General features: G+C 40.3%; 3 protein-coding genes across 4 annotated transcripts in view; 2 read left to right on the forward strand and 1 right to left on the reverse strand.

Annotated features, from left to right (window-relative positions):
* The first annotated feature begins 1,333 nt into the window (after positions 1-1,333).
* LOC135465417 (uncharacterized) lies at positions 1,334-17,090 on the forward strand. The gene is made up of 4 exons (XM_064742660.1): positions 1,334-1,460; positions 1,930-2,136; positions 3,645-3,986; positions 16,849-17,090. The coding sequence occupies exons 1-4, from the start codon at positions 1,334-1,336 to the stop codon at positions 17,088-17,090; spliced, it is 918 nt and encodes a 305-aa protein (XP_064598730.1).
* Positions 17,091-33,016: 15,926 nt separating this feature from the next.
* LOC135465427 (uncharacterized) lies at positions 33,017-34,203 on the forward strand. The gene is made up of 2 exons (XM_064742670.1): positions 33,017-33,092; positions 33,353-34,203. Exons 1-2 carry the CDS (start codon positions 33,017-33,019, stop codon positions 34,201-34,203), a joined length of 927 nt encoding a protein of 308 aa, XP_064598740.1.
* Positions 34,204-57,623: 23,420 nt separating this feature from the next.
* The window catches only part of LOC135480656 (glycerol kinase 3-like), an 18,797-nt gene continuing 4,331 nt past the window's right edge, over positions 57,624-72,089 (reverse strand). Inside the window, exons 2-18 of one of the 2 annotated variants that reach the window (XM_064760555.1) lie at positions 72,030-72,089; positions 71,732-71,838; positions 71,030-71,107; positions 70,429-70,508; positions 69,128-69,265; positions 68,855-68,964; positions 67,829-67,931; positions 67,567-67,634; positions 66,283-66,325; positions 65,389-65,469; positions 64,482-64,560; positions 63,587-63,683; positions 61,722-61,806; positions 61,364-61,484; positions 60,094-60,237; positions 59,760-59,843; positions 57,624-59,020 (exon numbers count right to left, since the gene is read on the reverse strand). The exon at positions 72,030-72,089 is cut by the window's right edge and continues 14 nt beyond it. In XM_064760555.1, the coding sequence (XP_064616625.1) occupies positions 58,923-59,020; positions 59,760-59,843; positions 60,094-60,237; positions 61,364-61,484; positions 61,722-61,806; positions 63,587-63,683; positions 64,482-64,560; positions 65,389-65,469; positions 66,283-66,325; positions 67,567-67,634; positions 67,829-67,931; positions 68,855-68,964; positions 69,128-69,265; positions 70,429-70,508; positions 71,030-71,107; positions 71,732-71,838; positions 72,030-72,089 (1,576 nt within the window). In that variant the 3' untranslated portion in view covers positions 57,624-58,922. Of the gene's footprint in view, positions 59,026-59,759; positions 59,844-60,093; positions 60,238-61,363; positions 61,485-61,721; positions 61,807-63,586; positions 63,684-64,481; positions 64,561-65,388; positions 65,470-66,282; positions 66,326-67,566; positions 67,635-67,828; positions 67,932-68,854; positions 68,965-69,127; positions 69,266-70,428; positions 70,509-71,029; positions 71,108-71,731; positions 71,839-72,029 lie in introns of both variants that reach the window. The other variant, XM_064760562.1, reaches the window with a different exon arrangement.

The raw sequence follows: 72,089 nt of genomic DNA on the forward strand, positions 1-72,089 counted from the left end.
TGGTATTGCTATATCCTGTTTACCAAAATACTAACTTGAAGAACATTCAATACGATTTACATCGTTAGTAATTAATAATTAATTGGTTAAGACCATGTAAAGTAGATTGTGTCGCACAAAACAAAAGACCTGGTAGACTAAAGCGGCGAATCGACCCCCATGCACGAAACTGTGCACCTCAAGAGGCGAAACTGACTATAGCTGTAACTGACAGCTGCTGACACAGTCGTGATGCAGCTTCTTTTTTTCATTTCTGTTTTACTCTTTTTTTTCCCTGTTACATGGCAAGCATGCGACTTACAAAGCTCCAAACAGGTATTGAAGCAATGTATAGGTCATAAAATAGAAAATGAGAAATGGTAGCCTGCCACAGTCACACTGAAGTATCTTTTTTCTTGCATTAGACCCTGTAGAGTGTGGAAAATCACGGCACCACATATGTAACTTTCGGAAAAATTCTTCAGCTTGCAGCTATGCACCAATCAGTTAAAAACATAGACAACAAATGTTCAGCCTTATACTTCTGCTACGCATAACATGTTAGTGTTGATGATAGCTAGAAGACTTGCATGTTCACTCAGTCAGGATTCACATATGACTATTTTTACTACACGTTGCGTAATACCACATTTTATCATTTCTAATTTATAAGAAAACGTATATAATTTAAGACAGCCTGTATTTTTACTCACGCAAAAATACACGCACAGATAATCTCAATGTTTTGTATTTTCTCCCTAATAGGTCTTTCACAGGAAATAAGGGCCATCACACACAGATAATCTCAATGTTTTATATTTTCTCCCTGACAGGCCTTTCACAGGAGTACTGAAATAAGGGTCATCACGCACAGATAATCTCAATGTTTTATATTTTCTCCCTAACAGGCCTTTCACAGGAGTACTGAAATAAGGGTCATCACGCACAGATAATCTCAATGTTTTATATTTTCTCCCTAACAGGCCTTTCACAGGAGTACTGAAATAAGGGTCATCACGCACAGACAATCTCAATGTTTTGTATTTTCTTCCTGACAGGTCTTTCACAGGAGTACTGAAATAAGGGCCATCACACAGAGATAATCTCAATGTTTTGTATTTTCTTCCTGACAGGTCTTTCACAGGAGTACTGCAATAAGGGTCATCACGCACAGAAAATCTCAATGTTTTGTATTTTCTTCCTGACAGGTCTTTCACAGGAGTAATGTAGATAGAAGGTCTGTCACATGAGCACTGAGATAAAGATCATCACACGCCGACAATATCAATGTTTTGTATTTTCTCCGAAACACACCTGTGACAGGATACACGGTACACGGCAGGCCATTGACGCGATGAATGTGAGCCGGCTTCTGGTTCTCTCTGTGTGCTGTCTCTGTCACCTCATCTGGGGATCCATCACCACCCCAACCTACTACGTAAATGCCTTCAAAGTTCAGTACAATTACACTCAATCACAAGGTGGGTTTTTCCATATTATCCCAGAAAGTAGTGAAGGTCTCTTATTCACAATAATGTTCCCCGTTCTCACTGCTTGGTAAATCTTGCTAACAATAAGCGATCGACGACGCTCGTGAGGCAGTTAACGCATTCTAACGTTCAATGAGTGAGTGAGTGCTTGGGGTTTAACGTCGTACTCAACAATTTTTCAGTCATATGACGACGATAACGTTCAATGAAGACAACACTGTCTTCCACCAAAATAGTTAACATATTTGTGGAAAAGTTCGACACTAACTTAGCAAAGGTCGGTAGTTTATTGCTTGCGCTCCGGTTCCTACACACATAAAACTCACGGCCATCAAACAGACTCAAAACGTTTTAACGTTGAACGATTATTAAATAAAAAGATAAATAGATAGATAAATAAATAACGTCTTTCTTCGTATCAGTGATATCAATAATCATGTTTACTCTTGTGTCCTTGTAGTCGAGCTAATTCTGCCCATGCTGTCGTTCGGAAAGGTCCTTAGTCCTATTCCTGCTGTCGTCTATCAGACATGGGGGTTCGGGCTCACTCTTCTGTCGGGACTTACCCTAAGCTCTGGGGGATACCTCTGCCTCTGGGGGTCGGGCTTCTTCCTGGAAATCTGCTATACTTACCCGATCCTCGTCTATACATGTTTCCTCTTTTTAGGTAGGTTACACTTGTGGGTTTTATGTTGTGTGTTTGTACCTTGGTGCCTTGGGCGCATGTATACCACACACGGAATGTTCGACGTATAGCAATAAAACCAAAGCAATCCATGGCCTAAGAAGTTATGTTTTATGTGAGATGAAGTCATCGAGGTTCAATCACGTAAACAGCAGACTCTTTTGTGAAGTTTCACAGCAGCCGGTGTAGTCGGAAAGGATTTGTTCACCTGCATAAACCGGGATTCTGCTGGTGCAGGCGCCATGGGGTTTAGCTCGTCATTTTGCATTGTTTTCATGTAAACGTTTATTGAATCTGTTGATAAAACAGCATTATGAGAAATTCTAGAATGGATGTCGTCAAATAAAATGCGATTAATATCACTGCATTTACCTAAGGGCGCTGGCTATTACTTACAGGTAGATCAAAGCATGGTGCAAATTAACTAAAGGCCGGATTTGAGATTTTCCAGCTATTACCAGGTCACCAGTAATCTCGTTTTACTCTTCATGTTGCAGTCAAGATCTGCGGGAATACAAGCATTAGTTGACATCTGTGATCATCACAAGTGTAGAGAAAATTTAAATCTGTGATGATGATAAACACCTGTGGCAGTTCGTATCTGGTAAATAATAACAAACACTTGTGACAGTTCGTATCTGGCATATAAACACCGCTCCACACTGTCCGAGCCAATACATGTAACCCGCCACAATTAGAGTGTCTTCACACACATACAATGTAACTTAGGAACAAAACAAGCAATTATAAGCGAACGTGTAAAATAAATTCTTTAATATGTTTATTTTATGATTAAAGACAAATCAAAATATAAATGCAATATAGTTATAAAAACATATATATACTATCGTTGTATGCCAAAGACATATCTCACATCGGAGATCAATTTCATTGTTGCCAACTTATCTTTCGGCTTTCCACAAAATTTCTTATATCAGCTTTTCGTAACTTTTGTCGCAAACGACGGCGCCTTATGTCACTACAACCTAGTCAACGCTTTAAGAGAATTATGACTTACGAAGTTTTGTGAGCCTCAAAATTAGAAATCTGTACAGTTACATTCACTGGTTTGGGAATCGACCTTGTCGCCTGTGATGTCCTCAATAGTTTTGTGCTAATTGTCACTTTCACGGTGTTTCCGTCTGAGGAGAGCAAACTTACACCCATGTAAGAATAAGGTCACGACAGTTTATGAAAACCTGTGTTGCTCATTTGAAGAAGTTACAAGTTAATAATGAATCAAAGTGATAAATGTAGAAGCGGGCCTGTAAACATCGCCAATCGATCACAGAGCTACAGATCTACAGATCTACAGAGAGCTATTGTGATGAAATGGCACGTAGCAGAATATACGCGAGCTTCTGCAAACTAAAAGGGACTGTATTTATTGGGTAAAACTGTTGGCATGCAGTATGTGTATATTGTCAGTTAAATGGCCAATCAGCTCTCTTACATAAAAAATTCTTGTTTTCTCGGTTTACTCGCCACAGGTCTTGGTAGCGCCTTCCTCAACCTCAGTGTCCTCACGGCCATCACAATTAACTTTCCTGGCAAACACCAGGGAAAGGCCGTTTCCACGGTGATGACGTCATACGCCGTTAGTCCGCTGATGACACTGTTCGTTTATAGGAAGTGGTTTGCGCATGGTGAAATAGAAAATGACGCCGGACAAGATCTTCATGGATTCATGCTCTACTCTGCCGTCTCAGTCGCCATGATGGCTGCATTGTTTCTTGGAGTCTCCAGGCTCATAAATAGGCCGGAACCACCGGAAACTCCTCTGCTCAACGACTGTGACTCTGAGGACACGACGAAGCCTAGGGACAGAAAACGTACGAGTCTTAGGGATAAAGTGGTACAAGAAATACAGACTATATTCCAGTGGCCGCTCCAGATGATAATCTGGTCTTTTGCGCTCACTTATTCTGTGTACTCGGGCATTGACTATAATCTGGCACTTTACGCTAAATCAAGTGGCGTATACTTTATATTTGACAGTGTATTTGTGGTGTTTCACGTGACTTTGTTCCTATCTCGTCTGGCTGTAGGTTTCGTTTCTGACGCCTTGGCAGGGACTATCCCACGCACTTTATACAACGCTTTATCGTCTTTCCTTTTGGCTGTCTGTCTCTGTCTTGCCTCCATTCTACCAACAGCCGAGGTTACAATATATATGCTGTCAATCACAGCTGGATTGGCAGGAGGTGTGGTTCGACCAACCATCGTCACTGTACTGGCCCAAAATATGGGGAAAGAGAACTTCGCCAAATATTGGGGAATAGCTTACAGCGTGACATCTATTACCCTGTCTGTTTGGGCCGTTGTGTTTTCATCCCTCCACTCGGCTAGTGGTCAGACGGAAGGGCAGGACTGTTATGGAAGTCATTGTTTTCAATGGGTCAATTTGATCACATGCACAATGGCGGCGGTCTCCACGTGCTGTAGCCTCGCTTTGGCCCTTATAAAGCGTTACTGAACTTGAGTCGACATCGTCCCTTTATTACAAATCATAACGAAGTCACTTATTAGGAAATGATGCAATTTGATAAATAATTTATTTAGTAATACAGGGTAGTTTTTTCATGTAATCTTGTTTTGATTTAAAGACCTGTCTCTAGGAAATTTTAACTGGTTCTCTGTCATTTTCCAATAAATGATGTACGTGAGTTTTCTTTTAGAAGTGAAGTAATGAACACTAGACCGATAGCATACATACACATGAAGTGTATTTGGATGTAGATGTATAGATGTGTGCAAGTCAGCTATATGATTAGTCCCTGGAAAATAAAAAAAAAATAATTAAAATTGCATGTGCATATCCAAATGAATTTGATTCTCCTAAAAGAAAATGAAATTTGGTCACCAACTTTGGTTTGGGTTTCTCATTGGAGTTAAATGTCGTTAGATTTGGGGAACCTACATGGCCCTTTTACAGATAATGCATCATAGTACAAACCCTTTATATTCGCCCTCCGCCATAGGTGATTTTCTCCGTCTGTCCGTATTTGTATCCAGGCTATATCCACACATGGGTCCCATTTTACCTTAGAATGAATCTGAAATCCGGAAATATTACCTTTGCGGTGGCTCAGTATACCATAAAAGAAGCAATAGTGGCGCTCCAGTTTGTTGACATGGACGGCAGCCATATTAACGTCTCCTTGGATTCGTTGACTGCTGTGCAAACTGCTAACTTGCTAAGCGCTTGCTTGGGCAATTTGCACCTAGTTTACGCTGACGTTCGGTTGTCTAAGTTTTCTTTTGTGACGAGTCCCTGTAATACTGAGTCTGTGGCCGACTGAATCAAGAATAGAGCGTGTTTTTGCATTCTTGGTCTGGTCCCTCTGCATTGTTTAATGTGTTTTTGTATCTTAAATGTGAATAAAACACAGCATTGTGAGTAATTCTGGACCAGTGACGTGTAACTGCCATTAACATCACTCCATTTTCACTTTCCTAACTGTAATTACGCCATGCATGGTATTGGTGGCGTGTAATTGATACTATTTAAGTATTTACATGAACAGTTAGAATAAAACTGTTAATGGGGTGAATAGGTCGTATTTTACCAATTACACGTACGTGTGACCATTTGCCAATTATTACACTGTCGTCGCTACTCTGGTTTTACTCTCAATTATATCTTTTATCATATTTTAACTATTATGGCCCACATCAGCCCTCGGTCCGTCGGTACTCTTGCTGATACGTTTGTCTCGTTCTGATATGGGGCATGATATGAAAGTGTTCATATCATAACCTCTAAATATTTTGGCGTGAATTATGTCTCCAGGTAATATACATGGAGTTCACTGGATTTACACTGTTATACATAGGCTGGGATTTAATATTGTATCCCAGACATAGGCTATAGCACATATATATGATAATTTGTAATATTTACAGTTCGAAGCAATTTACGCTTCACTAAATATTACAATTAACTACGGCAGCCAAAGGGTATTCGAGATACGTTTATATCGGTTTATATCAATCTCATATGTGGAAAAATCCGTGTAAACGATATTACTACCCCTACCTGATCTGCAAACAAAAGGAGAAACGATTGTGAACAAGCTATGACATGGTTGTTCTCGAAATTCAGAAGACCACTTTTATACAAAAACTATCACGACATTAGTTACATGGTTGCTTAGTGATAAGATACGCTAACATATGGTGTCAATAATTATTAACACCATATATTTGCGTATCCTATCACTGAATAACCATGTAACGAATTTATCCTTCAAACATCCTCAGTTCAGTGCAGATGACCGATGTAAACACGAATCGCTTCAGTGATGTGACCATTGTAATCACAATCCAGAAAAGCGAGATAGCCTACTCAGCAGACACATTTGACGTCGTCTGCAGGATTCGGGAACATATCTGTACCCACGTGACCGTTGTACACGGCATGTGCAGACCCTTGTTTGATCTCTAGATGGCTGCAGATAATATATATCCACCTTCGTTTGATCTCTAGATGGCTGCAGATAACATATATCCACCTTCGCTTGATCTCTAGATGGCTGCGGATAATATATATCCACCATCGCTTGATCTCTAGATGGCTGCAGATAATACATTCACCTTCGCTTGATCTCTAGATGGCTGCGGATAATATATATCCACCCTCTCTTGATCTCTAGATGGCTACGGATAACATATATCCACCTTCGCTTGATCTCTAGATGGCTGCAGATAACATATATCCACCTTCGCTTGATCTCTAGATGGCTGTGGATTATATATCCACCTTCGCTTGATCTCTAGATGGCTGTGGATTATATATCCACCTTCGCTTGATCTCTAGATGGCTACGGATAACATATATCCACCTTCGCTTGATCTCTAGATGGCTGCGGATAACATATATCCACCTTCGTTTGATCTCTAGATGGCTGCGGATAACATATATCCACCTTCGCTTGATCTCTAGATGGCTGCGGATAATGTATCCATCTTTCTTTTGATCTCTAGATGGCTGCGGATAACATATCCACCTTCGCTTGATCTCTGGATGGCTGCGGTGCTAATACACTCTCTTATGCACTCGATGAGTGTAGATGTCACGTCTCAGGACGATAGCTTTATTACGTATACTCTTTTATTCGGATTGTGAAGTCACAACATAAGACGTGGTGTGGACATGTTACATTTTCCTCATAGTCAGAGTCATAATCAATGATCTTTCTGTCTAATAATTAATTCTCTAGTCAAACAGTCGTTTTTTTTTACCCTCAGGAACGTGAGTCATCCTTAAAGATTTCTTTTTCTCTTTATTGAACTTTTTTTTCTCATTTTACGGAATCTCGGGCAATGAGGTACAATCCATGCGGTTGAGAGCATCTCCTTGAAAAATAAAAGTTGTTGGTTTACTTCCGCCCCTCGTTTCAGACGAAACTTACCTCAAGTGGTTTGTCAGATACAGGTTAGGCGGATACCTGTGGTTTCCAATGAGACTTTCGGGTTTCGGTGGACAATTTTGCTTGATCGCAGTCTTGATCGGCCACAACTTTGATTCATCACCATGACCATGAAAATCTAAGTATATAAATAATGGATTGGTAACCTAAATCATCATTTTTCCAATTTGCCATCAGTGGAGACAATTCTACATGTGCTGTCGTTTGGGAGTGTTTTTAGTGCAATCCCTGCTGTAGTCTATCAGACGTGGGGCTCGGGCCCACAATCCTCTCGGGACTTACCCTAATCTCTTGGGGGATTCTTCTTTCTCTGGGGGTCGGATTTCTGCCTAGACATCTGTTACATGTACATCATGTCATGAATTTACTCCTGCTTCTTTATAATAGATAAGTGATGTTAGGGATGACTGTAGCTATTATATCTTATAACCATTCCCTCTAAAAAAACAGAAAATAGTTTCCTAGTTTGTGATATGTCAGTACGTGGAGAAAACGATGCCCCTAATTATTTTTTTAATGAACAGCTGGGTAAATAATTATCCTTCTGTGTAATTAATGTACTAAGAACGACATTTTGTAAATTTCAGAAGCAACAATAATGGTAATACTCCTTGTGTATGACATTTATTCTCCTCGGGTTTTGGAAGTGCCTTTCTCAATCTCAGCATCATCGTGACTGCTACCAAGAATGTTACCCGCAAGCATCAAGGCCATTTCTACAGGTTTGACGTGTTATGCCCTTAGCCCGATCATAACGCTGTTTGTTTACCGGAAGTGGTTTGCACACGGCCAGATAGAAAATGACGCCAAACAGGATCTTCACGGATTCATGCTCTATTTCGCCATCACAACCGCTGTCGTAGGCTGTCTTTTTCTAACCGTATCCAGGTTCAACGCCGAGCCCGCATCATCAGAAAATTTTCTGGTCAAAAATAAGGATTCTATGGAAGTGGCCAACTTTGGCGAAGCTTCCGGTTTATGGGCGAAAGTGGTACAGGAAATACGAGCTATATTCCAATGGCCTTTCCAAATGGTGATCGCCATGTTCTCCTCTCTGTACTCGGCTGCTGATGGTCAGAGTGGTGGGGACTGTTATGGAAGTTATTGTCTTCGTAAGATCAACACGGTCACGTGCGCAATGGTCATCTCTACGTGCTGCAGTCTCACTCTGACACTTGTTCAACGGTACTATTATTGTTTAGTTCTCACAACTCCTTCAAATATAACTGCTTTAACCCTATGGAAATCTTGGTACTGTCGAAATTTCTTCATCTCTAATAGCGACTTTTTCTAATCACTCTAATTAGCCTAATTAGCCTTTGTCGTCGACAACTGCTGTCAACGTGAAATATGCGTAAACTGGTCAGTATGAGCTTGTATAGTGCAGTCACAGAAACTATTACAAAGACTTCGCGCTGGACACTACCGTTACCTACGGCCCTGTCGTAGGCCCTGGCATTTAGGGTTACTCACCATTTTGTCTAATTTGAGCTGCCTTTACGATTACGAAAACTAGGTACAAGACTCTGTATCAGTGGTTTGTCAGAAATATCTACAATATAGGCACAATCTATCAAAACGCCAGCAGGTAAATCAGTGAAGTATCTTAATACAGCGGCATTCTGTCCTCTCATCTCCTTTCCTTAATATCTCCTGCGCCATAATACGGGAGAGAATATACAGAACACAATGGGGGCTAGTCTGCGTGCTGAAGATTTGATAAATTCTATCCACATTGTGGGTACTTCTGACAAATAACAGGATATTCACAGGACACCATTATGTACAGATGTATTCATGGCAATGAAAATAACATATGCATATAGATGCTTTACAGTTAAGATCAAAAGTAATAAGTAGTAACAAAAGTCGAAGCGCGAAACAACGAAAGGTGCGAGGGAACAGTACGACAAGACGAAAGAAAAGTACTTTTGCATTTTGTACTTTTGTTTCGCCCTTTTGTTCATTCGACTCTTCATTCATATAAAACATACAAAGAAGCGAAACCACATGAGGCCTGAATCACCTCATTAGTATAAACCTTATGACAATAGCATACCTTAGTTAGCAGCTCTACATATGTAAAGGACAAAAAACAAGCTGGGTTTATCATCACAATGTACATCTTAATACCTACCTAATGATAGTATTTTACAATCGTGCATATGTCAAGAACATTTATACCAACTAATACTACTACCTACATAGTAACATTATTTATGTGGCCTCGATGGCCAACGTCAAACGCAGCACAATGACCTAGGAGCTATGTAGGTTTCCTCTCCCCAGTATTTCGACAAAATTTTATTTGGCTTGAAGATTACAAATAGGTACTGTCCTGAAGATGAGAAATAAAATTTTGTAGAAATATTGAAACGTCAAATGTGCGACTTCTCAGTTTTTTCGGAGTATCTATGCTTTCACTGACATAGGATATAAACACTGACATAATGTATAGTTTGCCTGTCCAAATATATGCAATACCTAACGGAAGGTCTTGCATCAACCTGCGGATGATCCAAGGTTTCTCCGAACTCTGTCGGGTTTCCTTTCACTTCAATGATGGCTACCGTGGTATAAGTGAAATATTATTGATAACGGCGCAAAACTCTAATCAAATAAATCATTCAATGAATCGATAAATCAATAAACATTATTTAATGACAAACAGAATGGCTGACATTAACCATATGCATGTACCAATCCTCAACCGGAGAATGCATTCTACCGAGTAACACATATCTTCCGATGTACACTACATGGAGTTATCACAGTTTGGAGAAAAGTCTAGACTTCGAATTGGTCAGTCCGTCTTGAATAATTTACCACATTCGCTCAACAGGCGATGGATATTCTTCTCATTGTGGGAATCAAGATGTCGGTTTCGACCACACCGCAGCACAGCGCGCGACTTGGCCTTAGAGGATGTATGCATGCGGCCGGAAAGGCTGTGGGTTTTAGAGGATGTATCCATGCGATAAGAAAATAAGAGGATTTAGAGGAGGTATGCATGCGACCAGAAAGGCTGTCGGTTTAGAGGATGTATGCATGCGGCCACAAAGGCTGTGGGTTTTAGAGGATGTATGTATGCAACTAGAAAAGTTGTCGGCCTGAGAGGATGTATGCATGCGACCAGAAAGGCCGTGGTTTTCAGACGATGTATGCATGCGACCAGAAAGGCTGTGGGTTTCAGAGGATGAATGCATGAGATCAGAAAGGCCGTGGTTTTCAGACGATGTATGCATGCGACCAGAAAGGCCGTGGTTTTCAGACGATGTATGCATGCGACTAGAAAGGCTGTGGGTTTCAGAGGATGAATGCATGCGACCAGACAGGCTGTGGGTTTCAGAGGATGAATGCATGAGATCAGAAAGGCCGTGGTTTTCAGACGATGTATGCATGCGATCAGAAAGGCCGTGGTTTTCAGACGATGTATGCATGCGACCAGAAAGGCTGTGGGTTTCAGACGATGTATGCATGCGACCAGAAAGGATGTGGGTTTCAGACGATGTATGCATGCGACCAGAAAGGCTGTGGGTTTCAGAGGATGATCAGGCGCATTACCAGGGTCAGACGGTCATTTTCAATTCTTCACCCAACTGAGCAACTGACTGTAGAACACTGTCCATGATTAAGGCTGCTTTATTTGCACACTCTTGTAACTCTGGTTTACTCTCACCATATTGTTTTCAACTGTCGTGAAAGTGAAATATTACAGAGCATTAAAACAGGCAGGTAAATAAACAAATATAGCGGCTGTGGATATGATCTGTGATATATATAATCCGGGGAATTGGGTATAACTTGAATTCATTGTTTATATCCTCTATCTGCTATGGATAAAACATTAAACTACCGATTATGTCGATAGGTTGTGGCTGTTGAAATAAGATGAGACTTCACTTGTTCATCCACTCCTGGTCGACATTAGTATCCGCAGCATCACCGGTCTCCTTCGCGGTTCTGCATGATGTATACAAATCACGGCAACTTCAGTGCTGTGTATACATAACTGGTTGATTATTATCATCTCCAATCCATGCTTAAACACAGTGTAAACGAGTCAGTGTAAAATTCTGATGTTTCCATGGCTATTGCTTAACTTATCAATGGTTGTTGATTCAAAAAGAAAAAAATTTTTAAAAATTACACTATAGGCTGAAGAGAGCACATTTTTTCTATGTGGTGTTGCCTGCTTCATAATTTTGCGATTTTTCCACGCCATGCACGTAAAGCCTGAAAACGGCAAATCTGGCAAAAATCGCTGAATCCATCACGTTCTCCATATCTTTAACACCATGTAATTTATGTCTGGGGGTGTGTTGCCCTCAGGCAAATGAGAGTCGTTAAAACTGCCGGCATGTTCATGTAAACCCGGAACCTACGTTCCACATTCTGGTTTCCTGATCGTCAAGCGGAAAACGAACTGTTCTGTTCGCTACCTTCTGGGAAGAAGAGTTCTACCGGAAATGTACCAGCTGCACTTCGGCGATTTCCGACGGCAATTCTCCTCCTAACACAGAAGACGTCAGGAAAAGTTCTTTGGCAAAATGGAATCGCCCACAGCGAATTTTGGGGCTGACTTTATTAATACTTTATCAACCTGAGGTACATATTAGAATTTTTTATGACAAGATTTATTTGATTGTTGTTTAACGCCAGATTTGTCACCTATACAATCAAGTTAAGTTTTATGAGTGGATTAAACCGGAGTGAATTTTTAAGATGAACTGGCATTTACGCCCTTTCACTGTTTGTGTATTTAGGATGAATAGGTCTGTTCCATCTCATTTTGTGTACCATCTCACTGTGTATGTGTTTAAGATGAACTGGCCTGTACCGTCTCACTATGACAGTTTGGACTGAATCGGTTTGGACCATCTAACTGTGCGTATTTAAGATAAATCGACCTAACCTGTGTATCTGAGATGAATTTGCCTGCACCGTCTCACTGTGTGCGAATTTAGGGTAAAATGACACAGCAATGCACACAGACGTGGCTATAGTGTGGTCGACAGTTTTAGTTAATTGACGTGTGGAGGCTAAGAAACCTGCCTTTCTTGTTTTATTCTTTATCTCCGCCCTCAGTTCCCTGTATTCATATACAAAACAACATGCACGCAAATAATAAAGCATGTCGCCTTGATCTCTGCAAAACTTCAGTTTCCTGAGGAAAAGTTATAATGGCGTGACGACAAGGTCTGGTTATACTTTAGGATCTACCACACTATACACTTTAGGCCCTATGGAGTTCCTACAGGTTTTAGATATTCAGATCCCATTTTCCTATAAATTTATGCGTGGGCTAACAACGTAGATAAGGCATTAGGTGGTTTAAAACAGTTAATGTTCCTCAATTCGCCAAGGGAGCAGACCCTGCGATGACCTCAATACCTGGTGCTTCTTGGTGTGTACATTTACGTGTAGACACTCTATAATCCCTCAGTATTCTGCTGTATCAAACTGGTAACTGCCCATTCTAAGTCATGTAGAATGTGGCATGTTGAAATTAAATTACCTAATGAATCAAAAGTTCTGCATGAGCATGGAAGTACACTCAATTCCTAACGCCAATTACACAAGATACATGCTGCAATACATTTTTATCCTCCCACAGAAATATATAAACACGGTAAGTTTGTTTGTTTGCTTGTCAGCGTTATGATGCATGTAGATCGAGCAGAACCAGGGGAAGTCCATGTGTCCATTCATATATAAAACGTTATATCTAAAATCTGCAAGCAGTCTGGTGGTGGTGCGCGTACACTGAAACATTGACCTTGACTAGCTGATTTAACATGGTATTTTACAACTGGAGAAAATGAATGAAGCTCACATTTCAAGATGTGTGAACAAACTCATTAGGGCGAGAAAAGAATCTAGTCACGAAATAGCCCCAAAGCAGACAACTGAGATAAGAGATTGTACTCGTTCAAGGTTCAAAGCATACAAGTCATTAGCTATGCCAGTAAAATTTCATTACCCAGTAAAAGCCCCAATGTGTCATGTTTAGAAGTCCCACTAAGCCACCGTGATTATGGTGAATGTGAACCGGCTTCTGGTTCTCTCTGTGTGCTGTCTCTGTCACCTCACCTGGGGATTCATCACCGCCCCCAACCTACTACGTGAATGCCTTCAAAGTTCTGTACAACTACACACAATCGCAAGGTAGGTTTTTGATTTCAAGTGAAAATTTGTTCAGTAATAATTTAAGCCCTCGTCTACATTGTATAGAGACATGTAACATCTTTTATCTCTTGAGGTCATGGTACATTAGGCAATAGTGTCATCTTATACAGTATGTATACGGACAATTCTTAAACTGGTAGAGTACATTCTTATCGCCGGAAAACTCGGACCCAGCTGTAAATTACAGAGATTGTAGAAAACTCACACTCTGTAAACCCCATCTGATTGATAGGCATTCTCGTGCTAACAGCAACTGTCCCACCATGTGAATCATCATCAGCAATAAATAAAGGATCTCTAAAAAGTCATAACTTGTAATATATAAAGAGTAAATTGAGCTGATAACATGTGAGAGAGAAGTAGTCATCAGTTGCGACATCAAATTCAAATTTCTGTTCGTACATTTACAATTTTCCGCTTTGATGAAAATATAGGCATCCCTGTCTCGCTTTATCTGCAACTGTTGACAAAAACATCCAGTTAATGTAATAAACATGAAGAGATAAAATGGGCACAGGAATCTCTAAAACACCTATGTATGCACAGTTTACATATCTTTGGACAACTGCAACAACTGAATCACTCTAAGCGACAAAGCCACGTGCTAAAACAAAGCAGCCTGTGTACAGTTTGATTAATGTTAATGAATGAACCGTCTTGAGTCAGTGTAGGTATTGCTGACAAAAGTGGATATACGATATTATGGCACCCGTTATAGATCACGTTCTGAGTTATGTTTATTGAATAATCAAGAATATTTGTTTATCCAGACAAGAAAACCTTATTAGAGATCCCGGGGCACCCAAAGCGATCCTCAGGAAAATAGTAGGTCGGTCATTTGAACAGTCGGTACTGTTCGGTTTGTCTACCGATGGTCGGATGATCGAATGAAAGGTCGGACGGAGGGACGGGCGGTTGGGGGGGAAGTTTGGTCATCCAAACAGTTGGAATACGGCTCACGCCCAGTGGTTTCATAGGCGTGTATGTTTTGTGACCTTTCTGACCGAAGCTGTCGATAATTCCTTCTTATAATATACGTTGCGACATGTCGGCCAGAATTGACATAGTGTGGCACAACCTTTGCGCTTCTTCAACACTTTATCTCAACCGTTAAGATGGGGGATTATTGTTGAGCACGGTGAAAAACCTTAATGAAATTAAAAAAAAATGTTATTGATAATCGCTTTGTTCCATTTTCCTCTCAGTGGAGACAATTACACCTTTGGTGTCGTTAGGGAGGATCCTTAGATCTGTCCCTGCCGTCGTCTATCAGATGTCGGGGCTCGGGCCTACCCTCCTCTCGTGACTTACCCTAAGCTCTGGGAGGTTCTTTTTCCTCTGGGCGTCGGGGTTCTTCCTGGACATCTGTTACATGTGCCCTGTGACGATCTACATCTGCTTTATTGTCATAGGTAAGTGATGTTAGGGATCACTCCATCTTTTATGTTTAAGGCTTGACACATATGAAGACGTTGAACATGCCCCTATAAGCAAACTTCGTTTAATAATGGCTGTTTATATGGATACCCATATATACCTCCAAGATTTAATCAAACTAGCGATGTGCACATCATCTACCTTGATTTACTGAGCCATATTACCTCTTCAAAGCTTCCTTTCATAAATATGCATAATTCATGGTTCAATCAGATTCCACGAAAGGCGCTAGTTACTGACGCTGATAGGAGTTCTAATCAACATTAGATGTGGGTGTAGGACGTGGTGCACAGAATAAATTTATTTCACAGTAGATGTAGAAGCACCAAAAAAACCTCTTTACAGACCTTTTTTAGGTTTTTAAAAGTTATTGAGAAGGAGGGGAGGGTTCATTTTGAAGCAAAATAGGCATGATAGAAATAAATGACCAAACAACAACAACATAGGCTACGTTGACTGTTCCACCTCTTTCCCTATCACCCTGGTATTGTCTGACGGCACAGTAACTTTCCGCTGCCTGCTTCGGTAAAAGCACACCACCGTTCATAGCAATGCATTTTGCTGGTATACAATGTTGTGTCAAAAAATGAATCGGGTCTGCCCTTGGGTGAATTAGCTTCCAAACAAGGAAATAGGCCGCAATGTCATTTTATTTCTGAATACTTCTGAATATGTACAGTAAAGCAAGAGTGATTATGAAGCCTACAGCGCAGTGTAAACCTTGCTGGCATGACAATGCTATCAGCCAGAACGAGCCATGGTCATTTATGCCAGTGCTATACAGCATTTCAAACTTTCGCGACAGCCCATTCATTGCAGTTTTAGCTTTTGGCTTAAAAGATTCGCATAAAATGCAGGTACCTGACTGAATTGTGTGTGACCGTCAAGGAAGCAATCCCGGTCATGCACACTCCAAACAGCCCTATCTCTATCAATAGGTTAAATGTCATCGTCACGTGCGTATTTCTCTTAAAGAACAATTTCCAACAATATGGTAGATGATCATCTTTTTTGTTAACAATCACCAAAGTTACAGAAAAGCGATAACAGCAGCAGTAATTCTGTTTTCCACATTTACTTGACACAGGTTTAGGGAGCGGCTTTCTCAATCTCAGCGTCATCACGACGGTTACTAAACACTTTAATGGCAAGCATCAGGGCAAGGCTGTTTCCACGGTGATGACGTCTTACGCCGCCAGCCCGGTTATAACACTGTTTGTTTACCGGAAGTTGTTTGCGCACGGTCAGATAGAGGATGATGCCGGACAGGATCTTCATAGATTCATGCTTTTCTTCGCCATCACAATCGCCGTCGTGGGCTGTCTTTTTCCAGGTGTCTCTAGGATCAAAACCGAACCAGAATCATCTGAAACTCCTCTGCTTAAAGATACGGATTCCGAAGATGTGACAAAGTCTACTAACAAAGAACCTAGCCGTCTAAGGGCTAATATAATGTAGGAAATACTGGCTATATTCCAATGGCCGCTCCAAATGATAATTTGGTCTTTCGCGTTAACTTTCTCAGTTGTCACGGGCATTGATTATAACCATGCTAAATCAAGTGGTACATACGCTGTGTTTCACGGTGCATTTGTCATGTTTCACGTAACTCTATTCTTGTCTCGTTTGGCTGTAGGTTTTATTTCGGACGCCTTGGTAGAGACAATACCCTGGACATTCTACATCGTGGTCACGTCCTTCTCCCTGGCTGCTTGTCTATGTGTCATGTCCATTTTACCCACAGCCGAGTTAATCATGTACATGCTGTCAATTACGACTGATTTGGCAGGCGGGGTGGTAAAGCCAGTCTTGGTAACCGTGCTTGCCCAGAACATGGGGAAAGAGAACTTTGCCAAAGCCTGGCATCTTTATCTCTAACGATTTGGACGGCTGTGTTTTCCTCTCTGTACTCGACTGGTGGTCAGAGAGCCGAGGACTGTTACAGAAGTTATTGCCTTCAGTGGAAGAACTTGATCACATGCGCAATGGCGGCCATCTCCACGTGCTGCAGCCTCTCCAGGACGTTTTTTAAGCGACGCTGAACACAGGGACAAAAAACATGGTTTCAGTTAAATGTGCCATATACATAAGTATAGACTACTTCATCAGCATGTGTAAAAATAGAGCATCGACGACCTCCCTGAGAGAGCCATCCTAAAACTAAATCAGTATAACAACATATTTATGTTCCACACTGTCAAATTTGATTCAAATAATGCGGCAACTGATAGAAAACACCGAGGCGTAAAATCAGCTTATCCTAAGATATGGGTATTCCCTATCAATTTCCTACCCCTAATTATTTGTGAAAACAAGTTGGCCACCAAAATAACAGGCACAAACAGTTAGGTGCAGTTGTCACATATGTTGATAAATGTATCAAGTACAGTGAATTTACTGACCTAAAACAGCTAAAAAAATATTGCAAAAAGGGAAAATTTACCCCCCCCCCGCCCCCATGGAGTGGACTTTTCAGGAAATGCGTGTAGGATATCTTGTTTATCTGTTCACATTTCAGAAAACATCTCACACCTAAAACGTGTATATAGCGCGAACTTTGTAGTGCATTCTAGATTAGGCAATATACATTTATTGCGGTGAACAGTCAGACTGATTTTTATAGGCTCATGCATGAATAAATAGACTGGATAAAATATTAACAGACACTGAATGCTTATTAGGAACTACGTCTTACCAGATTCCAAACTATGTGCAGTTTCACACCTTTGGCCTCGTGCGTCAAACAGGCAAAACATTCCCGCGGTTCGTGGGGTTATGGCGACTATCATCGAAGAGCGTGGATAAAAAGACACCGTTGTCTCATTAACTTGAATTTACACATATAAACATTTTTTTAATTATTTCTTAAAAAGCTTTTATGGATACCTATAAACAAAATCTTCTTATCCACTAACAACGTTGTCTCAAAGAAGTTTAATTAATGTTGTACGGTTCATAATTGCTGAGGTAAACTGTTATTGCTAACCATCCGTAATTTTATCTATGGATGCTGATCTTACGCATGATTCGTGCTTTTAGTTGTAGAGTTTAATTATGTAAAAGACTGCAACATAGAGAGTAAAACCAGAGTTCACACCTATACTCGTGTTTTTGGCTCTGTTTGCTAACCTTACAAGTGTCGTCGTGATTTAGCTAACCTTACATTTATTATCCATACATTTGCTATTTTCACAGCTATACATTCGTAAATTTGGCTATAGTTGCCAACCTTACACACATTTACTTACATTCGTGATTTTTGTCGTAGTTGCCGACCTTACACACATTTACTCACATTCGTGATTTTTGTCGTAGTTGCCGACCTTACACACATTTACTTACATTCGTGATTTTTGTCGTAGCTGCCGACCTTACACACATTTACTTACATTCGTGATTTTTGTCGTAGCTGCCGACCTTACACACATTTACTTACATTCGTGATTTTTGTCGTAGTTGCCGACCTTACACACATTTACTTACATTCGTGATTTTTGTCGTAGTTGCCGACCTTACACACATTTACTTACATTCGTGATTTTTGTCGTAGTTGCCGACCTTACACACATTTACTTACATTCGTGATTTTTGTCGTAGTTGCCGACCTTACACACATTTACTTACATTCGTGATTTTTGTCGTAGTTTCCGACCTTACACACGTTTACTTACATTCGTGATTTTTGTCCTCGTTGTTTTTTGTTGTTTTTTTTTGTCAATCGTTATTTTATCGGCATTATATTTTTTGCATACATTCGAGACTAAAAGTGTATATGGTAGCCTTATCTGTACTTTATTTAGGATTGTAAATGTATACGTTAATGTTACTTTGTACATTCGGGATTTTGTTTAAATTTGTCCTAATCTTATGGAGTTGCTAACCGGACATGGACATTCGTGATTTTTGTCATAGTTACTAACCTTACTTGCATCCACTCTGGATGATCGTGGTTTTCCCCGGGTTCTACCCCGTTTCCTCCCACCATAATGCTGAAATCATAATAAGTGAAATATTCCTGAATAGGCCTACGGCGTAAAACATCCATCAAATAAATAAATAAATACTTGCACCCACATTTGTAAATTTAGACACATTCGTTAATCTTACACCTTCATTCGGGATTTTAATCATAAATGCTAACCTTACATTACTCATTTTAGTTCTTTTAGTTCTACAATCGCACATACACGCACGCATGAATCAAACAAATATATGTAAACAACTGTTTGCATGTATATGCATCATTTAGGCGTAAGAATTTCAAATGTTTGGCAAAACTGAGAGTAAATCCAATTAAGAAAGTATACAAATTAATTACATTTTCATAATAAATGGATTGTCACTTGTCAAGTAACACTAATGAATTTTCCCAATTTTGCCCCCCAAAACTTTTATTGATTATTGCTTACTCACAACACATAAAACAGCACCTGAAGCGATGAGATAGGGAAAAGGCTGGTTGATGTGGAGAAGATTAAATTAGTCGTCATTACGTCATTACATCACGTCATCACCTGAGGCGATGCAGCAATGACAACGTTTCAACCTAGGGCTTTATCATTGCCTTTTACATACGTGTAGTGCTAGAATGTAGGCTAACGATACGGTCGCCTGTTAACACCATTTTTAACATTTTCTGCAATTTTTTTTTTTGATTTGTAATGATTCAAAGGTTTTTACAGTGGAAACTAGACATAAGGAATAAAGTGTTTAAAGTATATGCATGAGCCAATTGAAGGAGACACCGAAATCCTTAATTAGCTAAAATTGGTAACTTCGGTTACAAACATAATGAAGAAAGTTTATTACATTGGGAGCTACTAGAGAGCCCTGACACTGATCGCCGCGTCGCCTGCACTGCATTTGCATGCTTACGGGCCACGTAATATATTCCACTGACTTTCACGTTAAAATTCCTTGTTACTGCATAGTTCCTAATGCTGCTCTCCCACAGGCTACAACTCTTTCCCCTACTGTTTTATATCTGAAGTCCGTTTGACTTGAGACTCCTAATGCGGTCGTTTAATTGCCCTGGCTATATCTTAACATGTCGGCGTGTTGAGTCTTACATGGTCGGCACACTTTCACGACAGTCTTGAACATGTCCAAAACTGTCGTGAAACTCTGCCACGACTTCACAGTCGTGATATTGTCTTTGCTAGCGTCGTAATGTCATCGTGCAATTATCTCGATTCGGTCCGAAAGATCGGCATTTGGTTTGAATTTATCGTCATTAAGCCGTGTTGTGCTGTAAGCCTTTTTTGGACAACGGTGACCACGACCTTTCACGACTATTCCCGATCATCCCATGTTGTCCGTGATAGTTATGACGGAAATGGTCAAGGCGCCAAAAACGTCACTTCCAGTTATGTCTTGAATTAGTCTTGAAACACTCGTATTCAATCGTGAAATTTTGTTTGCCGAATGACCGCCGTAGACAACGACAACTGCGTGGCGAGCGCTGGAGATGGTCGTAAACAGTCGGGAATGTAGTCGTGGTCAGTGAGAGAGGGGCTTAAAGCTGCACAATCCAAACTCTTAACCTCTCGTTGGTAAACCAATAGAATTTTTGAGCTCCTGCTTCTTGAGCACAACAGAGATCTGGAAGTGTCAGCTTGACAGCAGTGACGCAGTGTTTATCCGCTCAAACTTTACACCCACCAAAACACTTCAAAAACTGCCGTAAAGGATAATAATCCAAGAACAGAGACAAAATGCACAGAAAGTCAGCAAAAACGTCACAATACTTAGTGTTTAAAGGAGCTGCATTTGCTTTCTTCCCGACCCGAAATCGATCGATATTGTGTATTACTGACATTTTAAAAAATCCACGAATGTGTTAATGAACGCCTTTGATATAATCAGAATCTTGTTTGTGTCATAAAAAATATTGCTATGCATATTGCGTATTCTATCCAGTCTGCATGTCTGCATGTTCGCATGTCGACATAAGTCATCATGTCCATAAGCCCACAAGCCCACGTATCCACACGTCCATAAGTCCTCATGTCCGCACGCCCATAAGTCATCATGTTCACACGCCTATAATTCCTCATATCCACACATCCGTAAGGCATCATGTCGACACGCCCATAAATCCTCATGTCCACACGTCCATAAGGCATAATGTCCACACGCTCATAAGCCCACATGTCGACACGTCCATAAGTCCTCATATCCACACATCCATAAGTCCTCATGTACACACATTCATAAGTCAACATGTCCACATGTATATGTCATAATGTCCACACCTCCATAAGTCATCATGTCCACACATCAACAAGTCATGATGTCCACATGTCCATAAGTCATTATGTTCACACTTACATAAGTCATCATGTCCACAGGGCCATAAGTTCACGTGTCCACACATCGACAGGCCCATACGTCATCATGTCCACACGCCCATGAGCCCACATGTCCACAAGCCCATAAGCCCTCATGTTCACACCTCGACAAGCCCAAAAATCATCATGTCCACACGCTTATAAGCCCACATGTCCACACACACATAAGCCCACATACCCATACATTGACAAGTCCATAAGTCCAAATGCCCATAAGCCCACATGTCCACGAGCCAAGAAGCCCACGTTCACACATCCCAACGCCCATAAGTCATCATGTCCACACGCCCATAAGCGCACATGTCCACACGCCCATAAGCGCAGATGTCCACAAGCCCATCAGCCCTCATGTCCACGCCCATAAGTCCACATGCCCATAATTTCATGTTTTCGATACGGTTATGAAAATATAGAAAATTAAACAAAACAGACGGACATGTTTCAAACCAGGGAAAATAACGCAGAAATCATTTAAAGGGCACTTTTTTATATCTTTAAAACATCTGACATTGCTGTCAGATAGCTAGAACATCAGCAAAGTCGACACAGTCAGTATTTATTTATTTATTTGATTGGTGTTTTACGCCGTACTCAACTATATTTCACTTATACGACTGCGGCCAGCATTATGGTGGGAGGAAACCGGACACAGCCCGGGGAAAAGCCAGGACCATCCGCAGATTGCTGCAAGGCCTTCCCACGTATCGCCAGAGAGGAAGCCAGCATGAGCTGGACTTGACCTCACAGGTACCGCATTGGTGAGAGGCTCCTGAGTCATTACGCTGCTCTAGCGCGCTAACCGACTAGGCCACGGAGGCCCCACAGTCAGTACGATATGTGTTTAATACCACATCGGTACATCGCATGGAACAGACCGGCAGAAATGCCCCCATGGAGGATAACATTGTGTGTTACACAACAACGGCGAATACTGCATTAGAACTACTTGGTTTCTTTGAGATAAATGTGAGAATTGAACTGAACCAAATGACTGGGTGAATAGCATGCTGTTATTATGGTCCCATTCATCATGCCAAAGGTGATGAATATACCTGAGGATTTTTCATTTAGAATAGCATGGCATTTTAATATAAGCGCAAGGGATCCAAGTCTGTTATATCAAACATTCTACATTTACTAGTATTTACATTCCTTTTCATAAACTATGACCCGCGCCCACCTAAATTCGTTTTCATATACTGGTAAGCGAGTATAATTCATTCATTTGAAATTAATTCATTTGAAAGAAGTGACCTATGTTGTGCATAGCTTACGCCTACACACGCTCATGCGACAACAACAATACAGCATATCCCCTCTGGCGATGAGATAATAGTGTGCCCGCGTCAGTACGTACATACATATATTAGTTTACATGGCGACTCCATTCCACGGAATGATTTTCACCAAGGCATTAAGATGTGTTTCAGGGATTTAGGCTGCTCTAATCAACCGCAGTCAATCCATAGAGAACTATTGCCACAATGCTGTGGTCTAAAATCTGTTGATTCTACATAAATAATTCCCCACAACTTTATAAACTAAACTTGCATTTTTCGTTGGACAAAGCACACTCCTCAGGGCTGGCTTAGCAATTCTACAAGGTCAGAAATGAAGATTTGTCTCCGAGCAGTGTAATGCGGACACACGAGTAAAACATGCTGGATGGTCTCCTCAGCCTGACAAACCTTACACAGATCTGAACTTCTTACCTTGAATCATTTTAAATAGCTATTAGCTGGGAGATGTCCTGACCGAAGTCGGAAACAAGATTTCTGCTTTTCTGCTAGAAAAGGGAAAAGGGGGGCTGTTATTAAGTTTGACAACAGGGTTAAATGAGAGATAGAAACGACCTTTCCCTTAAGCATCCCACTCAGTTTGCCATAGTTTAAATGATAATGACTTATTATCCGCGGATATTAGGGCCGCGGATATGGTCAGTTTGAGATTAGAAGTGACATCTCGCAGCCTTAGGGCTCGTTTGGCTAGTCTATCTGCTCGTTCATTACCAGCCACCCCAGAATGCCCAGGAACCCAAGTCAAATGTCAAGACCAGCAAAGAATAGAGAGAACGACAGAAAAACTACTTCGTACAGGACAGGGTAGCATTGTGTCCACTTACATGACGTCGTTGACTCTAAAGCAAGGGGAATCGGTGAGTATAACAGCTCTTAAATCCCAAAGAAACATCAGAACATTCAGAATTGCATAGAGTTCTGCTGAATATACAGACAGGTTATTCCGACAATTCAAGAACTTTTTCATATCGCAATTCTGGAACACAAACCGAAGCCCCAACCTTACCAGTGCCCGTGTCAGTGATATAACAACAGTGATGTAAATTTTCAATATTCCACGCGTTATATAAATAACCTGAACTTTTGATTGGTTAACTGAACTTTCATTGACAAGCGTATCCAATGACAACGCACAACGTACCGGACTACTTCTATTCTTTGTTGCCGTGGGAAAAATAAGCCAGGCTAGAGACGACTTACTGCACCGGGACAGCCGGTACTAAACGGTTATGTTTTTTGGACACTGGATAGGCATAAAATTTATCTTGATATACTGGGTCACTCAGTGCATGTCCTCTATGAATGACTGATGTTTACAAACCTGCACAAGTCATCTTGCTCAAGGCGGCCTCGGTTCTGCTGGGTATTCTTTATTTATTTAGGTCTCATACTGTTATCTTTGACAGTTTTAATAAGCAAGCGTTATTTCAGTGGAATGCACATGGTGAAATCAAGCCCCAGCAAATCCTGTCGGACTACCCAACTGCATGTCTGCCGTATCCAAGCCAAGATAATACCAAGTAACAATTTATGTCGACTACATTCTGTAGGTTATTAGGCATCCAAGCTGAGGCCTATTTTCCTTGCTGACCCTTTTCGGTAAGTGTTTTTTGTCGTTTTTCTAGAAAACTGCAAATCACAGTTGTTTGGATTTGGGTAGCAAATTTATCGCGGTTAGGTTTTGAACTTTGTTCTCCTTATTCACTTACTTTTTCAGCCATATTGGATTTCGAACAAATTCTTTAAACATCATTGCCAGAACTAGTTGACGTGTCCTTCTGAAATTTGACATACATGCAGAGCATTACTAGTAACATAAAGTGTGAAAAAGACATTATAATCCGTTAATAGCTTTAGAAGCCCGTCATTGGTCGAATATATGACGTCGTAAAAGATATAACTTTGATAACTTCTGGTATACTCTAAACCTGTGTTTTTTGTCTGTATTTGGCTTTTTTTTAGATATTGTAAAAACAACTAATTTTAGGGGTTGCATAATTTCAATGGCTGTAAATCCAAAACTATGAGAGATAGGCTTTTGCAATTTACCCAAATTTTATCTCAAGCTATAAACATATTTAAGGTACGATTAATATTTTTTTTTGGTAGAAGTGTTTAAATGACATTCTCGTATTTCAGAAATAGTAATTTAAGAATATTCCATTCGTTCTGCACTTAGATGGTATCTGGATAATTACATGCTCTTGAAATGTCTAGTTAACAATCGATGATTTTTCTTATCCACTAACATCACGGAAACCAAATACCAGTTATGAAGTTTCGCGTTACCATATGTTTACTTAGCGCATACAGATAACACAGAGGAGTTGACTGGCGTAAGATACTGTCATGCCATGTCGTTTGGCACAGATGTCCCATCATACAATGCGTTACACGTCATACGTATGTGCACTAACGTATTACATGTACACATGTACTAAACACTACATCCCTCTTTCTTAAGTTTCAAGGAAGTCTCTACGACTAAAACTTTTGTGAAGATCAATCCGCAGGACAACATCAGACTTTCAAAAAACAATTCTTAACCGCAATGTTAAAAGACCCCTTTCCAAATAACTGTTCAACTTTCCAACTAATGACTTGGCTTCTTCCAATCATTTTCTAGCAAAATTTAGCAGTCTCTCTGTGTGCTCAAAGTAAAGTCTTTTTAATTTTGAAAGCACTGTCTTCGATTTCACAAAACTTGTTATGCATTCACTGTTACAGTTCACAAATCAAGGCCACCTGGCTTTTTCACTCGACGACTGGAACGTGTCGTTATGCAGTCACTTGGTTGGGTTTCTCTTCGATGGTTCACAGATTGTTCTCTATCATTGTCCTGAAATTCCATTGTAGACAGGCGTGAGGAGTTTTCACACGGAAGTAACATACACATTTCCTTAGGGTGACTCGCCTTTACTGTTAAGTTGGCTCTCTAACCACAAGTTATGAATGGTTACTGTTTGCACTGCTCTCTCCACTCCTCCATTGCCTTCAGGGTAGTGCGGACTAATGGTTGTGTGCCGGAATCCCTAAGAGTCGGCAAATTTTCCAAATCATGTGAGATAAACTGGGCGATTATCGGATGTTAGTGTGGAATACCGTGTCTCGAAAAGATGGAGCTTAGCATGCTCTATTACTCTAGCTGAGGTGGTGGCCCTGAGATCAGCATTCTTAATGAATCTCGAATAATAATGTCCAATAACAAGGTCTTCCGTTAGTTTTTCTGCCAAGGATAATCCGGCATCTTTGAAGGAAGTAGTGTCTCCGTTCGCTGTCTTCTTTCTTTTACACAGATAGGACACTTCTCAACTTTACTTTTCAACTCAGACAACAGGCCTGGCCACCATCATACAGAAATCTGGGCCAGAACACGACACTTTACAATGATGAGTGTGTAGACGATTAAGAATGTGCTTTCTCAAAGTTTCTGGAATAACAAGTCTATTTCTGAATAGCAACATTCCTTGCTGCACCGAAAGCTCGTGTCTTACACACTAATAAGGTCAAAGATCTGAGTACAATATTGCATGACTTTTTGTGTTACCTTGTCCTCAGTCCGCTTACTGCGAATTTCGGCCAGTCGTTTCTCTTGGGCTGGCATGTTCCCCAGTACTGTGTTTATTAACACATTTGTCTCGTCCTTGAGAAACATGTTTGCGTTGTCTGGTACTGTAACTGGTGCTCAAGACAATGTGTCTGCAGTAGTGAGGTTCTCACCTGCTGTATCTCCTCAGCCGCATTCTGAAGCGTTGGATTCTCAGCGGCAGAGTATCCAACAGCTTGTTTTTCAACAGGACCAGCAATGGCGTGTGATTAGTTTCTATCACAAAACTTCTTAGTCCAACAAGAAAGTCAATAAATTTTTCATACGCCCACGTCGCTGCTAAAGCTTCTTTTTCCACCTGGGCATATCTTTGCTCAGTGGCCGTCATAGATCTGGATGAGTAGAACACATGTTTGCAGTCACTTCATCCTTCTAAAGAAGTACAGCACCCAATCCGTGCGATGACGCGTCAAAAGACATCTTTGTTACTTTGTCTACACAGCAATGTGCAAGCACTGACATTGAGGTGAGATACCTTTCGATCTGAGAGAAAGTTTTATCCTGTGGTTCACTCCCACCCCACTAGTTCTCTTTCGCTACCTATTGATCTGAGAGAAAGTTTTATCCTGTGGTTCACTCCCACCCCACTAGTTCTCTTTCGGACTTGTTATACTTTTATGTTAACGTCTTTTGACGTAAGAAAGTATAAACAAGTAAAGGACTCGAAACAGCGTCTCCATTCGGACAGTCACGATATTCCACCCACTTCATCACCTTGAACAGTCCCGCACTATGTTGCTTACGTAACATTAGCCAATCGCTATGCTGCAACGTCATGAATAATAATATAGGGGAGCTGATCATGTGATGTATTCATACACATGTGATGAATGATGTAAACAAATGCACGTGGCAAACTATGACAATATCACATCCCCCTTGTTTTGAAGAAAAGCTAGTGGTATTACATTCTTTAACTAATTTTGCTTCTAAAGGACTGCCCAAGTATACATTTCAAATGCAAGAAATTTCAATTTAAAACAAAACAGAATACACTTCAAACTGTAAGTATTTGTAGAGTCAGTTTGATACTTACAACTTGAGTTGGAGTCAACTGTCAAATGATATCCGTGATTCACCAGGTTTTAAAGCTAAATACAAATTTATCTTTCCATTAAACTTTCGTAAGAATGTCAAGATCACACAATTAGGAACAATTTAACATAGCAAATAAAATTAATCATAGCACTTTAAATCATCTAAATCCATGAACCTGAGTGATGGAAAAACTGAACCTATCTGTAAATGCATCACTCATTTCAATGTCGCGGAACGATAGAATCCAATGAACTGAATAGAATGCATACACTAATCACTGATTCACAAATTCACTGTTGGAGCTGGAATTTGCATTCTGACTGAGATCTGCAACTGAGAGCAAAATTAACTGTGCTTACAATAACACACACACACACACTTCCACTTTATCAATTTTTGAAATCAGATAAAATCTTGGGCTTAATACGTCGACCAAAACGTGAGAACTGTGAAGTTGGTGATGTGTCCGGTGGTCTCAGGATGAGTTGGATTTTCCAGCGGTGGAGTGGTCGAGTCTGTTGATTTGTTGTTCGGGCTGCTGGCTAGCGGTGCTAGTTTGGACGGAATGATGTGACGACGGTTCCGTTGATAATTTCCACCGTCAGATGTGTAGACAATATATGATCGTGGTATCTCGGCTACTTTTCTCACTATCTCTGGTTTTCATTTCCCATTGAGTTGTTGCATATACACATTCTCTCCTTCCGTTAACGGTGTTTGAGACTGGGTGTTATGGTTGTAGTATTTCTCACTGTTGTAGTATTTCACAAAGGCGGTTAGCCAGTAATGACACCAGAGGTACAATCTATTCTCTCTTACAGATCCCCTTACAGAGTTAGGACATTCACACAGTGACAATATAACCAATAATGACAACACAGGTACAATTTATCCTCAATTACAGATTCTCCTACAGCGGTAGGACATTTACACAATGACGGTTTAACCAGTAATGACATCAGAGGTATAATCCATTCTCTCATACAGATACCCTCACAGCGGCAGAACATTCACACAGTGACAGATTAACCAATAATAACAACACAGGTACAATCTGTTCTCAATTACAGATCCCCTGACAGCGGTAGGACATTCACACAGTGACAGTTTAACCAGTAATGACATCAGACGCACAATCTATTCTCTCTTACAGATACCCTCACAGCGGCAGGACATTCACACAATGACGGTTTAACCAGTAATGAAATCAGACGGGACAATCTGTTCTCTCTTATAGACCCCCTAACAGCGGTAGAACATTCACACAATGACGGTTTAACCAGTAATGAAATCAGACGGGACAATCTATTCTCTCTTACACATCCCCTCACGGCAGTAGGACATTCACACAGTGACAGTTCAACCAGTAATGACTCCAGAGGTACAGTCTATTCTATCTTAGAAATCCCCTCTCAGCGTTAGGACATTCACACAGTGACTGTTTAACCAGTAACGACACAGGAAGTACAGTCTAGTATCTCTTAGAGATCCCCTTACGGCAGTAGGACATTCACACAATGACAGTGTACCGAATAATGACAACAGAGGTACAATCTATTCTCTCTTACTGTTACGGTACCAGGTAACAGTTTGTTTACGATCGACACCAAATCGAGTCCGCCCTGACGAACTTTATTCAAGTAGGAACTCCAACAACTGAAGGAGAGAGACCAACACTCCAGATACAGTATTCAGAAATTTATAAGACACCAAACAACGAGGTTGGTAATGTTTACGCATGGCTAGCGTGAGCTGCCTGCAGCGTTCGCCCATCCAAAGCGAGATTTCTAGTGTCAGCTCCAGAAGAGCCACAAGCCTGCAGGCTATAAGCTGATGGTACCACGCCTTATCCAGGGCTTTCGCAGTGTGGCCCTATTCAGGACTTTCACTCCGTCTTCCTGTGCCATCTCAATGGTAGGACATTCACAAAGTGACAGTTTAACCAGTAATGACAACTGAGATACAATCTATTTTCTCTTACAGATCTCAGAGGAGGCGTGAACGTGATGAATGTGAGCCGGCTTCTGGTTCTCGCTGTCTGCTGTCTCTGTCACCTCATCTGGGGATCCATCACCACCCCAACCTACTACGTTAATGCCTTCAAAGTTCAGCAGAACTACACACAATCGTAAGGTAGGTGTTTTCCGTGTTGTTAGACGCCGACGATCAGGTTGTGACATGATCTACAGTACAGTACCATACAATGTCTCAACTTAGATGTACTGTTTATCCAATAAATGCTAGGTCTAAAAAAATGCAAAGCAAGATGTCCTGTTCCATGGACGTACACCAGTTACCAAAGTAATTAGTAAGATATAAATAATAGATAAAGCTGTTAATATATAAGCGAACCCATCATAATGCTGGCCGCCGTCGTATAAGTGAAATATTCTTGAGTACGGCGTAAAACATGAATCAAATAAGTAAATGCCTATGCATAGGTTGATTTTAATGAGTGTACTGTCGTGATCCCAATCAACTGCTCTCAGCATTGCTGATGAAAGAGGATATGCGATTTTTTGGTACCCTTTTATCTCACCTTCGGAGTTACATTTGTGGGAAAATCAAGTTTTAATCACAATTCAGAGAAAATGTTAGGTTTCTGATTGGTCATTTCGACTTGGACAAGGTTCAGCTTTCGCAGCATACAGCCTCACGTATTGGATATTTTACTATATACCTGCGAATTCACGGACGCACGTGCTAACCGATAGCAACGCCTGCCGGTAATATACGAGTCAGTAACTTTTCTTACCTCTGGTTTAAAAGAGTTCTAATAATTCAGCAGTTAAGAACAACAACGTGTGGAAAATCTTCCTCTAATATCTTTAGAGACAATTAATAACAATTAGTATGTGAAACAAGCCTACGATTGCTAAAACGCCGAAAATAAATTAAGAAAAGTTGTCTGTAATGTTCTTTATTTTGATAAATTCCTTATACCATCGACCGGCCCCGATAACTCAGGCCGATAGAGTCCGCTTCGGGCCGGTAGATCCGGGATCAGGCGTCAGACCCCCCATAAATTTCCCATAAGCGACAATGGTAACGCTTAGCGCTGTAGTTCAGTCCCAAACATTCCTGGCCAGTAAGCTTTGGCGCATACCTGGTCCAGCCTGTGAAAAAGAAGCCATAAAAATAACTTGACACATGCTGACCGTGAAAGTCTGGAACTTTTTATGCCGACAGCTGGGAGGGGTGCTTAACAACCAACAGGGGAACGATACTCTCAGCCTCATCAGAACCTGTCTTCTTATGTCCCTTCGCCCAGAATTTAAAACGTTCATCATTAAAACTCATTACTGCCCAAAATTTTCCATCATTTTTATACCAAGCATGCCCGTGTACACCAAAAAATGACAGACTGGCAGTGGAAAAAAACTACTCTGAATACACAGAATTACATTCTGAAAAATTCTGTTCCGAGAAACGGAAGTGCTAATTGGGTCACGTTCCTGATTCCACCAATCCTGGGTAGGGTCACACCTAACACCTTAAAAGAAGAAGTTGTAACTTTGTAACTTCCTCTCTTGGCGACTAGCATTAAGGGAATATTTCAACATATATTATACAATATTTCGTATCAGTATAATGGCTCGACGGGCTGCTTACTTGCTTTCGGTATGTTGTCTCAGTGAAGCAGCACTCGATAAAAGAGCGATGGAAATCAGTCCTTCAACAAGGAGGCACATTACATACACTGTAAAAACTCCTTCGTGGTCATATGACTGAAAAACGACGACGTTACGACGTTAAATCCCAAGCATTCACTCACTTATACCAGCGTGTTATTTGGGTATACCGCCTGATGTTTTCTCTACCGATATTCCCGACGAAAAACCGGGATCGAATAACTACACAACCTGCTGGTATAACTTATAATATTTGTTTATTGAGGTAAGAAAGTCTTGTTGGGTTGTCAGCTGGCCTTTTCTCTCTTTGGTGAAGTTCTACAACGCGTTGCATTTTAATTAGATATCCAGGTCATATTTCTCCCCCCTCCGCCTTTCTTCATTACCAATCCCTATAGTGAACTAAGCCCTCACTGTCACAGTCGCTCTATCTGACACATCCTTGACCAATTGAGTGACGTGCTCAAATCAGACTTGCGTTAGTTCTGTTCCGGCTTTGTCCCAAGCAGTGTGACAAGTACCTGGCCAGTATCTCTGGCGTCCAATGACACCTTTTCTATAACCCAGAAATGTCTCAACAGTCAGGAATGCCACAACCCCTTTTATGACATTTTCAGCTGACGATGTCCCTGTTAATCAAAAGTCAAAAATCAAAATTCTTGTGGCACTGCTTGCAGATTGTGTCGATAAAGGCTCGTCCAGACTACCCAACATCACTCTACTTTGTTGACTCCATAAGAGTCAACAGCAAGTTCAATGCCCCGTCCACACTTCAAATCAGATAAGTCAACCTTGTCCAACACTGTTGTCGTGTGTTTAACTGTGTTGAACTGTGTTGAGCTGTGTGTTTATTGTTTGCTTTTTTTTTACCAAACTTTTGATAAATTGGAGGGAAATTTCCATATTTCTCTTCAATGCATGAGACACAATGTTCAGCAGGCGAACAAATCTCGTAGTGTTTTACAAGAGTGTTGTATAGACAAGGGTATTTTTCATACCCCTGTATCAACGAAACTGTCTCATAGTGAGACCAGTTTCTCTCTTTCGCCTTTGGTGCCGCCATTTTGCCAGGTCACGTGCCATGAGAGTATCACGTTATTTCTGAACACTTGCTGATTGGCTACTTTCACTCAAGTTGACTCCACTTGTTGACAAAAAATACACATGCACATTTCCGATTGAACAATGTTGGGTGTTGCTGAGTGTTGTTGAACGAAGTTGAGCAACCCGTCCAGACAGCTCAACACGGCTCAACTTCAAGTTGAATCAACAAAAGTTGAGATGTTGGATAGTCTTGACGGGAATTAAGTCATTCTTAAAACCGTGGCCGATATTTCGGCCGGAATTGACACCTTATAAAATTTCTTGAAACGATCATCATGGTGAAATATTCTTGAAAAAAAACTCGCAACCATAAAAAAAAAATACTAATTTAATGATAATCACTGTTTCATTTTATCATCAGTGGAAGTGTTCCTACCCATGATGTCATTTGGGAAGGTCGTTAGCCCGATCCCTGCCGTCGTTTATCAGACATGGGGGCTTGGGCCAACCCTCCTCTCGAGACTTACCCTAAGCTCTGGGGGATTCTCCTTCCCCTGGCGGTCGGGCTTCTTCCTTGAATGCTGTTACATGTACCCTGTAATGATTTACGCCTGCTTCTTTATAATAGTTTAGTGATGCCAGAGATGACCCTTGCTATTATGTTTCATGCATCAGCACACAGGTGAAGAACGAGTCATAACTGGGGCAATCCAAATCATATTCATGCCAGAGCTACAGTGTTTTATACTTTGGTGAGAGTCCACGATTCAGCACAGTTGTAGTTTTATAGCAAATTTTATGTATGTATGAAAAAGTTATGTATAGTAGACGGATGATGGGGGAAATTGAGGAGTTGGGAAGTTCCCAAAGGAAAAGGACGTCATTTGTTCCTCCGAAACACGGCGAGACAGGTGATCGAAAAATTAATGATAGATACATGATACAGTAAGACATTTTTACCTGTAGGAAATGGAGAGTTCGATCTCAAAACTTCCCTTCTGTGTTGCAGGTTTCTAATATAGCCACACGGTCATGTGCACCCCAAACAGCTTTCTCGCTTATGACAGATAACATGGCAGATAATTATCTTTCGTGCAAATAATCGACAGTAAGTAACGGAAAAGCAATAGCAGCCGCCGTAACCCTTCTTTTCTACGTTTACTGGCCACAGGTTTTGGAAGCGGTTTTCTCAATCTCAGCATCATCGCGACGGTTACCAAGTATTTTACCAGGAAACGTCAAGGCAAGGCCGTATCTACAGTTTTGACGTGTTATGCCGTCAGCCCGCTTATAACGCTGTTCGTCTACCGGAGGTGGTTTGCGCATGGTCAGATAGAGGATGATGCCGGACAGGATTTTCATGGATTCATGCTCTCCTTCGCCATCACAATCGCCGTCGTGGGCTGTCTTTTACTAGGTGTCTCCAGATTTAGCAGAGAGACAGAATCATCAGAACTTTCCTTCCTCAATGATACTGATTCTGAGGATGTGGCAAAATCCACCGGTGAAGGGCCTAGCGGTCTGAGGACTAAAATAGTGCAGGAAACACAGACTATATTCCAGTGGCCGCTCCAAATGTTGATCTGGTCTTTTACCCTCTCTTACCCAGTTGTCACGGGCATTGATTATGACCTGGCTCTGTATGCTAAATCAAGTGGTTTATACACTGTGTTTGACAGCATATTTGTGGTGTTTCAAGTCATTTTATTCTTGTCTCGTTTGGCTGTGGGTTTTATTTCTGACGCCTTGGTAGAGACAATTCCCCGGACTTCATACATCGCAGTCACGTCCTTCTTCCTGGCTGTCTGTCTTTGTGTCATGTCAGTTTTACCCACAGCCGAGTTAACCATGTACATGCTGTCAATTACGACTGATTTGGCAGGCGGGGTGGTAAAGCTCGTCTTGGTAACTGTGCTTGTCCAGAACATCGGGAAAGAGAACTTTGCCAAAAATTGGGGAATCGCTTACAGCTTGACATCTGTTTTTGTGACGATTTGGGCCGCCATGTTCTCCTCTGTGTAGTCGGCTGCTCATAGTCAGGGAGGCGAGGACTGTTATGGAAGTTACTGTCTTCGGAGGATCAACATGGTCACATGCGCAATGGCGACCGTCTCCATGTGCTGTAGCCTCTCTCTGACGTTTGTCAAGCGGTACTGAACCACAACAAACCGCGCTCAGTTACAACAGATCCTTCAGACATACATGTACCGGTACCACCAAAGACTTTAACATTTCGACCAACACATTTACACTTGCCGTCATTTTGAGCTCTGGTTCTGATGAAATATGAGGCTCTGGGTTGTGATTTCGGAACATCTGCTTTCTTCAAAATCTGAAAAGTTTGATATTTAACGGACTGAAAAATATAAAAATCCGGCCTCTGTTTCATGACCAGGTTGGCCAGAGTGAGATTCACTGGCACCAAAGATATCCGGGTAGCACGTGTCTGATGCAGGCAACACAACATTAAATCTCGGCTTTGCCTCGGCGTACTGTTGTGTAGTCCTCCTCAGTCATAGTCTTTGATCTCTACCCCAAAATACTAAAGACAAGATCTTTGTTGCAGTTTCATCCTTTTCCCAGAAATAAATAGGTCTACATGGACAACAGATGATGACCAATCCCACTGGCCAACACAAATGTCTTGTTTCTAAACTGTTTATCCACCAACCTGCAGTCTAACGACTAATATTTCGCACAATTTGTCACGAAATTAAAATATTAAATATCATTCTTTTATTGGTCTTTCTTCTGATATACACTTTGCAATAACAGTTTCTGTGGCCTTAAAAGTATAAGTGTTACCAGTAGCTTACAGCTATAGATGACCACAGATATGGCGCCACAGACCTATACCTGTATTTTATGGCATTCGAAGTCAGGTTCAGTTGTCACAAATGCTGACAGATTAGGCTTCTGGCAAAAGTTATTTGCTAATTATTAAAATTTAACAAAGAAAAAGCACAAGAACGTACTTGTCTTCGCCTTCTTTACAAGAGCTTTCTTTGTGGCTTCAAAACAGACAGGATGTGATCTTTCCAGCATTAAATACCATGGCGCAAAACTTTTGAAGGGATTACTCACACATATGCAAACACAGATATTAAGTCAATTAGACCCGTTCGATGGCCTAACGATGGGGGTCAATGGGAAGAAAAACAGGACTGGTTGGTTAGATTTTCGAATAATGTGAACTAAAATTGCTAAAAATATTACAGAGAGGCGGAAATATAGCCAATGGACTCTTTTCACCTTGGAAAATAGAGTATCTCTTTCAAGTGTTCAACATTAGGGAACACCTTACACCTGAGGCATACAGGTTATGTATATAAGTGCGTTCTTGCAGTGTATCCTTGATTAATCGTTATGCATTAATTTAGGGCTACAGACCGATCTTATGTTAATTACATGAGTAATTAATCTCAATCAAAATAAACGATCGTGTGCGTATTATATATAGGGTTTAAAACCTTACACTTCGGACGCGAAACGGGTAAACAAATTGTTTCAAGCAACAAGCATGTTTCAATCAGAAATAAAAATATGTTCCTAAGACACAAACTGTAACTCAAAGCCTAAAATCTCGTCCAAGATACATTTTTTATCTTTAAAGGTATTAAAATGCACAATTAGAATAGTCTCTATTGGTAATAATCAATAATAATCCAATTATTATTCATTCATTCTTGTCAGTTAATGCTTCTTAAAAAGGTACCGTGTATACCCTATAAGAGAGAAAGCCGAACAATAACCTGTAAACATATGGATGATGTAAATGCATATTTAAGCATATTTAGCCCTGTCGTTTTATTTAACCGACAAAACATATCCGACAGTCTTAAAAAAAACGTGGCTTTAAAATATTTGTTGACGAGAATTCATATAGAGTGATTTCGTTTGCCATGAAAAACCTGTCCTCAAAGCGTATCTCGCAATGATATGGCTGAAATATTGCCGATGTGGCGTTAAGCCATAATCATTCATTCTTTGATTCATTCAAAGCGTATCTCAGTCGGGAGCTCGGGTTCAACAGCTTCCCTCCCATAAACCTCGGGGCCTATGTTCTCGGAGCTTTTGTATGTCCTTGTGGAATGTTTTATACCAGCTTTGAGCTTTATTCGCGTGATACGACACGTATCATTATCAGAAGACACCCTGAATCAGGCGAAAGCATCACACTCCGGAAACCCTTCATACGGTAGCAGTCACTGCTCAAACACACATTTATTCATACGTCAAATGACACACAACTTGAAGGCCCCCACGTCCTGTTCAGCATATTTAAGTAGAACGAATTGGTGTGCTATGAGACGCACAGTACCTCAACGTTTACCTCTGACAATCAAACGAGTTTCCAAGGACAATTACTAATAGCCTTTATCCAGTTTTGGTGATCCCTGTTATGTGTTTGAAGAAACGCGATTCTTCCACATAGATGTGATGACAAATTTCCACGCAATTCCTTGTGCTCTTGATTCGTGTAATGTGGACCTTTGGCTACTTCGACCTTTGTAACACAGCGTCAAGTAAATGTATATAGTAGGACGGCGAAGAGATGAAGCCAGGTTAGTCTCGCTATGTCGTAGGTAATGTGCATTTTATGTAAATTTTGGGGAAATGTATAACTGCCCAGGTTGTACTACTTGATTATTTATTTATTTATTTATTTGACTTGTGTTTTCACGCCGTGCTCAAGAATATTTCACTTATACGACGGCGACCAGCATTACGTTGGGAGGAAACCTTATCCCCCAAAACGCTTATCCTCCCGACCATAGAAATTTCGTATTAGTTGATTATCTCCATAATATAACGGTAGTATTTTGAAAGTGACAGTACAGTGGGTATTTAGGTGATTGTCCTATATACAGTGGGAAATAATGTAACGCAGATCACACCCTCTGGTCTACACGGTAAGCTGGTTGATTACCAAGTAACTTTGACATACACTATACATTGTTCCTTCACTTCACCGTACCCAGGGTGTACAGGCTGTGTTCTTTCGCCCTTTGTTGGTATAGTGAGCCAAGGCCACGGATATTAAATCCAGTGTTCTGTAACACGGTACTATTGCTATAGTGTACAAGAAGCCTGTTCTGAATTATGTCAATAATTAGCGTATTGATACTTATAAAACTAAAACAAATGTGGAACATACATTCGTGGATATGAACCTTCCAAAGATAGCTCTTTGATACCGAACATAATATAATTACACTTAATCGTTTATTTCCGTATTGTCGTGAAACTCCCTTAGAGACGACAATAGGCGGCGTGTACACTTCTGTTACAACCCAAACTGTCTGTATTATAAAGAGATGGCTTGTTCGAAATACACGACAGTTTAGACGCACAAAAAAGTAACCAAAACCAGCAGATTTTATTTTACAATAATTTATTAGCTTAACAAGAACAGATAATAAGACTTATACAAATACTAAAGTACTTTAGTTTAACAAGAAAGGATAGCAGTATCTATACAAATACTAAGGTACTTACGGTGTCAAGTCCAAACGGACGCATATATTCCACAATATATATACCACACAGGCATAAATGCTCAGAGGCAAATTCACAAGAGGGAAAATCCACAGTATAACTGAGTGTATGACGAAATATACACAAAATTCCACAGACAGGGTCCGTGTACTAATAGGCACTGTGAATACAAGAGCACAAATTAAACATACAAGTTCAGACTGAACAAGTGCTCGGTGGAGATAGGATATAGAAAAGCCAGAGGCTATAGAGACACCAAAATTCAGCACAAATGGCCTACTAAAGTAATACACAGCAAAAGCATCCAAGCTCTCAATAATTCCCCTTTCTCCGTTCTCTGTTCTCTCCCTTTGACCTGCTTTCATAGGTCTTATATAGCCTCGTGGAATTGTCTAGAATAAGGAAATTCCTGAACACTTGATGTAAACAAACAGGCACCGAACTGAGCGCATTCTGGAATATTCTAAGGTAGAGGCAGACAGCAGGCGCTGAACTCAGCGTATGTAAACAGTGGCAAGCTAAATTTAGAAACTGACGGCAGTCGTGCACATAACACACCCACCCTTCAAGAAAAAAAAGTTTTCCTAACTTTTTTTTTATTACTTACAATATATGTTAAACAATATATGTTAAACAATAATACATACAACATTGTAAAACCACATGTAATTAAACATTTATACACAACTTATACACGAGACAAGCAATCTGCAATAACATTATCTTTTCCCTTTACATGTTTGATTTCAAGATTACATTCCTGCAACAATAAACTCCACCGTAACAATCTCTGATTCTTTCCCTTAACTTTCTGTAGAAACACAAGTGGATTGTGATCAGTATTTACAATCACAGGTTGTCTCGAAGCTGTTACATAAACTTCAAAATGTTGCAGAGCTAAAATAACAGACAAACATTCTTTTTCAACACTTGAATAATTTCTCTGAAGCTTGTTAAGTTTACGGGAAAAGAAACAAACTGGATGATCAACACCAAGATTGTCCTCCTGAAGCAAAACAGCACCTACAGCAACATCGTGAAAGATGACATCAGTTCTTGATGGTACATCCGGAAACAAATGTGAAAACTCAAAAACAAGTTCAGACAGTTGCTGTTGCTGAATGGGTTCCAGATGTTGCAGTTTAGAATCAAGTTGTTTTAAGACATCTGAACTCTGAAGCTTTGAAGACTTGAGCTCAGAATCAACCAACTGTTCGCCAATATCATCTGTATTACAGCAACTCTGGTCAATGTCAGCAGCAACAACATTAACAGAATGTACAGCAGTGTTGTCAGTGTCACTTCTGTTTACATAGGGTTTCAGCATGTTAATATGACATAACTGACTTGATTTGCGCCGATCAGGTGTTTTAACAACATAGTTAAGCTCACTCAGCTTTTTGTCAACAACATATGGACCAAAATATCTGACATCAAAGCATTTACCAGGTACAGGTAACAATACTAAAACTTTCTGACCAGGTTGAAATGACCGAACAACAGATTTCTCATTATCAATGCAGTCGCCTTGAGTAAACATTTGTGTAAGAAATGTATCTTGTAAGTCCGTTACTGTGTTTTTGCCGTTATCAGAAAGTTTGTTTGACATAGACCTCGTTACAGCACAAGAGGGATACAAATCTGGAATTTCTTTCTCAACAGGATCAACAGTTTGATTTAAACAAGGTTTATCAGTCACAATAGGATTAACCATTACTTTGTCACCAGCAAGATCGTTGCCAAGTAGTAGATGAATTCCTTTAATAGGCAAAGTAGGCCTAATGCCGACAGTAACAGGACCCGAAATAATATCTGATGACAAGTAAGCTTTGTGAAGAGGCACAGATTCAAATTCAGCAGAGCTTACACCTCTAATTAATACATTTGATCCAGAATATGACTCATCAGAAAATGGCAAAACATCTTGTAACAATAAAGAGTGAGAAGCTCCAGTATCTCTTAATATCCTGATCTTTGTATCACAAGACATGTCACTTTTAAGTGAGACTTTACCGTCATAAATAAATGGCTCAAAAACCTTCATAACATTATCCTGTGAATTCTGTGTATAATCTACTGGTGGAGTCTTAACATAATCAAATGCATCAACATTGTTCACTATATCAGACTTTTTAGCAGTAACACACAAACCAGTAGGCTTGGAGCCACCCTCCTGTTCTTGCCTTCTCTTTAAAGCATAACAATTTGATATGACATGGCCTGGCTTCCTACAAAAATTACACGTAACCCTGCTAAACTGTCTACCAGTAAATGTACGGTCAGACCTTCGTTGAGTAGTGTTCGAATTAACAGGTCTTCTTTGATCACCTGATTTGTCAAAATTTTGAGCCTGTTTCGGTGGGCCTGAATTTGAGTCAAATGAACCGCTGGAAAAGGGTTGAGGCTTTCTAAATGTAGACGGCTTTTTCTGAAATGAGACCTTATGTGTAACCGTGTATGTATCGGCCATAGTGGCTGCTGCTTCTAAAGTATCAGCCTCTTTGTCCTCAGTGAAAGTTCTGACATCATCATTAATATACCTTTTAAAGTCTTCAATCAGAATGATCTGTTTCAACTTTTCATAATCATTATCTACGCTTTTAGCATAACACCACCGCTCAAACAATTGTTCCTTTTGCCTAGCAAATTCAATGTAAGTCTGATCTCTTTTCTCAAAATTTCTAAATTTCTGCCGATAGGCCTCTGGCACAAGCTCATAACTTTTTAAGATAACATCTTTCACAAAATCATAATCCGCAACCTGTTCTGTTGATAACTCTGTGTATATATCCATAGCTTTGCCAGTTAACACACTCTGTAAAAGGGTACTCCAAAAATTTTTAGGCCACTCTAAATTCTGAGCAATCTTCTCAAACTGTAGAAAATATTTATCTACATCAGTTTCACGAAACTGTGGCACCAATCTTATGTTTCTAGCGACGTCAAATTTTGGAGGCATATCAGAAAAACTTAAGCCATACCTATCTCCTTCTAGTTTCCTTGCTTCAATTTCGCTCTGAAGTCTCAATTTCTCCAATTCGAACACTCTTTCATTTTCCCTTTCTCTAAACAACCTTTCATCTTCCTTTTCTTTAAACAATCTTTCATTTTCCTTTTCTTTAAACAATCTTTCATTTTCCTTTTCTTTAAACAATCTTTCATCTTCCTTTTCTTTAAACAATCTTTCACTTTCCCTTTCCTTCAGTTCTAACTCCTTCAGTCTTATTACAGTTAAATCATCGCCCTCAGGCCTGTACGCATCTAATGCACTTTCATCAAACTCCTGTAATTCTACCAAACACTTAGCAATACTAAACTACATATCTTTCTTACGTAAGGATCTTTTGATATTAAGATTCAGGTACTTGCTTAAAGCATACAAATCATTCTTATTTAACACATCAGAAATATCCTGATCTGGCGCTTCCATAAACTCGTCGGGCTTAAAATCCGACATGATGAATAAAATCTACTGGCAAAATTTACTACAAAGTCAAAGACTAGAAAAATGACACAACTTACACAAAATCCGTTCAATTCCAATTCAAATTCACTTCCCGGACAAGCCCCCAATTTGTTACGACCCAAACTGTCTGTATTATAAAGAGATGGCTTGTTCGAAATACACGACAGTTTAGACGCACAAAAAAGTAATCAAAACCAGCAACACTTCGTCCTTACCCCCACCACGTTGCCGCACCAACCACTTGCATTATATTCCTTCTCTCCTCCCCCTTTTTCCTGTACATAACTGCCTGTGAAGGTACAATGGTATTAGCCATCGTACAGTAACAACACAGGTTGTCCTGCTTGGCTGACTTTCAATATCCTGAGGAAAAGTGACCAGGTCATTTCGTGGTCAATACTTACAGACTTCCCCAACTGTGTGCAGTGTATATATAGAACCTGGGGCGACTCCACGTGCTTCAGATTTCAAACCATTCACAGTGGCAGCTAACCACCGCCACCGCCACCCCCCCCCCCCCCCACCCCCGCCCCAACATTTGTTGCACATCTCGCATGTCAATAGGACATAAGCCAGTAGTTTCACGTGTGTGTGTGTTGAATACTTGTGCTTTTGTTTTTGCGTTTAACTAATTTCACATAAATTAACCTGAAGTGGCAAATACAATTCACAATGATCGAAATAAAATGCATATGGCATATACCCCACTCCCCATACTGCCTACGTTAATGTGTTTTGCCACTTTCGTCAACTTTCACATCTTAAAATTCCACTTTTGCCAGCTCTGTTATTTCGGTGGCCCTTGGCACACACAGGCGACGAGTCAGTTAATTAACCGTGTAGAGTTAACATGTAGTGAAAGGTTTGTCCACGAATGGTTTAAATCCAGCAACTTAGCATAAGTACAATTTTGTCAACACTAATTTGCTGAGACTACTGAGACTACTGAGAATTATTCATGACTCATCTACAAGACTACGCCTTCAGTCTGAGATCGAGACAGTGTCAGACTTTGAAAAGGCATACCATAATGCGGTGAACTTTGTCTTCCCTAATGCAAAAATGAAAGGTTGTTTCTCTCATTACACCCAGACTCTTTACCAGAACGACCGTGATGTGAAGAAACTTGTAAGGCGAGCTGCTGTCTTACCCCTCGTTCCCAAAGATAAAATTGAAGAATTGTGGATGCGTGCCATATCTAAAGCTCCATTATCAGACAAATGTACTCGATTTATGGACTATATAACCGAATACTGGATTGAAGGGGTATGTGATATAGAAGTCTGGAACCATCACGAGTACCATGGCCCTAGAACAAACAACGCCCTTGAAGGATGGAACCACAGACTCAATTCCTTGGCCGGAAAAGCCCATCCAATTTATTTATTTATTTGATTGGTGTTTTACGCCGTACTCAAGAATATTTCACTTATACGACGGCGGTCAGCATTATGGTGGGTGGAAACCGGGCACAGCCCGGGGGAAACCCACGACCATCCGCAGGTTACTGACAAACCTTCCCACGTACAACCGGAGAGGAAGCCAGCATGAGCTGGACTTGAACTCACAGCGACCGCATTGGTGAGAGACTCCTCGGTCATTACGCTGCGCTAGCGCGCTAACCAACTGAGCCACGGAGGCCCCAAAAGCCCATCCAAGTTTATATGAATATATTCATACAGTTAAAAGAGAACAGGCCCGGACCGAAATGGAAAAGTTGCAGCATGGAGCCACTGTCGCCCCGAAACGGAAGAAGTATCGCACTCTTGACCAGAACCTGGGAGAATTGAAACGGAGATTGAATACGGTGAAATCTCCGTAATTCAATACGCTGATCGCGCCTCTTATTTTCTACATCTTGGAGAACTGTAATATCTTGTAACTAAAGTAAATATTAGTAATTTAAAGAAACCTCCTGCAGAGAACCTCACTGTGTTTATATGATTTAATCCGGATAATATTTCTATTGTGATTTTGTTTTCTGTCACCCCTCCATATCCGATTTACAATAAGGCCTTGCTGAAAACATTATTGCGCAAGGTCTTTATAGTCAGTTGGCATTTCAATCCGCTGAAATATAGATTTATACAATGTACCAAAGACACCAATCATGTATGGTACACTACCGTCAGACGCCAGGACATTTTTGGTCTTTCCTTTTGACAAAATACACTGGTAGGCCTATCTGTATTCCCAACAGCAGTGACAATAAAACAGTGAGTGAGATAGGTATCGTACGGTTCAGTGGCTTTGGTGTACTAAAACTGTACAATAATCCAAGTTCATCAATAAAAACATAGGCCTATCTTCCGAGCAGAGTTAATTGTCATACCTGCATGCATCATTAATTTTAACAAAAAGGATATGAAAAAATGAGGCATTAACAGAGGCGGTGATGATGATGTTTTTTTCTATTTAGGGGATTCAGTCTTTTGACACTTCGACAGAATCAAGATGAGCATGGATATTAATCCAACCCTTCACGCCAGTTACACAGGGAATACAGACACAGCTACCTGAGACAATCATCCCATACCACGGATATGTCCCATACTACATGCTTGTGTAGAAAACTCCCACATAAAATTTTCAGCTGAGTAAGTATATTTATTTACATTCATTCATTCATTTATTTATTTCTTAAACTGTACCTTTTTTAACTTCTAAAATGACAGTACTTGGGATAAAATGATAAGTTTTTATAACCGACTGTTTTAACACGTTAGTTTACACTCAAAAAGTAATCAACAGAACGTTTGTTGTCTGAGTGATGATAGATTGTATTCTGTTATTATAATACAATATTCTGCCACACTCAACATAACATTCTGTTAATCTAATAAAATCTATATGTTGAATTAATAGAATGGATGTCCTATGTTTAACAGAATAGTCTGCTGGAATAGCAGAATCCATTCTAGCATCACCCAGGCAACAGACTATCTGTTAAAATTCACAGATCAATTTTTTGAGTGTTCAGCTGGAAAATATTAACTATGGTCATACTGTGAAAACCTGTAAACAATATTCATAGATCTTGATAAGAAGTTAGCTGTAAAATGACCTTATATCACGTTCCTGTATACCTTAGATAAGAGGGTACATGCTTCACAACACCAGTGTATGTATAGTGTACCATATGGTAGTTGTTCCATTAACATTTCATCATGAGAGTGGGTGAGTGCTTGGGGTTTAACGTCGTATTTAACAATTATTCAGTCATAAGACGACGAAGTGTGCATGTAATGTGCCTCCTTGTTGCAGGACGGATTTCCACCGCTCTTTTATCTATTGCTGCTTCACTGAGACGGCCTACCGAAGGCAAGTAAGCTGCCCCGCACGAGCCATTATACTGATACGGGTCAACAAGTCGTTGCACTATTCTCTTCATGCTGAACGTCCATTTCTTTATGTGAGATCTATTCAAAATATAATACTTGATATTTGAAAGGTATTAGTATCAAATACCTTCACATGTATATAAGGTTAAATGCATTGTGCTATGAACCGTAACACCGGAATGTGTCCAATATTCTTTTTCAGTTTTTGATGGTTGGTATTAAACGTCGTTTTAGAAATTGGAAATCTTGCAAATATTGAGTTGGAACCTCCATTGTCGTAGACGGCTAGTATACGAATGTCTTATTCTACTCTTAGATTCACACCTTAAGAGTTTTACCATTAATGGCAATGGAGATACAATCTATTCTCTTTTACATATCCCCTCACAAGGGTAGGACATTCACAGAATGACAGATTAACCAGTAATGACACCAGAGGTACAATCTGTTCTTACCTTACAGATCCCCTCAAAGCAGTAAGACATTTCACACGGTGACATATTAACCAGTAATGATACCAGAGGTACAATCTATTCTCTCTTAAAGTTCCCCTCACAACGGTAGGACATTCACACAGTGACAGATTAACTAGTAATGACACCAGAGGTACAATCTATTCTCTCTTACATATCTCAACACAGCAGAACATTCACACGGTGAGAAATTAACCAGTAATGACACCAGAGGTACAATCTGTTCTCTTTTACAGATCCATTCACAGCTGTAGGACATTCACACAGTGGCAGATTAACCAATAATGGTTAACAACAGAGGTACAATCTACTCTTTCTTACAGATCTCCGTGCCGTCATGAACGTGATGAATGTGAGCCGGCTTCTGGTTCTCGCTGTCTGCTGTCTCTGTCACCTCATCTGGGGATCCATCATCGCCCCTACCTACTACGTAAATGCCTTCAAAGTTCAGTACAATTACACACAATCACAAGGTAAGCTACTTTATAATAAGCGTAAATATGTCAAGTGACAATGTAAGCCATTGTCTTTACAGAAATTGTGTACACAGATTTCTTGAATTGATGGTTCAATCTCAGTCATCATAAATTATTTTATATTGCGAATGCACTTCGTCAAATGATTTGCGCCAAAGCAGTAAGATGTGTTTCGAGGATTAAGGCTGTTCTTATCAACAATAGTCAATTCATAGAGAACTATTCCCACATTACTGTGGCTCAAAATCGTACATAAATAATTCTCCACAGCTTTACAAAAGTAACCTTGCATATTTCGGTGGACCAATCATAGATATCAGAGTTGGGTTAACGATTCCAGCTTCTACGAGATCAGAAAGCAATATTCTTCTTTGAGCAAAACAGATCTTTAGGAACTGAATAACGTTATTGATTTACCCTGAAAAACACACTCAGTCAAAAAAGAATGGTAATACTAACTGCTTTGTGGGCATTATCGTGCGAGCAGCAAGTATCCAATTACATCAATTATATTCAGCAAGAAAAGCAGTTTTCAAAAGAGTAATCTTGTATTGTTAAATTTATTAAACGAGAATTAAAAAATTTCAATTCTCCGACGAGAAACATATCAAAATTCTTGGCGCGAGTTTTATGAACTTACTGCTACAATATCTAATTTGAAGGCTCTGTTTATCCCATAAATTCTACGTCCAAAAGATATAACAAAAAGAGATTTAAGGTGTCTTGTTTCTCTGACGGCACAGGTGCGTGCAGAAATGCGTAGGACTTTGTGACGTCCATCATTTGTCTGCAGACCAAAGCACAACATCCATGCTGAGGATTAAAAATACGCCATATAAACGACCCAACTTAACTGACACGAGTATGGCCGACACCTCGTCCAATATGAGGATTATTGACACCAAATATTCGCGTATCTTATCACTGAGTAACCATGTTATTAATTCTATGCGTACCTACCCGTCACACCGATATACCACACTGTATGGGTATTCCGATGCGTCCAAACGGTGTCCCCCCTTCTGCCTGAACTAGCCATGTTCCCGTATGAATATAACTATATCCCGAAACTGTTAAGGAGTATTCTTTATAAGGCCCGATCTTTCTCATTCACTGAAAGGTGTATTGGTGATCTGCTAGCTTTAAGCAATCCATATATGGCGAGGGTTGTGAAAGAAGAATTTGAAAGAAACCACAGAATCTCCAGATGGTACATCTTATCTCGACCTACATTTACACAAAGACCAAAACGGTTTCATCTCTCGCATACTTTACGACAAGAGGATAGTTTTAATTTTGACATTGTAAATTACCCCTATTAAGATATCAACTTACGCAAGGGTCCTGCAACGTGACAAATTATTACTGCAAAAATTGGTGTGTCCATCAAGTGCCTTTACTCTAATTTCCTTACGTTTTGCAATGTGTACAGTTCTCTTGTTAGTAAATGTAGACAGAGCGTCCAGAGTATCTGGTACTATGCTTCGTTGTTTTGTTTGATTTCGCTTAACCTGGAAATGAGATCTTATATTCATCGTGCTGAATTGGATATCCACACTGGGTCTCAATCAAAGAGCAACAAGACACATATTTAATTATCGACAACTTATACACTAGTATGTTGCCCAATTTGAATACTGATTTCACTCATTCGCCTGGATCATATCATACCGTCCTAATTTCTTTTCTTTATATACTTTCTTTTAGTTTTATAGTAGTTAGCGTTAAACGTGGTTTTGGGAATTGGCCTTGCAGTTATTGACCTGGAGCATCCATCTTGCTTGACGAATGTTATACAGTATATGAATGTCTGATTAGGATTCTCTAAAGTATCTATGTATATACAGTTTACATATCTTCCGACGATTGACCGAATACATACCGGAACTGTAAATGGGGACAACAAAACAGCGTAGTGTAATACAGAGTGGTTAGGCACCCGTGCAGCTTTTTGACTGGTTCATTTCAACGAATGTACTGTCGTGAGCCAATCAATTCTTCTCAAAATTACTGACGAAAGAGCAGAGACGATTTTATGGCAACACTTTTTGTCTCATGTTTTAATTCACATTATGGAAGTATATCTAAGTGTTTAGTCGAAAGTTGTTCACCATCTTTCTATACGTTAAGGTACCAAAGTCAATTTTCTTTTTCTACACTTTGAAATCTTTCCTTGTCGTTTCACCAATCCGTAAGTAGGCCCTCATGGACACAGTTCGTATATCTGACAGTTCAAATCCGACTTCCGCTGGCTCTGCTGCGCGTTCTCTCAAGCGGTCTGACAAGTACTCGATGAATGTCTGTGGTTTCCGCAGTGGATAAAGCACTCGAAACTGTGACTTCGCGTCTCGTGGATTATTTTCCGACTTAAAATACAGGTGTGGATTATTTTTTCAAGAATCAACAGTTATTGTTCTTTTGTCCACTGGAAAGAATTACCGGTCAAAAATGCATTCAGTTTCTAAGCGGGCAATACCAGGACTCACCTCCGTGATACAAGGGAACACTTAGTTCGTGTCGCTTTGTATAAAGGACATCTCCACACATACCGACTTCCATTCACTTGAATTGCTGGGGATAATGCCTGGCCATGCAAAAAAGGTACCGTTGTATATAAGCCGAGCGAATGAGTTAGATGCTTCATTCGACATAAATCAAGGCCTAGAGATATCGAACATGTTCGTAATCAGAATGCCGAAAGTTAAACCCACCAGTTCACCTTAGTAAAAACTAAGTTTTGCTGTTCATATTTGGGCCAAAGAGAATTGATGATGCCACTCTGCCTTTCCTCACACTGGCAACATTAACTGTACTTGAAGAAACGAATGGACCTCTCTTATATAACATTTTTATGTTAGACAAAGCATTGACGTCACAAAAAAGTTTAAAGTCGCCTTAAAGGAGATGGTTGTATGGTTTTCCAGGATAGCTCAGTGGGATATTGGAATGTTTTAAAGTCTTCTGCTTGTGGGTTCGAATCCCGCTCTACTGTACACTCCACAAAGGCGCACTTAGGTGATACTCAAATCACAAACACACAAATCCACAAAGTGTGGAGTCTTGAAAAATTAATCAACTGCGCAAACAAAAGCATGACGTCACAACTGTGGTTTAAAATTGGATGTTTGGAGCAGCCAGAATGCTGCAACAATTAGAACTTTCCAACCGATGTTGTCGCTGTGTTTTGAAGACAGTTTGACGACTACGAAAGTGATTGGGTCAGTCGGCGGTAGGTTCCTTGGTAGGACGCACCAGCAGTCGGTCGGACGTTTGGTCAAACGAGTGGACGCACAGTGGTTTGGTCAGTTGATCAGGTAAAAGGACAGATGGTTGACGGTTGGGTGGAGTCGGTGTGATATTGTAGCCAAGAATTGACACATTGTGACATTTGGCCTACTGCAACCTTTCATTTTCCTCAACATTTTAATTTGAACGAAGCCATCACGGTGAAAAGTTCTTGCACACGGTGAAAAAAAAACAATTCTATAAAAACTCCCTGTATAATGATAATCACTTTCTTCCGTTTTTCCCTTCAGTGGAGGTATTCCTACCCATGCTGTCGATTGGGAGGGTTCTTAGTCCGATCCCTGCCGTCGTCTATGAAGACATGGGGGCTTGGGCCCACCCTCCTCTCGGGACTTACCCTAAGCTCTGGGGGATTCCTTTTCCTCTGGGGGTCGGGCTTCTTCCTGAACATCTGTTACATGTACCCTGTAATGATTTACGCCTGCTTCTTTATAATAGGTAAGTGATGTTAGGGAAAAATTTTGATATTATGTTTCACACAGCAGCACTTAGACGAAGAACAAGTCATACCTACAGGCCAAACGTACAGTGTTTAAACAGAGTCCACGATTCAGCGCGAATGTAGTTTTAATGGCATTTTGTCTTGAAATTGTGACCGAGTCCGCCCAAAGTCCCACGTACCATAAAATGCACGAAACTAGCGAAATAGGGGAGTTTTGAGTTCAGACTCTCTTATCGCTAAAGGTAAAAAAACGCTACTGTAGAGATAACCGCTTAGAAGATTTTGTGATTATATTAACTATCTGGCCTATGAAGTCCCAGAAAAGGTTATTTAGAGTAGACGAACTGAGGAGCTGAGTGTTTGTAAAGTTAAGGAGTTCCAGATTGAAAGAGATGCCATTTGTGCCTCCGGAACGCGGCGAGATGTGTGATCGGTAAATTATTGAAATCGGTCACATTATACATGCAGTGTGATATTATGTTACCTTTAAGGAAAAAAATTTGATCACCAAAGTTCCCTTTCGTGTGTGATTGCCGAGTGTTCCAATGCTTTAACATAGCAACGTGATCTTGTCTATCCCGCAGCGACGCAATCGCGGTCATGCGCAGTCCAAATAGCTCTAATGCAATACTCCTTAAGGACATGCCCCTCTGTCTATGATCGCTTTATATCATTACCGCCACTAGCAAATTTGCACAGAAATCTTCAACAACGCCAACGTCACAGGGGTCAAGAAGTGATGTCAGAGAACTCAAAAACTCTGTGTCAGCATTTGCCTCTAATTATACTTTTTACATATGCATTCGCTTTATCTGCGCACAAGCATGTTTCTCACCAAACACCTTAAACAATTTTGTTGCTGTATGCTGATTAAACAGTTCCACCCAAGAACACTACTGGTGACGCAAGTATATCTCTTAAAGAACAATTTCCAACAGCATGGTACATGAAGACGATCCTCTTTCAACTGGTAATTAATCGACAAAGTTACAGAAAATCGATAACAGCAGCGGTAATTCTGTTTTTCACATTTACTTGACACAGGTTTAGGGAGCGGCTTTCTCAATCTCAGCGTCATCACGACGGTTACTAAACACTTTAATGGCAAGCATCAGGGCAAGGCTGGTTTCCACGGTGATGACGTCTTACGCGCCAGCCCGGTTATAACACTGTTTGTTTACCGGAAGTTGTTGCGCACGGTCAGATAGAGGATGATGCCGGACAGGATCTTCATGGATTCATGCTCTCCTTCGCCATCACAATCGCCATCGTGGGCTGTCTTTTTCTTGTGTCTCTACAATCAAAACCGAGCGAGAACCATCTGAAACTCCTCTGCTTAAAGATACTGATTCTGAGGATGTGGCAAAATCCGCTAGTAAAGAGCCTACCACTCTAAGGACTAAAGTAATGCAGGAAATACAGGCCATATGCCAATGGCCGCTCCAAATGTTGATCTGGTCTTTTACCCTCTCTTACTCAGTTGTCACGGGGATTGACTATAATCTGGCTCTGTATGCTAAATCAAGTGGTATATACGCTGTGTTCGACAGTTCATATGTCATGTTTCACGTGACCTCATTCTTGTCTCGTTTGGCTGTGGGTTTTATTTCGGACGCCTTGATACAGACATCCCTCGGACTTTCTACATCGCAGTCACGTCTTTCTTCCTGGCTGTCTGTCTATGTCTTATGTCCATTTTACCCACAACCGAGTTAAACCGTGTACATGCTGTCAATTACGACTGGTTTGGTAGGGGGCGTGATCAAGCCCGTCCTGGTAACTGTGCTTGTCCAGAACATCGGGAAAAAGAGCTTTGCCAAAAACTGGGGAATCGCTTACAGCTTGACGTCTATTTTTGTCACGATTTGGGCCGCCATGTTCTCCTCCTCTGTACTCGGCTGCTGACGGTCAGGGAGGCGAGGAGTGTTATGGAAGCTACTGTCTTCGGTGGATCAACGTGGTCACGTGCGCAATGGTGACGTCTCACGTGTTGCAGCCTCTCTCTGACGCTTGTCAAGCGGTACTGAACCATGAAAAACACCCTTCAGCTATTACAACTGTGACCAGACAACTGTAAATAAGTTGATTGTTTTTCATATTTCTGTGTAATGAAAGTCCTCGTGTCACAATATGTTTTTCCACTTATCACTGTTATGGGTAAACAAGGGAGAGCACTCTCAAGAAACTTTATGTTTGCTCTGGTACGCCATAGTAGTCATCCTTTGGTGAATTCTCTTTCGTGACCGTACACCTCCGACCCTGTGACCTTCTTGAGTGTATGGCAAATTAGGGGCCTACATGATTTATAACATATTACAAATATGATATAGGGTTTACCACACTTAACTGTGGGTAAATTATACGTATCATACGAAGAGAAGTATGTGATAATGAGATTTAATAAGTGTAATATTGCCAACAGGTCCCTGGTGATGATATTAATATACGGGGTGTCTGGTAACCACGGCTGAGCTGGTTTTAACTGCTGTTTAACAGGTGTGTTTTCAAACGGCGTCTGCCATAGTACATATGCACGTCATTACGAATATTACATATCCATTACTTTCAGTTAACTGGTTGTATGCTTGGCATATCCTTGTTGATAAGGATATCATCCACGTATTTCTGCAATATACAGTATCTGTGAACCCCAGGACTTACAGTGTAACCCCGCTCGAGATACTCCATACGTTACCTCCCTTTTGTCCTTCATCTTGTATCTTGTTTCATTGTTATAGTCAACATAATACAAAACATACTTGTAATTGAAGTGTAAATGCACTTTGTTTTAAAATCACAAGGTAATGCAGTACATACTTAACTGCTATAATTTTCTTTGTATTATTTTACAGGCGGCCATCCTGCGAGACTGGCCAGTCACTGTTTCTGTACGTTTTGTACTGCTTAAATATAGGCCCGTTGTATGTGTATGTCTAGGCCTGGGTTTGTGTCATTTCCTGTGTTGCCTCCCTTGCACAACACCTTCTAACATACTGGTACCAGTAAACCTTTAACATTTAAAGCAATTTGGAACAACACATTCACACTTGCAGTCTTCGTCATTTAAAGCTCGGGCGCTGGCGGAGTAGGTGTCTGTGTTGTGATTTCGGAACTTCTGCTTTCTTCAACATCTGGACACATTTGATATTGACTGGAAGGAAAAAATGCATAGATTCAGCACCTGTTTCTTGACGAGGTTGGCCAGTGCGAGATTCACTGCCACCAAGGTGTATCCGGATAGCACGTATCTGATTCGGACAACACAACACTATATCTCGGCTTTGCCTCGGCGTAGGATGTGTAGTCTTCCTCAGTCATAGTCTTTGATCTCTACCCAAAAATACCAAAGACAAGATCTTTGTTGCTGTTTCATGCTTTGTCCACAAATAAATAGGTCTACATGGACAACACATAATGGCCAATTCCACTGGCCAACACAAATGTCCTGTTTATAAACTGTTTATCCATCAGCCTAACGATATAAATATTAAATATCATTTTTTTTCTTCTGACATATACTTCACGTTAATGTTTTCTGTGCTTCTGAAAGTATAAGTTTTACCAATAACTTGTAAACAATCTTGTCCAGCTATAGATGACCACCGAAATGGCGGCACAAACCTAGATTTGATCTAGAGGCACTGGAAGTCAGATGAAATTGTCACAAGTGCTTACAGCTTTATATACCCCAGAGAAGTAATCAACAAGTACTAGAAAAATTAAGTTTCCAGCAAAAGTTGTTTTGTATACAACCACAGAGGTAAGTTTTTTCGTAATTTAAAGCATTCAAACTTTAACTAGTGTATCCTTGTATGGTATAATTGTCTTCAGGGAAACTTGGAGAAACTCGAAAAATGTACAAGAACTTACTTTTTTACTTACTTGTTATGGATGGAATATTTGTGAAATGAAATGTGCTTTGGACCGTTTCATTTTTTTTAATTTTGACAATATTTTGCATCTTGGGATAACATCTGTGTCCTGGTGGAAATGTTTCCTTAGATTGAAGAATATGTTGAACTCATGAAATCTTCTATATTACTTTCAGTTTTTACAACAAAACATTCCGTCTCATTACGAAGTATTTTGCCATTACTTTCTCACTTTTTAAATTTCACATTTTGGCCTTTCAACTGGTTCTTCTTTTCCTTTGTATTTTTTTTTTTTGTACTTTGAAGAGAAACATTATCATCACGTTGTTTGTGTCTCTTATTTAACTGACGACAAAAAGAAAATCATAACGCTATCTATAGTAGACAAAACGCTGATTGCAACTACCATGCTAAGCAGAACATGTATAAAGAGATAGCTTGTGCTGCCACGGTGCGTGAACAGTTACAACCCACTTTGGCTGCGATAAATTTGTAGAAAGGGGCCCATTTTTGATTACCCGAAAACGGCCTTTTCAAGAAATCAGCAAGTCTGTTATTTTGGTTATTCTTTTCGTTTTTCGTGTACCGCTGAGAAAACCTTTCCACTGCGGTGAAAATGTTTATAAAACGGAGAAACGGTTTTCACCCCGGAATAAACGTTTTTCGTTGCTTTACAAAGGTTATAACAGTATGTGTTGTGTCCAGTTTTTTTCAGTGCCCGCTTTAATTCGTTTTTGTACACAATGATTCTTCGTTTTTTCTGGTAAAAAGTTATCATTAGGAATAAGAGTCAGATTTATACGTGCAAAAAAACAAATTAACGTTAACACTGAAACAATTTAGAGAAAATTTGTAAATTCAATTATAAATGTCGAAAAGCAATAATAAAAACTTTTCTCCACGGTGCAACGGTTTTGACGTTAAAACTCTCGAACAGCACCAACAGGCGAGAGCACATGTGGAAAAATAGAAGTACAATAATTTGAAGTGTATACATGCGAATTTACATGCATTTGGAAATGTTATATGGAGCACATGTAGGCCTACATTAGGAAATGCGTGAGTACCAGTATAGGCCTAGACCTACATTTTGGAAGAGAGAACATAAAATGGAAAGCAAGAGTACATTTTGAAAAGCGAAGGCACATTTTGAAAGCGGTTTCAAAAACGCCTGTCTCTTTTTTCTTATTCTAATGTTCGTTTTCTGTCGGAAACCACAACGATTCCCGATTCAAGCATTGTCTGGCCACAACATGGCTGGGATGTTGTCCAAGTGGTGTTATGCAATGAAATCCAATTATTATACATTCATTGTCAATTAGTGTCACAAAAGGGTAACCAAAGTGTAAAGTGAGGTCAAACACGTTGCGACCAGCATGATTCACTAAACAATGTGTTAGGAGACGTGCCACCCCTGAACACTTATCAAAGACTATCACGAATTCCTAAAACAACATTTTCCAAAACAATTGCTGCTTTTGAGTGGTTCCGTGTGCGTTTAAAGAGACGCGCAGACATTAGGACAAATTTTATCCACACAAATGTATGCCTTCCCTGATACACGTATGTGGACCTTTCGCTATACTTCGGCCATTATCTTACGAGACAGTTACGCGGGATGGCGATGGGAGACGTGTCCGGTATATGCAAGAGGAAACTCGCTCAAACGTATTTCTACGTCATGACAGAGCATTCCAAGTGAAATAAATTCCAAGGCAATGGTAATACACCATGTAAGACAGAAGAAACAAGCACACATGGTGATGTTAAATAAGTATATTTTGCAAAATTCAACACAACTTTCACACATGTGAAGATAACAGCATATAATATCGTTACAAGCTGTTATCAGGATGAACTTTTCAACAATCGCTATGTAAATACCGTTAGGTGTGCGTCCAAGCACATCCATTGAAAATAAGAGTTTTATATGGCGAAGGCCAGAAAAAATGATATCCTCTTAAACATGTATGAAATTATTCAGAATGTTCCAAACTTAATAGGTAAATATTTTACAAAGACTTGATGGATATAAGACGCCTTTTGTGGACCTTTCGGAACCACAGGCAACACAGCATTAAAATAGCAACAAATTTAAAAGTACATGCATGAGATGTACCACAGCTGGGCCACTTAATAGCACTGACATGTACAGTTAAAGCACAGGACTTCTATATTGCATACATTCTTTAAATAATATTACACAACTTTCGTGAAACTTTCAGTGCCATAATTAAAATATTTTCAATATATGAGAAATTGTGAGGGTTTTCAGTTTTTCTGAGCCACCCAATACATTGACATATTCAGCTGTTAACATGTACTTTATATCTCCCAGGGAAAAAAGAATTAATGATTTTAACAATTAAAATAATGTACCACCTTACTAAGGTGGTACTCACAACTTAAAGTTGGTATAATGAAATATTTAACAGGAATCCCAAGAAAACTATTGAGACAAACAGACTGACAGGCTGATAATCTTTAGTTTCTCAACTTTCACTAGCAGAGAAACAGTAATTGTCCAAATGTGTACTTCTTTAGTCTATCAAAGTCCATTGTTGTTCCAGAGTGGGTGTGTAGGGTGGATGGGGTGGGTTTATAGTAAACGTACATTCATCCCTTTCAATAGGAATTGAATTTAACAATGTCTACCTGTACATTTATGACATAGGCCTGTACATGTGTCTGTACCTTTGCAACAATCTGTGAACATGTACAGACTATAACACAAGAAAAAGTATTAGGTTCCAAAGTGGGCAAACTACATGTATAAGTTACATGTCCAGCAAACAACGCCTACACTACAGGGCATCTTCAGTTTAGTAATGACCATACATGCAAGTGCTGCCTACAAGACCATGATCTACCTAAAGCAAGGTTTACTGCTGTTCTTTAAACACTACCCACAGTTACACATAGCAATAAGTCATATGTTGTCTAATGCTCAGCTGAAAAAGAAATAGAACAATTCTACACAGGCAATAAAGTACACTTGTATGCTGTGATATTACAGGTATTAGCACGTGATGTCAAAATAACACACTGGGAAATGATTTCTCTAGTCATGCATTAGCAGATTTACACATTATCTGCAGAATGTCAGTCAAATGTGGACAAATTCCCTACAGCAATAATCATCCAAAAAACTTAACAACAGCAATAAAATAAAACACAATAAAACTCCATAAAGACTTCTCACCAAGGTGTCATCTACATGACAAGTCATAAAGAAGATCACTGATTCTCCACAAGAACCTTAAAGTAATCCCAGGCTAAGTTAATTATAACTACTACTGCAACATATGACTTTAACATGGTAGTTACAATAAACTTAGTCTACAATGGCTTTGTGGAACAGGGTCTAGACAAAACTGCCCATCTTCATCTCATCCTTGTCCATTACAAGAAGAGTGATGGATAAGGAGGTGAGGTGTGAAGACCCAGCCTTGTCTCCACACGTAAGTGGACATGAGGATGGGTGGGTCAGGTGTGAAGACTTGAAACTAATATCAGCTGCGCATGATGTACAATTATATCTACCTGTCCAGCAATGGTGTACATACAGATCTACCTGTCCAGCACATGATGTACATAGAGATCTACCTGTTCAGCAATGATGTACAAACAGATCTGCCTGTCCAGCAAATTATGTACATGTATATCTGCCTGTCCAACAATGATGTACATATAGATCTACCCGTCCAGCAATGATGTACATATAGATCTACCCGTCCAGCAATGATGTACATATAGATCTACCCGTCCAGCAATGATGTACATGTAGATCTACCTGTCCAGCAATGATGTACATATAGATCTACCTGTCCAGCAATGATGTACATATAGATCTACCTGTCCAGCAATGATGTACATATAGATCTACCTGTTCAGCAATGATGTACATATAGATCTACCTGTCCAACAATGATGTACATATAGATCTACCTGTCCAGCAATGATGTACATATAGATCTACCTGTCCAGCAATGATGTGTATATAGATCTACCTGTCCAGCAATGATGTACATATAGATCTACCTGTCCAGCAATGATGTACATATAGATCTACCTGTCCAACAATGATGTACATATAGATCTACCTGTCCAGCAATGATGTGTATATAGATCTACCTGTCCAGCAATGATGTACATATAGATCTACCTGTCCAACAATGATGTACATATAGATCTACCCGTCCAGCAATGATGTACATATAGATCTACCTGTCCAACAATGATGTACATATAGATCTACCTGTCCAGCAATGATGTACATATAGATCTACCTGTCCAACAATGATGTACATATAGATCTACCTGTTCAGCAATGATGTACATATAGATCTACCTGTTCAGCAATGATGTACATATAGATCTACCTGTCCAACAATGATGTACATATAGATCTACCTGTCCAACAATGATGTACATATAGATCTACCTGTCCAGCAATGGTGTGTATATAGATCTACCTGTCCAGCAATGATGTACATATAGATCTACCTGTCCAACAATGATGTACATATAGATCTACCTGTCCAGCAATGATGTACATATAGATCTACCTGTCCAGCAATGATGTACAAATAGATCTAGCTGTCCAGCAATGATGTACATATACATATAGATTTACCTGTCCAGCAATGATATACATGTAGATCTACCTGTCCAGCAATGATGTACATATAGATCTACCGGTCCAGCAATGATGTACACACAGATTTACCTGCCCAGCAATGATGTACACACAGATTTACCTGTTCAGCAATGATGTACATATAGATCTACCTGTCCAGCAATGATGTAAAAATAGATCTACCTGTCCAACAATGATGTACATATAGATCTACCTGTCCAGCAATGATGTACATATAGATCTACCTGTTCAGCAATGATGTACATATAGATCTAGCTGTCCAGCAATGATGTACATATAGATCTACCTGTTCAGCAATGATGTACGTATAGATCTAGCTGTCCAGCATGTACATATAGATCTACCTGTCCAAAAATGATGTACATATAGATTTACCTGTTCAGCAATGATGTACATATAGATCTACCTGTCCAGCAATGATGTAAAAATAGATCTACCTGTCCAACAATGATGTACATATAGATCTACCTGTCCAGCAATGATGTGTATATAGATCTAGCTGTCCAGCAATGATGTACATATAGATCTACCTGTCCAGCAATGATGTACATATAGATCTACCTGTCCAGCAATGATGTACGTATAGATCTACCTGTCCAGCATGCAATTATGTACTTTGGTGACTGTTATTTACGGGGTCAAATTTAGGGTCTTGATTAATTTCCGCTAAACATCAATGATGCGTTGGAACATTTCTAATATAAGACTGAATAGGCAATTTAATTACAAGAAATTGAAGAGACTTGAAATAATGTTTAATCAAACATTTTCTACTTCAAAGTATGTGATTATGGTAAATCTTTGTAATTTTAACCACAAAACCAGCTGAATCTGCATCTGACCTAACTCCTGACATCTTGATATGTATCTCAGGCAGGCACTGGCATAACACTCCACATCCTAACTGACCCTAACTACCTGACCTGACCACCGGTTGACAGTAATAGAGAGGACTAACTGTCAAATACAAAATAAAACACAGCTGATACATGTACATATGTACATTACGGACTTATGTGGCTCAGCTAAAAATTTATGAAAATCTTTCAAAAAATCAGACATGCATTAAACAGCACTTAAATAAATGTAAAACCACAGAAACTGTGACAAGTACATGTACATGCCCTATGTAAATTTAAGTTAAAATGATACCGACTATGCATAATACTATGTGAAGTGAGTATAAGGGCTAGGGTGCAGGGAATGTCATCTGTTCTTGAGTAAGTGGGCAGCAATGACCAGTCCAAAGGATGACCACAGGAACAGCCCTCCAGCCAGAGTTCTCCAGTGACCATCTGCTGGTGCTAAGCTTGTGAGAAGAAAACAAAACGCTCATCAGGAAAACACTGCGACAATATGGAAAAGCTACAAAAACTGGAAAACAGTGTTTAGTGGTACCAGGGAATACTAGATTGACTTAACATGTCCAGAATGACTACATGAGTATATGTGAGCCTGTATGGGTATTCACCACTCAATGTGCATTTGAACCAGCTGCAAACTGTTTTATTAAACAAGCTGAATTACTTCAACTGTATGTGTCCCACAAAGAGCCAGATCTACCTCTGATCTGAACTTGAGTGGGCTCAATTAGCCTGGAATAACTGAATAAGTAGAATTTTTAACACATAACAGTGTTAAAGATGCATGCATATAACATATCATGACTTAATGATAGTGTTGCAGAGGAAAAAGACAAATGTGACACTTCAGTTAAAATATACACTACTTTAACAACATGTTTTCCAGATTTACTGTATTTCACTTTCAATTTTTTCCACAACTAAGCTATTCATTTTCTGATTCTGCCAGTTTTAATGATCTTAGAAAGGTGTTTTGAGGTTTTGTAGAAAATAGAACTATATCCTATGGAAAAAAGTTTTTATTCATTTGCCTCAAAAATTCACTTCTTTGGACAAAATTTTATGCCATCTTGAGTATATTCAGTTATTTAGCTGTCATGCTTGAGTGAATGTTTGAGAGAAAGTTCAGGGTTTCCCACTTTCTGTGGTTTGACCACTTCACAACCAGGCCCTCACCCACCTGCTGGACCTTCCTGTTCAGACTCAGCCCAGTGCATTGACCGTTGTACCGCAGCCTTCCACTTGACAAACCTCTTGTCACGATCTGTGTAATACACATGTGATGATGGAAATATGACATGTAAAGACAAAACACTTCATACTTTTGATGTATTGATTACTGTTAACACTGTGCTCAAGAATTCTTCACATATGTTAATGGGGTCAAATTTATAGCTGGAGGAGACTGGAGAGTTCAGATACATGTAGAGTAAACCACTGCCCTCCACGACACTATTTCCTATCGAAATAGACGAATGTTTAACTATTCAACGGGGAATAATTCTGTACCTTACCTGAGGAGGAGACAGCTGGGGTGAAGTCATCCGTTGTGAGGGGGTTATCTGACTGGGACGAGATGTCCCAAACTCCTACACCCTCAGCTGATCCAGCAGCCATCGCTGCTCCAAGTGCGGTCGTCTCTGGCATGGATGGACGCACTGAAATAGGAAATGACTTTAATACATGTCACAACAGGTCTTCACTCCTCGAAACAATTGTACACTAAGTTTACCATTTGTCTTAAACATTTGCAAAATGATTTTGAAAAAATTTACCAAGGTCATAAGAAATGAATATGGTTTTTATGCCTTACGTGTGACAGATTGTAATCCTATGCCTGACACTGACCTACATCGACGCCCTCCGTGTGACAGATTGTAATCCCATGCCTGACACTGACCTACACCGACGCCCTACATGTTACAGATTGTAATCCCATACGTGACACTGGCCTACACCGACGCCCTACGTGTGACAGATCGGAATCCTATGCCTGACACTGGCCTACACCAACGCCCTCCGTGTGACAGATTGTAATCCCATGCCTGACACTGACCTACACCGACGCCCTACATGTTACAGATTGTAATCCCATACGTGACACTGGCCTACACCGACGCCCTACGTGTGACAGATTGTAATCCCATGCCTGACACTGACCTACACCGACGCCCTACATGTTACAGATTGTAATCCCATACGTGACACTGGCCTACACCGACGCCCTACGTGTGACAGATTGTAATCCCATGCCTGACACTGGCCTACACCGACGCCCTACGTGTGACAGATTGTAATCCCATGCGTGACACTGACCCACACCAACGCCCTACATGTGACAGATTGTAATCCCATGCCTGACACTGACCTACACCGACGCCCTACATGTTACAGATTGTAATCCCATACGTGACACTGGCCTACACCGACGCCCTACGTGTGACAGATCGGAATCCTATGCCTGACACTGGCCTACACCAACGCCCTACGTGTGACAGATTGTAATCCCATGCCTGACACTGACCTACACCGACGCCCTACATGTTACAGATTGTAATCCCGTGCTTGACACTGACCTACACCGACGCCCTCCGTGTGACAGATTGTAATCCCATGCGTGACACTGACCTACACTAACGCCCTACGTGTGACAGATTGTAATCCCATGCCTGACACTGACCTACACCGACGCCCTACATGTTACAGATTGTAATCCCATACGTGACACTGGCCTACACCAACGCCCTACGTGTGACAGATCGGAATCCTATGCCTGACACTGACCTACACCAATGCCCAGGATATCAGCCTGTAACTGCATGAGCAGGTCATTCTGAGTCATTCCTCCATCCACTTTCATTGACTTCATTGGGATTCCACTGTCTTTGTTCATTGCCTCAAGCAACTGAAAGAAAAAAGTGATCTGTCTTAGTTCATAAGTACCTGACCATGGTCAGATTGTGGATTAAATGTTTACAAAGACATCTGGAGTCAGTTTAATATAAAATCCAAGAGAGGCTCATTCGGTATGTTCTTGATTTGCAACAAAAAATAACAGACAAACATGTATGTAAGAATGTATTCAAATTATTCATCGCAGGATATACACACAGAAAAGGACTGAAACTGTACTGTGACTTACCTCCCTTGTTTGAAAGCAAACAGCCTCTAGTGCTGCCCTGGCAATGTGAGCTTTGTTTGTGTACTGACTCAGACCACAGATGATCCTGGAAAGACAAGCATAACTTTTATACGGCATTTATAAACAACGACACCCTAATTCTACTACAATTTACAAGAAATAGGGTATTCTCCTGTTTTCCAGAACTAATTTGGTGTGAGCATGGTTTATTTATCTGACACCTAAATTTGAATAATTTATTTATTTGATTGGTGTTTTACGGCCTACTCAAGAATATTTCACTTATACGGTGGCGGCCAGCACAATCATCTGCAGGTTGCTGACAGACTTTCTCACGAACGGCCAGAGAGGAAGCATGAGCTGAACTTGAACTCACAGCGACCGCATTGGTGAGAGGCATCATGCTGCACTAGCCTGCTAACCAACTGAGCCAAGGAGGCCCCTCATCTGAATTTGTGCACCTCATCAACAGACAAGCATTACTCACACACGTACAGGTTCAGGATCACAGAAAGAGCTTAGGGCAATTCCCTGCAGGAAATCACTTATGAAGTTTGCTTGTACAAAGAAGAGAACACACTTGGCCAGATGTACAGCCTGTATGAGACATGAGGCTTGCTTGTACATAGAAGAGAACACAATCTGCCACATGTACAGCCTGTATGAGACATGAGGCTTGCTTGTACAAAGAAGAGAACACACTCGGCCACATGTACAGCCTGTATGAGACATGAAGTTTGCTTGTACAAAGAAGAGAACACACTCGGCCACATGTACAGCCTGTATGAGACATGAAGCTTGCTTGTACAAAGAAGAGAACACACTCTGCCACATGTACAGCCTGTATGAGACATGAGGCTTGCTTGTACAAAGAAGAGAACACAATCTGCCACATGTAAAGCCTGTATGAGACATGAAGTTTGCTTGTACAAAGAAGAGAACACACTCTGCCACATGTACAGCCTGTATGAGACATGAGGCTTGCTTGTACAAAGAAGAGAGCACACTTGGCCACATGTAAAGCCCGTATGTGACATGAAGTTTGCTTGTACATAGAAGAGAACACACTTGACCAGATGTACAGCCTGTATGAGACATGAAGCTTGCTTGTACAAAGAAGAGAACACACTCGGCCACATGTAAAGCCTGTATGAGACATGAAGCTTGCTTGTACATAGAAGAGAACACACTTGGCCACATGTAAAGCCTGTATGAGACATGAAGTTTGCTTGTACAAAGAAGAGAACACACTTGGCCAGATGTACAGCCTGTATGAGACATGAAGCTTTCTTGTACATAGAAGAGAACACACTTGGCCACATGTACAGCCTGTATGAGACATGAAGTTTGCTTGTACATAGAAGAGAACACACTCGGCCACATGTAAAGACTGTATGAGACATGAAGTTTGCTTGTACCTAGAAGAGAACATACTTGGCCACATGTAAAGCCCGCATGAGATATGAAGTTTGCTTGTACAAAGAAGAGAACACAATTGGCCACATGTACAGCCTGTATGAGACATGAAGCTTGCTTGTACAAAGAAGAGAACACACTCAGCCACATGTAAAGCCCGTATGTGACATGAAGTTTGCTTGTACATAGAAGAGAACACACTTGACCAGATGTACAGCCTGTATGTGACATGAATTTTGCTTGTACAAAGAAGAGAACACACTTGGCCAGATGTACAGCCTGTATGTGACATGAAGTTTGCTTGCACAGAGAAGAGAACACACTTGGCCACATGTACAGCCTGTATGTGACATGAAGTTTGCTTGTACAAAGAAGAGAACACACTCGGCCACATGTACAACTTGTATGTGGCATTCTGATGAGATCCAATCACAATTCAGTACACTCACCCCCTGGCATCAAATTGCCAGTATGGACAGAATAGGCCGGAGAAGGCAGGTACAAAATAACAGTCACCACAGGAGTCCACTGTGGCAGCTAGAGTCTCTGTAACAAGGAACAATTTAATGAGATGCAAGGTTTTACCCTATGAATGAATGAATGAATGAATGCTTGGGGTATAATGTCATACTTGGCAATTTTTCAGGAGAAGTCATCAGGAGTGTGTACACTTGTCTTCTTCTGCCACCACAGTGCTGCCACCACTAAAGAATCATGTCAAAGTCTCTTGACATGACATCCCACCCAGATAATGGATACTGGCACTGAGCCAACCAGTCCTGTTTCCTTGCTCTTTCTCTCTGAGTTCAACGCAAGGCACCAACAAGTACCATTTTCAAAGCTTTAAGTATGACCCAACCTGAGTTTCATCTCCTGTCTCCCAAGGCGGACGTTCTAACCATTAGGCAAATGAAGTGGTCTCATGTTTGCCAAACACTTGCTATTACATTTAATGTAATATCCCACTTGTTTTCCTATATAATACTCACTATATATATATCATTACACTAAATAAAGTAATAAACTGTCTCTTCCTGGACCCTATTATTACATTTAATGCAGTTTCACAAGTTGTCGTCCTGGCATCTATTACTTCAATTAGCACAGCTAACCACAAAGGATAAGACAGAATGGTAACTTAATTCTAATCTTTACATCGTAACCTTGGACCAAGCACGGTCAAAAAGTATTCAAATCACATGCAGTCTTATAAATTAATGTATGTGAATCAACTGACTTTGGAATTCTTAAATCGCTGAGATATTATCAACTGAATTAAACAGTACACAAATATCATGAGGAAATGTGAGAGTATGCTCTAGAGTTACATGTACATGTACTTACCTATCTCTGCTGATGTATTGATGATGCCTAGGTTGTCCCTCAGCCACTGTACAGCTGCTCCAGCAATAGCTATGGCACCCTAACAAACACAACCCAGTCAATCAGTACAACACTGTCCTGGTACATGTACCAAGGTACAAGCTCCCAAAGACAGACTGCCAAATACAGGCTCTCAAATACAGACTGCCAAATACAGGCTCTCAAATACAGAATCCCAAATACAGGCTCTCAAATACAGAATCCCAAATACAGGCCACCAAACATATAAATGTATTGTAGTACACGTACATCAGTTTCAAGTTTAAAGCCAATATATAAGTCTGCAAACAGAAGTATGTATACGCATTGTACATTGTATATGCCTCGTTTGTTCATCAGTTCATATGTGTACATTGTATACACCTCGTTTGTTCATCAGTTCATATGTGAACATTGTATACACCTCGTTTGTTCATCAGTTCATATGTGTACGTTGTATATGCCTTGTTGTTCATCAGTTCATATGTGTACATTGTATATGCCTTGTTTGTTTATCAGTTTATATGTGTACATTGCATATGCCTCGTTTGTTCATCAGTTCATATGTGTACATCGTATATGCCTTGTTGGTCACATGTGTACATTGTATATGCCTTGTTGTTCATCAGTTCATATGTGTACATTGTATATGCCTTGTTGTTCATCAGTTCATATGTGTACATTATGCCTTATTGCTCATCAGTTCATATGTGTACATTGTACATGCCTTGTTGTTCATCAGTTCATATGTGTACATTGCATACGCCTTGTTCATCAGTTCATATATGGGGTTACCTCAAAGGAGGAATACATGTAGCATAGCTCTTAAGGTGTGAGTTCCATGTCTATGATGTGAGGTGTAACAAGCTGCAAATGCAATGTTACTTACCTCAAGTGCATAGACAACAGGTTTGTCTTTGCCCAGCTGGTAGCCTATAGTGGTCAGTAGGCCAGTGTTAGACTCTACAGGCTGTAATCAAAGGGTAGCTCAAAATCAGTCAACATGGGTGGACAATACAAACATACGTATGTCCTTCAACATCTCCTTCTATCTAAACATATTGTAAAACTTCCAGAACCTTTAAGAACAGGAGTGCGATTTGAAATTAATATTATTGTTTATACATAAATCATAAATCTCAAATTTAAAGATGATTAAAAAAGAAAAGACAATGTTGAACAGAGCAAAAGCTGGGCAACAAATCTGGTATGTAGAATCACTGTTGTGTTGCCCTAGTCTACTAGCACTGTGTCCCAATTTGAACTGCCTAATTCCTGCTTATCATCAAAATAGCCGCTTGGTCAGCTTTTTTTTATTCTTAAAACCACGAATATGCATTTAGCATTACAAAGCCTAATTGCCAATATGTGCAAACCAGACAGGTAAAGGAGATACATTTGATAACATTTATTTACTTACCTGATTGGTGTTTTACACCGTACTCAAGAATATTTCACTTATACGACGAAGGCCAGCATTATAGTCGGAGGAAACCGGGCAAAGCCTGGAGGAATACCACGACCATCTGCAGGTTGCTGTCAGACTTTCTCACGTACAGTCAGAGAGGAAGCCAGCATGACCTTTGATAATATTACAGGCTATATTACAGTTTTATCATATGCTTAATAGGCCATGTATAATCAGGCCAGGTAATTTAAAAACACTTCACAAGCCTGGAAGTTGGTAACCCCATACAACCTCACAGGGAAGAAAACACAAATAAATTTTTAAAAAACCTGTATACTGGGGACATAAAGTTAAGGGCATGGTATGTGTACAAACCTGGGTTCCTGTGTTATACAGAAGAAAACATCCTGTTCCATACCTGTGGAAAATACAGCAACATTCACGCTAAGGAGCATTCAACCACCTAAACAATAAAATAGTCTTACACAATAAATGTTCTTATGCACTGACATTGGACATTTGTGAACCAGCCTTAAGGCCACAGTACAGTGCACAAACTTTCCAACCCTCCAATTTTGAGAGGGGTGTGAAACAGAAAACAGAAAAAAGTAGCTCGCCTATCACACAGATTAGCAATCAAAGAAATTTTTAGGTGATTTTTAACTCGTTAACTGTAGAGAGGGTGGCTGGTGATTTTATATTTACATAATAGATAATTGCATTCAAATGATACTTTTTCACCCTAGTGTTGATATATTTCACATTCATTGTGGATAAGGCAACTACTGGTGTAGGTAAATTGGGGATGGTTCCTTTTAAGTCTCTATCTGGGCTGGAGCTGGAAGATTTGTGCACTCAACTATGGCCTCAATAATGCATCTAAACAGGGGAGGTAACCCTGACCATCAAGCCGAGCCTTACAATAGAAGAAAAAATGCCACTGATTATACAGTGTTAATTCCCTGCTATTACATGTGCATAATTGCTTATGGATTCATAAATTAATTCAATACTTTAAACTATTTGTTATGTCTGTTATCTCACACTTGTTCATATACTTTCAAAGTCTATACATGTAAGCCTGTACTAAATGACAGGAAAACAAAAGTGATAAATGTAGGGCATAAAATTCATACTCCTGACAGTGCTTCCGTCATTGTTTACCTTTTGCTTTACATCACTGCCACCAAAAGCAAATTATGTACATAAATCTTGAACAACGCCGAGGTCACTGGGGTCAAGCTAATGAGGAAGGAAATGATGTCAGAAAGAACAAACAATCCATCTCAACCTTTGCCTCTAATAATACTTTATACACATATATACTCTTCATCAAGAATATGTGTAACATGACTCTAACCAAAACATAAACAATTTTCTTGATTTTATTGGATGCTGATTAAATAGTTCCACTGGAGGACACAAGTGATGAGGCAAAGTGTAAACAAGCCTTCATGCATCTCACGGGCTCCAAAGACCAAGCCTGTCTATTTGTGGGAGTGATATGAAGTGAAAGATAGAGAGCGACGCATTTAAGGAGTATGTATAAAATTGGGAAGACAGATGCAATTTCTACCTCCCCTTCACAAAAGGTGGATCTCTCCAGCCTACTCACTATCTACAACAGTACATGTTTGAGAGTAGACAGAATGTCCTTACGTGTTTTTGGCTTGACCCTGTTTAAAACATGACTGACCCACAAGAGCTGCCTGCTGGTCACCCAATATCTGAAAGACAATTCAAATGTTAAATCAACGTTCTTAATCCACATGTAGATATTAGCAGAAAAGACTGAAGGAAGATGAGTCCAGGCACAGCTTGTTACATTTGACTTGACATCTTTCAGCTACATTTTTGCTTTTATCTACTACAAATTAGAAAATACCTGAAACTCAACAGACACATAATCGGCTGAACCTACCCCTGAGATGGGAAGGCCTGTTAGAGCCCCATCACTCATGTAGCCGTAGATTTCTGAGGAACTGCGAATCTCAGGCAGCATCTCCTTTTTAATGTCAAAAAATCTGAAAATGGTAAAACACAGGAGGCAAGAATTAGTCAAACTCTTGTCCAAGAAACGTTAGAAAATGAATACGTCATACATGTACATGCCAAAACTTTGTTGGTGGGTGATTTAAAGGATACAATAAATGTTTGCTTTCTAAATGGGGAGTGTATGATGTAGAATAACATATGTAAGTGCAAAAAGGATTCTCAGTTTTCTTCTTGGGGCGAATAAATGGATTTAAACTACCATGACAGATTCCTGAGGCCCCAGTGGTCAGTCCGGAAAGTAAGTACAAACTTTGTTGTGAGGAAAGCTAAAACTGGGAGCAAAAAGATGGTCATGCCTTCCCATGATGTTCAGCAAGTCATTTCCAATTCCAAACATTTCCAATGACAGAAAATAAGCATAAAATAGTGTGGCTATTAAAAAATACAAAAAATTCCTCAAAAACCATTTTTTCTCTCTCATGTTTTTGGCTTCTCTTTCTTCCTTTTCCTAACAACCATAATCTTCGTTTTGTAGTACCCTTTCATGTATCGTTAAGGAATTAAACGTTAAACAACTGACCTATCACTGCACTTTTTAAAAATAATTTGACCAACCACAATTATCAGTCAAAATACATAAGCCAATTGGTAAACTGGATACTTGCTATTGACTCATGTAACCCATGAAGCACACAAGTTTGAACGGGCCTATTTATTGTTGGTATGTCAACTAGTCAATGACAGCCGAATGCCAATAAGTAGTTCAGCTTTGTATCACTGTACATTAATATCTGACCAATCAAAGTACAAAAGGCTTTATTAGATTTAAAACCAACTGCCTTCATTATATAAATAATCCAGACAACTCCGTGGAATAAAACCCTATGTAGAAATCTATCTATCAGCACCTCCTCATGTCTGGACCTCACAAGCAGGGTAGCGGTGAACTCACCTGCACAGATGATCGTCCCACTTGAGGTCATGAATATTCATCAGCATGGTTCTGCTGGCATTTGTCACATCTGTCAGGTGTTTGCCTCCATTCACCCCACCCGTCAGGTTCTGGAAATAGACACATCACAACAGTTGCACAGCAACAGCACACTGCCCACTTATCCACAGACCACAGGTAAACACGGCATGCAAGTCAGTACATGGAAAAGCTAAATGCTAACTTGTCAAAGGTTGGTGGTCTTATGTCCATGAGGATCCAAGTAACACTCACCCAGAGAAGCCAGGAGTCAACTGTCCCAAACAAGCACCTGTCCTCATCCATGGCCTGCTGGACCTTGGGACAGTTGTCCAGAAGCCAGCGCACTTTGACAGCACTGAAGTATGTGGAGACCGGCAGTCCGCAGTAAGGCTAGAAGGAAACAGGGGACAGGAAATTTCACGTGTATTTCTGAAGTGTGACCTTGCTGACTCTACCTGAGCTACTTGCAGTTTGCTATAAACAATTAACATACATGCAGATGCAAAAGAGGTGACAAAAGGTATATTCTGAGGTATATATATATATATATATTTTTATGTTACAAAAAATTCTCTACTCATTCCAAAAATGCTACCATATGTAACAGGGATACAGAGTAAAACCACAGTTTACAACACAAAGCTTACAGATACAAGAGTTCAAAATAAAATTAAAAAAAACATTTCCAATGGTAATGTACATTTGATTATGACATTAACACACTTATAATCAATCCGCGTGGACTGGGATCACAGCGCTCTACAGTCTACCTACCCGCAGACAATCCTTGTCCTCTTGTGCTTAGCCTCGTGCACTGTGATCACAGCACTCTACAGTCTACCTACCCGCAGACAATCCTTGTCCTCTTGTGCTTAGCCTCGTGCACTGGGATCACAGCACTCTACAGTCTACCTACCCGCAGACAATCCTTGTCCTCGTGTGCTTAGCCTCGTGCACTGGGATCACAGCACTCTACAATCTACCTACCCGCAGACAATCCTTGTCCTCTTGTGCTTAGCCTCGTGCACTGGGATCACAGCACTCTACAGTCTACCTACCCGCAGACAATCCTTGTCCTCTTGTGCTTAGCCTCGTGCACTGGGATCACAGCACTCTACAGTCTACCTACCCGCAGACAATCCTTGTCCTCTTGTGCTTAGCCTCGTGCACTGGGATCACAGCACTCTACAGTCTACCTACCCGCAGACAATCCTTGTCCTCTTGTGCTTAGCCTCGTGCACTGTGATCACAGCACTCTACAGTCTACCTACCCGCAGACAATCCTTGTCCTCTTGTGCTTAGCCTCGTGCACTGGGATCACAGCACTCTACAGTCTACCTACCCACAGACAATCCTTGTCCTCTTGTGCTTAGCCTCGTGCACTGGGATCACAGCACTCTACAGTCTACCTACCCGCAGACAATCCTTGTCCTCTTGTGCTTAGCCTCATGCGCTGGGATCACAGCGCTCTACAGTCTACCTACCCGCAGACAATCCTTGTCCTCTTGTGCTTAGCCTCGTGCACTGGGATCACAGCACTACAGTCTACCTACCCGCAGACAATCCTTGTCCTGTTGTGGTGTTTTCTTTAGGAGCTTCTCCACTGTAGAGGCCGTCCTCATGTCCAGCCATACTGTACCATGAACAATCAGATGTACACATGTTACTTGATGCTAGTCAACAATAGCTACATGACGATGTACTACCCTAATTCTTCTAATGTTTGGAACACCTGGTATGTCCTTTTTAGCACATGAAAAGAGGGGATATTACGTTTCTCTACTTTCCCATCCAATGAACAACACACTGATATCTTCACTTTTACAAAAAACTGGGCAAGAAATGTAATTCTTTGCTTTCAGCACTACTGATATCTGTCCTAAAAATTAGAAGAATTAGGGTTTACACATATATGTAAAGCTTAACCGGAATATACCAAACAAGAAGCCTGATCCAACAAACTAGATTAGGCACTGTGCTGTACATTCATGTAATGTTTACTCAACACACAGGGACATACAAGTACATGTACACAATTAATCCTTGCCTCAAATCACTGGAGAGACGGGAGAATCTTAGCAGCTCTTGAGATAAACAACTGAGTAAACACTTATACAGATAATCTGTATGTACATGTATGCTTCCATATCTTACTGATAGCGTTGTGAAGAGGTTCTCCAGTTTGCTTATCCCACACCACAGTTGTCTCCCTTTGGTTGGTTATCCCGATGGCTGAAACAAGGAACGGTCTCATCAATTTGGACTTAAAGAGCTATGTACTAAATATACTTTTTCACAAACAAGGTAAAAAATTTGCTACAGCCAAAACCACACGCACAAAAAAAAAACAATTAAAAAGAGCTACATGTACATCAGCATCAAAACCTCTGCAACTTAACAGCAGGGTTAAATAGCAGGCTTTGAGGAATTTTCACTTAAACAGTGTCAGATAGTATTTTTCATCAAAAATCTTTCTGAATTGTGATGTTGGCTCTGTTCCCTAAGGTATCCTTCACATCATTTTAACATTTCTGCCTGATTTCTCTTGGAACTGAAGTACTGGTAGCACTTAAAGTTTTGGAGGATCTTACTTGAAACAAAAGCTTTCTGTGGCTTTAGCTATCCAAGAAAACATACTGTCACCCATCTCAGACGTCTACCCACAAACAGTGGCCCTTACAGGTGTTAAATGGTAATTGTAAATCCTCAACCTAAATATTTCAACCTAGTTTCTCTTAGAACTGGAGTAGCCCCTTAAGGACGTCATCATCAGATGCTCAAAATAAATTCATACATTTAGGTATAGATTTACCTGCTTACGTTATTAGAAACTAAGAGTTTAGAGGTAGAGCCTACCTTTGATATCATCCACTGATAATCCCAGCCCATTCAGGTTCTTCACAGCTTTCTCAATACATTCCTTCACTGTATTCAAGATTTCCATGGGATCTTGTTCTACCCATCTGAACAACAACAAGGACTTATGGTTAGCATCTAACAATGCATTTAGTAAGTTTCTAACATTTTATATTTGCAACAATCACTTTGACAAGTTTGATATATTCTGTGATTTCTATAATTATGAACACAGTATTAACTTTACTGTCAATCTTTTGACACATCACCAAACAAATATCAAACTGATGTATCTCACCCTTCTTTGGGATACTCCTGCTTGGTCTCTTTCTGATGGTAAGTCAGTAATTCAGCTGAA

The sequence above is a fragment of the Liolophura sinensis genome, chromosome 1, assembly GCF_032854445.1.
Source record: "Liolophura sinensis isolate JHLJ2023 chromosome 1, CUHK_Ljap_v2, whole genome shotgun sequence".
NCBI classification, from domain to species: domain Eukaryota; kingdom Metazoa; phylum Mollusca; class Polyplacophora; order Chitonida; family Chitonidae; genus Liolophura; species Liolophura sinensis.

What these genes read in the sequence shown, in the direction of transcription:
- LOC135465417 (XM_064742660.1), top strand. Translation starts at nt 1,334, where the DNA reads ATGAATGTGAGCCGGCTTCTGGTTCTCTCTGTGTGCTGTCTCTGTCAC. An exon ending in CAATTACACTCAATCACAAG is followed by an intron (nt 1,461 to 1,929) that starts GTGGGTTTTTCC and finishes GTGTCCTTGTAG; the next exon opens with TCGAGCTAATTCTGCCCATG. An exon ending in TACATGTTTCCTCTTTTTAG is followed by an intron (nt 2,137 to 3,644) that starts GTAGGTTACACT and finishes TACTCGCCACAG; the next exon opens with GTCTTGGTAGCGCCTTCCTC.
- LOC135465427 (XM_064742670.1), top strand. Translation starts at nt 33,017, where the DNA reads ATGGGGGAAATTGAGGAGTTGGGAAGTTCCCAAAGGAAAAGGACGTCA. An exon ending in TCCGAAACACGGCGAGACAG is followed by an intron (nt 33,093 to 33,352) that starts GTGATCGAAAAA and finishes TACTGGCCACAG; the next exon opens with GTTTTGGAAGCGGTTTTCTC.